This window comes from Talpa europaea, assembly GCF_964194135.1.
Source record: "Talpa europaea genome assembly, chromosome: 8".
Classification (NCBI taxonomy): domain Eukaryota; kingdom Metazoa; phylum Chordata; class Mammalia; order Eulipotyphla; family Talpidae; genus Talpa; species Talpa europaea.
Genome location: NC_140075.1, coordinates 58875136 through 58947224, shown reverse-complemented (window position 1 = coordinate 58947224; position 72089 = coordinate 58875136). Strand labels below are relative to the sequence as shown.

The following is a 72089-nucleotide window of genomic DNA, read 5'->3' as shown; positions in this document are numbered from 1 at the left end:
TCCCCAAGGACACTAGGAGAGATCTCTGGTGCCACTTAGCGACCAGAAAAAAAAAAATCACCAACACCCCATAGAACAGGGACCTTTCTTCAGTAAAGACTGCTTGAAACTGGCAGAAGGCTCCCAGAGGAGCCAGTGGTGAGCTGGGAAGTTCACCCATGCCAGGCCCCTTCTGACCAGCAGTCCGAGCCCAGAGGGGGAGTGGGCACCCATGGCCTGGGCAGACTGGGTGCGCAGAAGAGTGTGCCCAAGACTGGGCGCGCAGGGAGTGGGTCCTGCATTGCCATTTTAGAACAGGGACATTTCTTCAGTAAAGACTGCCTGAAACCAGCAGAAGGCTCCCTGAGGAGCCAGAGGTGAGCTGGGAAGTTTGCCCATGCCAGGCCCCTTCTGGCCTGCAGTCCTAGCCCAAAGAGGGAGCGGAACCCACTGCCGGGGCAGACCAGGCACGCAGGGGTGCGTGTCCCCACATCGGCATTTTAGAACAGGGACCTTTCTTCAGTAAAGACTGCTTGAAACCAACAAATGGCTCCTGGAGGAGCCAGAGGGGAGTGGAGAAGTTCAACCAAGATGAACTTCAGCAACACAAAGTTCAACCAGCAACACAATGTCCCAATGCATACGGCAAATTTGAAAACAGACAGTAGGGAGTAGAAGAACCACACGCAACCTAGCAACTCCTCAGGAAAAAAGCACACCACAAAAAGAAAACCACCCCCCAGATTGCAACAACAGTAACTTGGAAGAACTTCTGACCTTTCCAGAAAGAGAATTTAAAATTGCCATGATTAAAAAACTGACAGAAGTCTTAAAGGAAAACAATGATAAGGGGAAAATAATCCACGATCAGAAGAATGAAATTAAGTCCCTAAAGAGGGAAGTAAAAGAAATGCAGGATATCAAAGAATTAATGGAGGCACTAAAGAACTCTGACAAAAGCAATAAATACAGAATAGATGAAATGGAAGAATGAATAAGTACTCTTGAAGACACAGAAATAAAAAGAACCAAAGCAGAAAAGGAAACAGAAGTTCAAAGGAAAAAGACCGAAGAAAGACATCAGGAACTATCTGACTCCATGAGGAAAGGAAATATAAGAGTGATAGGAATACCAGAAGGAGAGGAGAGAGATGTAGGAACAGAGAAAATATTCAAGGAGATAATTGAAGAGAACTTCCCAAACATGAAGAAGGATCTGAAAATTGATATACAAGAAGCAAGAAGAACACCAAACTTCCATGACGGAAGGAAAAATACAGCAAGACACATAATAGTATAGCTCCCAAGAATACAGGACAAGGAAAAAATAATGATGCTGACAAGAGGGAAGAAACAGATAACATTCAAAGAAAAACCAATCAGGCTGACATCAGACTTCTCTGAAGAAACACTACGGGCAAGGAGAGAGTGGAGGGTCATAGTCAACAGACTCCAAGAAAAAGATGCCAACCAAGAATACTCTATCCCGCAAAGCTCTCCTTCCTCTATGAAGAAAGAATAAGGACCTTCCCAGACAAACAGAAACTCTGGAATTTCATTATGACTAAACGCCCACTCCAAAAAATACTACAAGGAGTCCTAAAGCCAGAACCTCATAGGGACGAATAACAACAAAAGACCAAAAAAAAAAAGTTATTAAAAGAATAAATAAAATCAAAGGAAAGACAAACACAATGGCAAATACAGATGCTAACATATCAATATAAACTCTAAATGTAAATGGACTAAACTCTTCAATAAAAAGACACAGAGTTGCAGCCTGGATTAAGAAACAAAACCCAACCTTTTGCTGAGTCCAGGAAACACACTTGGCTACAAAAGATAAAAACAGACTCAAAGTTAAAGGATGGAAAACAATCCTACAAGCAAATGGACCAAAAAAGAAAGCAGGAACAGCTATACTTATATTAGATAAAACAGATTTCAAACTCAAAAAGATAAAAAGAGACCCCAACGGTCACTACATTATGATCAAGGGGACAATACTTCAAGAAGAAATAACACTCATCAACATATATTCACCAAATGAAGGAGCACCAAAATATATCAGACAACTATTGTCATCTCTGAAGACAGACATCAGAGAAAACACATATGTAGTGGGAGACTTCAACACACCACTATCAACAATGGATAGATCAACGAGACAAAAAATAAGTAAAGACACTAAAGCTCTAAATAAGGACCAAGAGCGCTTGGGCTTAACAGACATCTATCGAACACTAAATCCCAAAAAAAACAAAGTACACATTTTTCTCAAGCGCATACGGATCATTCTCCAGGATCAATTACATACTGGGACACAAGACAAACATCAACAGCTACACCAAGATTGAAATCATACCAACCATCTTTTCTGACCATGAAGGCATCAAACTAGAAATAAACTATAAAAAGAAGGCAAGGGACTCTCCTACCTCATGGAGATTGAAAACCACACTATTGGAAGACCACTGGACTAATGAGGAGATCAAAGAAGAAATTAAAAAATTCTTTAAATTGAATGACAAGGAGGACACCGATTTCCTAAATGTATGGGATGCAGCAAAAGCAGTAATAAGAAGAAAATATATAGCAATAGAGGCTCACGTCAAGAAACAAGAAAGAACTCAAAGAAACAACCTAATCTCGAAGCTCAAAGACCTAGAAAAAGAACAACAAAAAAACCCAAAAACCAATAGAAGAAAAGAAATAATAAAAACCAAAGCAGAAATAAATGAAATTTAAACTGAAAAAACAATCCAAAAGATCAATGAAACCAAGAGCTGGTTCTTTGAAAAAAATCAATAAAATAGATAACCCCCTAGCCAAGGTCACAAAGGAAAAAAGGGAGAAAGCACAAATAAACAGGATCACAAATGAAAGAGGAGAAATCACAACAGACACAGCAGAAATCAAAAGAATAATCAGTAACTACTATGAACAGTTATATATCAACAAGTTCAACAACCTAGAGGAGATGAACAAATTCCTACAACTCTACAATCACCCAAAGCTAGATAAAGAAGAAATAGAACACCTAAACAGACCAATTACAAGCAGCGAAATTGAAATGGTAATCAAAAACCTCCCCAAAAACAAAAGCCCAGGACCTGATGTATTTACAAATAAATTCTACCAAACATTCAGAGATGAATTAGTGCCTATCCTTCACAAACTCTTCCAAAAAATTGAGAAGGAAGGGACAATACCAAATGCGTTCTATGAAGCCAACATTACACTAATACCAAAACCGAACAAGGACAACACAAAAAAAGGAAAACTACAGGCCAATCTCCCTAATGAACACTGATGCAAAAATCCTCAATAAAATTTAAGCTATCAGAATCTAACAATGTATCCATAAGATAATTCATCATGACCAAGTAGGATTCATGCTAGGGACACAAGGATGGTTCAACATCTGAAAATCAATCAACATTATCCAACACATCAACAAATAAAAATATAGAAAACCACATGTGATAATATCAGTAAATGCTGAGAAAGCTTTTGACAAAGTGCAACACACATTCATGATAAAAGCTCTTGACAATCTTGGGATACAAGGAACATACCTCAACATCATAAAGGCCATATATGACAAGCCAACAGCCAGTATCATTCTCAATGGTGAAAAACTGAAAGCATTTCCATTAAGATCTGGAACAAGACAAGGATGTCCACTCTCACCACTGCTTTTCAATATAATACTGGAAGTCCTAGCCAGAGCAATAAGACAAGAGAAAGACATACATGGAATCCAAATAGGAAACAAAGAAGTCAAACTATCACTATTTGCAGATGATATGATAATATACATAGAGAACCCCAAAAACTCCACAGAAAAACTAATTCAACTCATCAATCAGTTCAGTAAAGTGGCAGGATACAAAATCAACATGCAAAAGTCAGTAGCCTTCCTATTCACAAAAATAAATCTGAAGAAGAAGAAATAAAAAAAAATCCCTTTTATTATCGAAATTAAAAAAAAATCAAATACTTGGGAATAAATCTAACAAAAGAGGTAAAGGACCTATACAAAGAAAACTATAAAACACTGTTAAAAGAAATAGAAGAAGAACAAAGAAATGGAAAGACATCCCCTGCTCATGGATTGGAAGAATAAACATTATTATTTTTTAAAGATTTATTTTTATTTAATTATACAAGCACTGGGTACAGTCAAAATCGCGGGAGGGTGAGAGAATTCACCAGAGCCAGAGCGTGGAGCAGAGCAGGCAGAAGGACCGAAGCACACTACTGAGGGAAGCAGGGGCGGCAGGAGAGGTCTACGTGCCATGTGGGACCCTCCTCTGGTGGCTGGGGAGCAGCTGGGGATTGAAACAGTGTTGCAGAGGCTGTGGGCAGCTTTGCAACCCAGCGCTCAACTGCTGGGCCACTGGGGAGGCCCAAGAATAAACATTATTAAAATGGCCATCCTACCAAAAGCAATATACAGATTCAATGTTATTCCAATCAAAATTTCAATGTCATTCTTCAAAGAAATAGAACAATTATTGATGAAATTCATATGGAATCACCAAAAACCCCGAATAGCCAAAGCTCTCCTGAAAAAAAAAAAAAAAAGAAGGGAATGGAGGCATCACACTCCCAGACTTCAAACTATACTACAAAGCCATAATCATCAAAACTGCATGGTATTGGCACAAGAACAGACACACAGACCAATGGAATCAAATAGAAAATTCAGAAATAAACCCACACATTTATGGTCAACTAATCTTTGACAAAGGAGCAAAGAATATGCATTGGAGCAAAGAAAGTTTGTTCAATAAATGGTGCTGGGAAAACTGGGTCGCTACATGCAAAAGAATGAAGCTTGACCACTACCTCACACCATACACAAAAATCAACTCAAAATGGATTAAAGAACTAGACATAAGACCTGAAACCATAAAATACATAGGAGGAAAAATAGGCGAAACACTATGTGATATGTACATTAAAGACATCTTTACAGGCACATCACTCAAAGCAGTGATAGTGAAGGCAAGGATAAACAGCTGGGATGACATCAAATTAAAGAGCTTCTGCACAGCAAAAGAGACAATAACCCAAACAAAGAGAAATCCCACTGACTGGGAGAACATTTTTGCACACAACACTAATGATAAAGGACTGATGACACAAATCTGCAAATAGCTGATGAGACTCAGCAACAACAAAGAAAATAATCTTGTCAAAAAATGGGCAGAAGAGCTAAAAAGAAACTTCTCTGAAGAGGAAATGCAAATGGCCAACAGGCATATGAATAAATGTTCAACATCACTTGTAATCAGGGAAATGCAAATCAAAACTACAATGAGATACCATCTTACACCAGTGAGAATGGCACATATTAAAAAAACTAGCAACAACAAATGTTGGCGAGGATGTGGAGAAAAAGGAACTCTCCTGCACTGTTGGTCGGAGTGCAAACTGGTCCAACCACTATGGAGAGCTGTGTGGAGATTTCTGGACCTACTAAACATAGAGCTTCCATATGATCCAGTAATTCCACTCCTAGGTATTTACCCAGAGGACACAGAAACATCAATTCCAAAGAGCACCTGCACCCCTATGTTTATAGCAGCACTGTTTACAATAGCTAAGCTTTGGAAACAACCCAAATGCCCAAAAACAGATGACTGGATCAAGAAGATGTGGTACATATATATACCATGGAATATTACTCAGCATTCAAAAAAGATAAACACATGCAATTTGCAGTAACATGGATGGCGCTGGAAGGGATCATGCTCAGCGAAATAAGCCAGAAAGAAAAAGAAAAATACTGGATGGTCTCACTCATAGCAGGAATCTAGAAAACTTAAATAAGGGACCAGGAAAATGAATAACTGTAAGAAAGTGAAAATCAAAATCAACAAAAAACTATGAACCAGAGACACTCTATGAGGGGTGGGGGGCGGGGAAAGGAGGGGTTGGGGTCAATATAAGGGGATTACATTTGTATGGGGAATATAAAAATAAAATTTATTAAAAAATAAAATAAAATAAAATATACAAAAGTAAAAGAAAAATAACTTTACAATGCAAAAACAAAAAAAGATCATTTAGCAAACCATGTATCTTTAAGTTTTACTATGTGAAACTTAAATGAACTGTGTCTGTTAGGATACAAAGTCTAGGACAAAAGTTACTGTCTTAGGTGTGTACATTATCCTGTTGATGAGAATAGTATATTTTCCTATTTGAATAAATTGTACTTTATATCCACTGTCAACGTTTATACATTTACTCCACAGTAGTCTCCATTTGTTTAAACTTGTGGCTATTATCTTGTTTTAAATTTGTGTGCCATATGTAATAAATGTGTTTTTTAATTAGTCTACTATCATTGCTATTGATTATTGGTTTTCTATCTATATATATATTTAGATATGTTTTATTTCTACACAAATAATAAGTCACTTGTATAAATAGGTTTATGTGTATATATGCTATACAGATACATAGATACATTTAAATATACTTGTGTCTACTTATAGCTAAATAATTATATATGCACACAAAAATATTCAGATGTACATTATGTTTTTGTTAAATGTTTTATATATACACATATGATTTTATTTCTGAACTTTGAAAATGAGTTAAAGACAGCAACATGGATGGAGCTGGAAGGGATCATGCTCAGCGAAATAAGCCAGAAAGAAAAAGAAAAATACCAGATGGTCTCATTCATAGCAGGAATTTAGAAAACCTAAATAAGGGACCAGGAAAAAGACTAATTATAATAAAGTAAAAATCAGAATATTCAAGCAACTATAAACTAGAGATACACTACGGGGTAGGGTGGGGTAGGGAGTAGGATCAAAACAAGGGGGGTGGAATTGTGTGGGGACTATAACCAAGATGAAAATGCATACATTGTGCAAAAATGAAAAATGATGTAAAAATATATTAAATTAAAAAAATTAAAAAAGACATCAGTTCTGTCAATTATAAAAAAAATGTCTTTTAGAATTGAAAAAAAAAAAGTCCAGAACCAATCATGGAATCATTTCACTACCCCGTCTCTTCATTATACTTATTCCTCAATGCTCCAAAATATTTCTTTAGCTCTCATGCCACTATAAAATACGTGTATGAATTTTATTTTAAAATAAGTCATATAAATAATAAAGCTGGAAATGACCATTCATTTCTAGAATCTGTACCAACAAAGTCTGCGTAATCTAATTAATTCTACAAACAAATTAAAGAAAATTCTAAACTTAGCTGAAGAGAAAGAGACAAGAAAGCAAACCCTGAGCTTCAACTCCTCTCCCATCTCCCTAGTGGGTCAAATTTCATCTGTCATATTCAAACTATCAAAAAGACTACATCACCACAAAACACATTTATCAAGCATTATTCTCTCAACAGACAGAATTCCCTCTAGAAACACTTATGATATTTCAAGAACTTTGCAGCACTTATTGGACACTACCTAATACCAGCACAAACTATATTAGGAAGTCCCCAGTGCAGTTCATCTACTTCATGACCTGTACCCTCTGATGGAACTATGATACAGAAGTTCTTCTGGCCATCTAGATATTTTGTATCTGAAATTTTTAACTGCTTCTGAACTGGTGAGCAAAAGACACATTTTATAATAATGTCAATGTATTCGTCAATTATATCTCATCCAAAATAGACATCATTTTTTGTTGTTCTATTAACTCTTTTTGCTTCTTTTGCTAAAACATTTCATAACAGATAAAAGATATTTTGTTTGATGACACAGTGTCAAAATAAGTCTTCTTAAAATTATCATATTGCAGCGGTTGAAGTGACATCTAAATTTACATTTAATGTGTTTCAAATATTTTCTCATTTTGTTGTGAACTTATAACTATTCTTTCTGGACTGTAAGAGAAGACATACAAAATAATGAGACTAATGCCCCCAAAATATACCTGCATGAATTAAGTAAAATTCCTCAGAAACAAGATTTTAAAACAAGGCAACCTATATTCTGTATAGCAAATGGAAATTAAAGTGACATAAAGACAAATACCTAAAAATTTTGGATCTTGAGAAACAATTACAAAACAATCAATAGAATTTGCTATCAGTCATGAAAAAGTAGTCTCAGGGTGGGAGAATGTGTCAGAGATCCTAAAGTGAATGTAGAGATCAGTGGCTTAAGTTTAGAGAAGATCAGAGCATCAATTCAAATCCTTGCACTCCAAATCATTTTTAAAAATAAAAATTGTTTTGCATTTAAAAAATACAATATATTTAAAAAATACAAATATTTCTGTTGTGGCAAAACACAGGAACCAGAGTAGAGGAGTCTATTATTCTGGCGGAAGGAGTATGGGGAAAATGAAAGGCAACATCCAAAATTTAATAGTGCTTTTCCCTGAAGTCCAAAGTATTTCACATGAGATAGAAATGTATGAAACATTCAACTTCAGGCTGAAAATACAAGTCCTATGATATAATGATGAAAAAATTGTAAGCATCTATTATACGAAGTTGCTCGCTTAGGCATGTATGGTTTTCAAATTGTTGTCCAATGGTAAACCAGTAAACCATAAAGTTCAACTAATTGTTGCAAGTGTTATTTTTTGCTGCAGCTAATGGTCAGAGTGAAGACTGAGGTATATGCTATAGAGTAGCCTGGAATCTGCTGTGAGGAAGGGGCAAGAATCATGGGCATAATGTCAGTTCCATACCAAGAAAGCTCACTGATAAACTAGGTCACGCAAGAATTTTAACTGAGGGCAACAGACATTATTATTCAAATAGCAACTATTTAATACAGATAAATTACTAAGTTTCTTAATGTGGTAACAGTGAAACTTTTTCAATTATCTATCACTTAGGTATTTGCCTATTAATTCTAATTGTATATCCAAAATTATAATATTTAAAGCTTGTGATGCTATGCGAGACTCAGCTGAAGGTAAGCTTTAAATTTATGGTTAAATAACATTTAAATTTGGTGTCATGAAATGCTAGACTTGAATCTCAATCTGTATAAAGGTGTGGAAGTAAAACATAGGACTAGTAACAAGAAGTAATATTTATTGTGTGATACACAATGCTAGATTATATGATTAGTGCTTTTCCCACAATTTTTAATCAAAATACTCAATCTTTTAAGGTCTTAACATTCATAATGGTTAATAAGAGTGAGTAATGTGAAAAATAATGGACAATGCTGATCTCTAAAGATTTCAAAACAGTCTCTCCTGCCTGGGACCTAATTTTCTAGATGTTTTCCTTCCACTCACCTGCTAAATCACCTTTCACAATGTCTCTGATTGGCAAAAGATTCAAGATGCTGGTCTGTTATTCAGTTTCAAACAGCTGCCTCCCAGGAACATTTCCATTCTTGGAGCAAGTTAGGCTACCATGACACAATATGCCTTTTCTCTTTTCTCTCCTTTTCTTTTTCTTTTATATATATATATATATATAATATAATATAATATAATATAAAATATATATTATATATTATATAATATATATATTATACATCATTCTTCCTTTTTGTACAATGTATGCTCTCTCATCTTGTTTATAGTCCCCATGAAATTCCCACCAATTCACCCCTGTACTATCACCATAGTCCCATGTGCTCTTACCACTCCTGTTTTGCTCCTATTCCCTTCTCCAACCCTTCAGTATGTCTCTGGTTTATAGTTTTATGTTGATTTTGATTTTCACTTTAATTACTCCCTTCCACCCCATTCCTTATTTGGATCCTCTACATTCGACCTGTATTCTCTTTGAATTCTTGGCTTTCCTTTCATGTCAGTGAACCTTGTACAGTCATCACAAAGAACAAAGCCTAACTCTGAAACTCAGGAATAAATGTTACACTGATTCCTTCAGATTCCTTGGGCACAATGGATTGTGGAGATATCTCACTAGAGATAAGCCACAAAGACAGAAGTGAAATGTCCAATTATATCCCTCCCCAGTAAAGTGTGTCTTTACTGTAAGAGGGGACACACAACTGATTTTTTTTCTCCTAGAAAAGGACATCTTCCTAAGGTTATTTGTAATCACCCCCTATGCCATAAGAAAAAAAAATATAGATTATTTACATAATCTCCTTTAAAGTTTAAAGTCAAATCACAGCTCTCTTCTGAGCCCTTCCCAGATGTCCCCAGTTGGATTAGAGTTTGCCTTCTCTGTGTCTATAGTTAGTTTGAATACAGATCTTATTACAGCCTACTTTGATTCAAGTTTTGGTTCGTCCCATGCCAATTGTCATGTCACTTATGTCTAGGCTTGTTCATGGATTCCAACATAATTTTTTTTAAAGATTTATTTATTTATGTATAGAAGAGCTGGGGTACAAACCAGAGGTGTGGGGAGTGAGAGGATTCACCAGAGACAGGGTAGGGAAGAACAAGCAGACTGAAATACACTGCTGAGGGGAGCAGCAGGTGAGACAGGAGAGGTCTGCTATGCTATAAGGGTTAGCTCCCTGGCCGGGGATCGAACTCATGCTGCAGAGGCTGCAGATAACCTACAGTGCTGTGTTTAACCCCTTGCACCACCAGGGAGGCCCTCCAACATAATGTTTTAAAGAACTGAAAACAAACACCTCTTCATTCTATTTCTGTTTTTCATCAGACTTGTCTTTCTCTTTTCTCTCCCTTTGTCTTACCCAAATTTCAAGTGCCCCCCCATCAATGTTAAATGCTTGAGGTATAATAATCTTCATATGAAGATGTAAACACAAGAAAGTAACAAATTTCCACTTGCATTTTTCTGCAACTAGTTTTTTTTTTTTCTCACAGCATTATATTATGATACACTGCTAGGTCAGTAGATGGAGTTGTGCTTTATTCTTTATTATAGTTGTGTAAAGTCTCAAAATATAACTATAGATAACTGTACTCAACTATTCCCTTAGAGAGAAGCATGCACTTCCCCCCTTCCACTTTTGACACATCAACCTTGGCAAAATATGTGTTCATCAACATATTGTTTTATATGTTATACCTTTATTTCCATAGGATACATTACGAAAAGTAAAGGTGTCTTTTTAAATTTAATGAATAGGATCATATTTGTTACAAAATAACTTTGTTATAAAATGAAAGCCCTTCAGTAATATCTCATCAGATCTGCTACCTTGTTTTTAATGTTTATCAGTTACTTCAAAATTGATGTCATGTCACTATTTTATTTTGTTTTTTTTCTATTAATAGGATGACACATTTCCCTTATTGATCTATCTTGTCAGAATTAGTATTGAATGAAATGACTATTAATATTATTATGTAAAATTTAATAGTTATTTTTAAAAAACAATTAGGAGGAATTCTTTCTATAGAGTACTTTTTACTTTTAAAAAAGTGAGCATTTTCCATGTTCTTAAATAGTTGTTTCAAGCATCATTTCATTGTTAGCATAACATTGCAGTTCATATTTCCAATAATGTGTTAAGACAGAAAGCCAAAATGTAGGGCATTTATTGCTTCAAATTTTTGCATATACAATAATGTTACCATAATGATTTTATAGCACATACTTAATCATATCATTGCCTTATGATAACCTCTGAGAAGAGGAAGATTAGTCACAAAGGTTCCACACATTATAAAGTTTTTAAATACAGAAAGTGACAAAGCATTTTGAACTAAAAGGTACTTTTAGTGGAGGACAAGCTCAGAGGAAGGACCAAGAGCATGTCTATGGGGGCAGGGCTGTACAATGGGCCCATGAAGTAAAGAAATAAAAAATACTACTCACTAATAAAGGAGGCAGAGGAGCTCTCATTGAGAAATTTTAGACAACAATTTGTATGTATTATTTATATCTGATTAAAAGTTAAAATCAAAATAGTTTATAAGCAAAAAAACTGAAATGGGGATGGAATAACAGCTTCATAAAGGATAGAAATGGGAGCCTCAATAATAGGCTCAGTACACACAGCAATGTGCTCATATAAATAAGTCGGGTGAGAAAGACAAACACCATTTGATTTCCCTCATTGTGGTATACAGTAAAAACAAACAAATGGATGAATTAAATAAAACAAAAATAAATTTTTAGACTCTAAGTCTAATTAATGGATACCAGAAGGAAAGGGGTCTGGAGTTGGATAAGTGGGATACACTGTGTGGTAGAAGACGGAATTGAACTCTTGTGGTGAACATAATGCTGATTTTTATTTATGCACAGCTGAAACTTCTATAATGTTATGATACAATGTTACTTCAATTTTAAAAAGAGTCTATGCTTTCATATAACTATTATTCAATAAAATACAAATAGGAAAATAGTGGTGCTAATTATGGCTTTTTAAATTCTCTTTATATATAAAGAACTTCTGGAACCTTACTGAGTTGGGTAAATGGATCTTAAAAACGGATCTGTAGTGACTGAATTTATTTTACTAGGATTTTCTGCACAATGGGAACTTCAGATTTTCTTCTTTGTGACATTCTCCTTGATCTACGGTGCTACTTTATTTGGAAACATTCTCATTATGATCACAGTGACATTTAATTCCACCCTGCACTCTCCCATGTACTTCCTCCTTGGACACCTCTCTTTCTTCGACATGTGTCTCTCCACTGTAACTACACCCAAGATGATCACAGACTTGCTCACTGTACACAAGACCATCTCCCTGTGGGGTTGCATGGCCCAAATGTTCTTTATGCACCTCTTTGGGGGTGCGGAGATGCCTCTTTTGGTAGCCATGGCCTTTGACAGATATGTAGCCATATGTAAGCCCTTGCACTACAAGTCAATCATGAGTAACAGGTTGCTGAATGGATTTGTGATCATTTCATGGATAATTGGTTTTATACACACCATGAGTCAGATGGTATTAATAGTGAATTTACCTTTCTGTGACAACGTCTTAGACAGTATATTTTGTGACCTTCCCCTCGTGATTAAGCTTGCTTGTATTGAAACATATACCCTGGAATTGTTTGTCGTTGCTGACAGTGGGCTGCTCTCATTTCTCAGTTTCATCCTCCTGCTTATCTCCTACACTGTCATCTTGGTCACCGTGCGACGAAGGTCATCTGGAGGGCTCTCCAAAGCTCTGTCCACACTGTCTGCTCACATCACTGTGGTCACTCTGTACTTTGGACCTTGTATCTTTATCTATGCCTGGCCATTCAACAGTTTTTCAAGCAACAAAATCCTTTGTGTATTTTACACTGTTATGACACCCTTACTGAATCCTATTATTTATACCCTGAGAAATAAGAAAATGCAAGGGGCCATGAGACAATTATGGTTCCGAAATCTTAACTGCAAGCAAAAACTCTAGATTACTAATTAACACAACTTTCAAATACTATCCTAACAGAATTGTAATAGATTATATACAACACATGGGTTTGCTCTTCTGATGTTAGAATCATAATCTGTGCATAAAAATTAATAAAATATTTTATATTCATATTATCACAGTGACCTGTTGCCAAATAGATCATTAAGTGGTTTTCCACCGATTTTCTCTATGTATCTATTACATAGTGAAGAAACAAACACGAAAATATATGTGGTAAATATTAGAGATGATTTAATAGCTATGGATTGTTAACGACATACAAAAACTTACACTATCTTTAAATGAGATACTTCAAACAAGTCATAAAGAAATAATGTTAGCAACAATGGAAAATATGATTGAACCTCTTGAATAAATGAGAAAAATAAGCATAAATAATTTAGATACAATAGTATAGTGAATATAAGATGCCAGAGTGTATTTAAGACACCAGAAGGGAAATAGCAAGGGAAGGGCAGTTGCAGTAGAAGTACAAAGTCTCAATAAAACTTAAGAACTATAAAGAACCTTGAAACCAAATGCTCTAAGAGATATCACACATTTGCACAGGAAAGTAAAATTCCTGATTTTATGTAATATACCATGTAACCTTTTCTTTCCTAGTGCTTTACATAAAACTAATGCTAAATTTGCCTCTGTAGGCTTGTAATGTTTATTGTGGTCAAAAGCTAACTCTGACTTTTTTATGATTATTGAGGAGGGGGGCAGCATGTAATAAATTGAAATATTACACTTGAGAACATCTTTCCAATGTCTTGTTCAGTTTATATTTCTTTATTTTACTGTTATAACATGCTGCAATTTTCATCCTTTGCATAAATTATGATAACTATGTAATTATAGTTTAATGTTAACTTTATCTAAAGTAGCTAGCACACATATATCACACAGACGTTTATACATGCCTATTGAATGAATCAAGAAAAGATTAAATAGCTATTTTCTGAGAATATTATTCAGCCTGACCTACAACTAAGGAATATATTCACTTCTATTGTGTTTTAAAGACACAATTAAAGATGCTAAAATAAAAAGGCACACCTGAAATCCAGTAAGAAGCTTGAAAAACACTCCATGAAGACACACCAGCCCAGAACTGTTGCCCACGCCAAGAACATGGACAGGAATACTGTGGTCCAAAGAGCATACAAATGAAACTGTGAATTAGGAGAGCACTATAGACCACACTTTGAGACTAAACTGGTATGGGATTGTGATTTAGCTTTGGTCTGCATTTCCCTAATGATAAGTGATGATGAGCATTTTTTCCATGTTCCTGTTGGCCATCTGTATGTCTTCTTTGGAACAATGTCTATTTAGCTCTTCTAGAATAAAAAATGATAGTTCTTGTTCATGGGTCATGGTTTGGAAATATTAACATCATTAAAATGTCCCATAGCAATATACAGAGTCAATGCATTCTTATGAAAACAGATTGAATGAGGCTATAACGCAAGCACCAGACACTAGCAAAATGCACATGCGTGGATTCATGATGGCCAGGTAGTTGAGGGGCTTACACATGGCCACATAGCGGTCCAAGACCATGGCAATGAGCAGTACCATCTCAGATCCACCCAGAATATGAGATGAATATCTGGATGACTCATCCCTGGAAGGATATGGTTTTCTGCCCAGAGGACAGTTCAAAAGTCATCTTAGGAGCTATTAAATTAGAGAGACAAAAATCAATAAATGAGAGATTGGCTAACAGGAAGTACATGGGGGAATGTAAATGAGGATCATGTCACTGTAAGCACAAGGAGGTTGCCCAGAAAAATGATTAAATAAAACACCGCAGAGAAGGCAAGGAGGAATTGCTGCACTGCTTTAAAGTCAGAAAACTCTGAGCAATATAAATTGAGACACTTCAGAGTAGTTAGCTTCATACATTAGCTAAAGGACCAAAAGCAAAATCAGTACTAATTCTTTTCAAAAATTCATTTGTAAAAGCAAATAAAGCTCTTATCAATTTCATATTAAAACAAAATCTTCATTAACTGCCTTAAGATGTTTTGAAAATGTTATCCATTAATACCTCCATTCAACCAATATTCCTAGTGAAAATAACCAATATTCTTAATGTGCTTCTACTATATGACAGGTAATTTGTCATCTGAGACAGAACACAAATTTAGCCTTGAGGGAGATTATAGGATAGTGATGGATCTAGACATTAAATAGCTTTAAATAAAATACAATTCACAGGACTGATGTAAAGGAAAAGAGCAGAGTGCTATGAGAACAAGGTGACTTATCACAGTGATGCTTGTTCACACCTGCTAATTGGAGAGATCACTGAACAGATAGTGGAATAGCCTAGACTTGGACATGCCATGTGCAAAGTTCCTGAGACAGGAAAGCCAGTGGGAAAGAAAATTAATGATACATCAGGAGGGAATAATTGGCCACACAGGATGGAATCTTGCATCCATGATGAGAACTTTGCCTTTATCTTAAAAGCAATAGACAAGTACTGAGTGTATAAGTAGAAGTTTGATGATATTTTTCCTTAAAGTAACAAAAGTCTCTATTAAATAATGGGATGAAAGATGTAAACTATGAGTGACTTATACAGTTAACAAGTTTGTCTTTCCCCCATTTCTTGCAATTCTCCCTTATCTAGCATTAACAGGATTAATAGCTTGTCTTTCCCAATTTGTTGCAGCTTCCCCCTCCCCTTAAGAAGAAAAACTAGCTGGCGTCCACCAGTTTCTGTGCAGACCCCATCTCCCTCCCCTCAATGAAAACCAGCTGGTACCCATCCATCTCTGTGTTGAGCTGGTGCCTACTTGTCTCCGTGCGGACCCCTACCTCCTCCCCTTCGAGGACCCATACCCATCTCCCGCATGTATGAATACTCCTGTGCTCTACCAAAGAGCAGGACAGCTGTCTTTCAGACATGAGTCTGCTGCCCTCCTCATTTGTCCACAAATTAAATCACTTTCCCTTTCCTCAAACTCTTTTTCCTTTTATTGGCTGAGGGAAACTGAGGCTGGCGTTCGGTATCATGACCAATCAGGAGACTACTGAAGACATTTCACATCAGTGTGGACAGGGTAGCTTATTCAACCAATGGTGCTGGCACAACAGGTAACTCTTGGAAAATTCAGATCTGTGCCTCTCAAGATAAACTCAGTAAAGCAATTGAATATTTAAATGTTAAATAGCAAATATTACGATAAAAATCTATATAAGCATTACCCTTCTTAGTAAATCAGGGAGGAAATAATTGAGTTTCTAAAATATTGTAATCAAAATAAAATAAAATTATACATCAATATACAATGACTATCTATAAATATGTACATATAAATAACTTTATTTGGAGGTATCAAACATGCTAAAAACAAACTATAGAAAACACTTGTAGCATATCACACTGGTGATTAACATTTTTAAGTTCCTTCAAAAAGATATCAAAGTATGGCATGTCAATTATAAAAAAGCCAAATATATGTGTAAAAATCAAAGAGTAAGATGGAAAATCCATTGTAAGCATGACCTTTGTTAAAAAATCAGGGAGGGTTGGGGACCTCCCTTGTGGCCTAATGGGTAAGTCTCAGTGCTATCAGGGCTATGGCCTAAGTTCCATCCTGGGCCAGGGAGCTAACCCACATGGTACAGCAAACCTCTCCTGTCTCTCTCACTGCTCCCTGCCATGTTGCTTATAGCTTTGCCTTAGCTTTTACTTATTTAGAGATCAGTATCACGTGTGAAAGTTTAGTTTAGGGTCTCCTTATGTCTTCTTTTTTGAACATATGTCCTGCTCTGGTCATCCATATGTTTTTCTAATTCCCCAATATACTCAGTTGCCTATGACAAAACAATTTTTAAACAAACACTCTCTCCAAACTTCTCTCCCAAATATCTGTACTCCATTGTATGCCTCATTTCTAAGCTTTTGACCATGTGCGGTTGATTGTTTATTTGTATTAAAATGGTTTTGTACTACTTTTCCAATTTGAGTGAGTTCCAACGTAGGCGAAATAAATTCAAATATTCATCATCAGTGCTTCAGATGGTCTAAGACAAGCAGAAAAAGAAATAATATTTAGAGAATATCGGTTTCGTCATTCCACAGAATGACAGAATTTTGTCATTCCACAGCCTCTGTCCTCCATAGTTGAGGAAATGTCAGCTGTTATCATTGAGGGTTCCATGTATGTGATGTCTCTTTTTTTTTTTTTTTTTGCTGGTTTCACAAAGGGATGTTCTTGACATGTGCAAAAGTAACAGCTTTGATAACCATGCATATTTGGATAATAGGTTAAATTGTACAGTTACCAATAAAATAGGTCAATCATGCTGTCAATGTATAAATTGGGGTGTTTCTTGGGCAATCTGCAACTATGCTGGGTATCGTGTAATTTTTGCTATTAGCAGCTCTCTTCTTCTCTTTCTCATTAATCTCATATTATTATTTGAAATACATTGACCATTTCACTGCCACAGCAAACTGAAAGTGGTTAATACATAATTGATTTCCCTTAAATCTTTAAATTTTCATTTTTAAATTAACTAAGCCATTAATTGTTTAAAATGAACCTGTCCTGAGAACCTATTATATGCCAGGGATTGTGCAATAATCTAGTGGGAATAAGAAAAATGAGACATCATTGCCTCAAGGAATAATTTGGTTAGGGGTACTTGACAAAAAACAAATAAATGGTTACACTTGAAATGATCATTTGTATAGCAGGCGCAATGGGTACACCAAAAGGAGGCGGGTTAAAATAGGCAAAAATATCATTGAGGACATCGAATCAACTGCTCACCCTTTTTATTTTTTAAAATTTATTTTTATTTATTTATGCATAAAAGAACTGGGTGTAGACCAGAGATTCTGGAGGTGGGGGGGAGTGAGAGGATTCATCAGAGACAGAGTGGGAAGCAGAACAGGCAGATCTGCTGAAATATACTGCTGAGGGGAGCAGTAGGCAAGACAGGAGAGAGGTCTGCCATGCCATGTGGGTTAGCTCCATGGCCTGGGACTGAACTTGTGCTGCAGTGGCTGTCGGTAGCTTCATAGTGCTGTGACTCAACCCGTTGCACCACCAGGAAGGCCCTGCTCAAATTATTATTATGTATTGAGTATTTAACATTAAATGTAGAGCATGTTAGTATGAGATGGATGGAAGAATGAAACAGTGAAAGATTTTTATGCAGAAGAATTTTCTCTAGTGTGACTAATAACAAATCACTAAAATATTAGTATTTAATTAATTTTATCTCACTGACACTATGATTTCCATAGTACTCTTATGGGTTTTGCTAAAAACAAATGCATCTATTTTTCAGGGAATGAGAAAATCTATTATACTTATTATGTATTTGGCAAATATTTAATTCATACTCTGACAGATATGTCTAGGCATTATGCTTCAATGGCATTTTAATTTGGGGTAATTTCAAACAGTTTCAGTATTTTAGTTTTGGGTAATTTCTGTAAGAATCTTACTCTACCATACTGTATATCTGTTTGAGGCTTTCACTAAGGGAACCATTCAGTAGGGAAATTGGTTGGCAGTGTGTATGCATACACTTAATTTCATTTAGTAATGCCATATTTCTCTCCAAATTGATTTATCCTCCCACTATCATTATATGAAGAATCCTGTATTGCCCTTTCCTGCTATGTGCATCATCCAAATTATTATTTTTATGTTCCTTTGATGGTGCATATCTGGGTTTAGTTTTTTAAAATCATTTATTTTTTTAATAAAAAAGTATTTTATTTATTTATACATTTATTCTATTTTCTAAAGATTTATTTATTTATTCTATTTTCTAAAGATTTATTTATTTATACAAGAGATGCTGGAGGTTGGGGGGGAGTGAGAGGATTCACCAGAGACAGAGTGGGGAGAAGAACAGGCAGACTGACCAAAAACAATGCCAAAGGGAGGAGAGGGCCAGACAGGAGAGGTCTGCAGTGCCATGTGGGTATCGCTCTGGCCATCCGGAAATAGAACCCACGCTGCAAAGGCTGCAAACAGCTTCACAGTGCTGCGCTCAACCTCCTGCACCACCAGGGAGGCCCTATTTATTCTTAATTTAAATTTTTTTTTAAAACATCCTTGTTTATTTTTTCACAATTTAGAATTTCTCCCCTCAGGTGTGGGAACTCCCACCGTAGTTTTCCCATCACCAAAGTGCCCACAGTCCTCCACCACACTCTCCTTCCCTGCACCCTCTTCTCTACTCTTCTCCTCTCCCTCCCTGCCCTTCTCTCCTGAGTGTCTCAGATCTGTGGTCTGCTTTCAAAGCTAAGTATTGCATTTTGTCTTTGATTCTTTGTTTAGTTGCTCTAGAGTCCACATATAACTGGAATCATCCAGCATTTATCTTTCTTTTCTGACTTATTTCATTTAGCATAATCCCTTCTTAGGTCCATCCATGTTGTCGTAAATGGCGTTTAGTTTTTTTTGTTTTTGATTGCTGAGTAGTATTCCATTGTGTATATATTCCATATAGTCTTAATTCACTTATGTGTTCTGGAGCATTTAGATTGTTTCCATATCTTGGCTATTGTAAATTGTGATGCTATAAATATAGGAGTGCTGGTTGAATTTGGCTATAATTTTTTCTTATATAAGAAATCAATTTTTCTGTTGTATTAGTTTCCTAGGGCAATAATTATCAATTACCATAAACATTAAAGTAATGGAAGCCTATCCTTTTATAGCTCTGAAGCAGAATTCCGAAATAAAGATATCTGCAAGGCTGTGGTCCCTCTGAAGCCTCCAGGAAAGAGTCTCTCCTTACCTCCTTCAGATTATGGTGGCCCAATGTGGCTTGGATTCCAGGAACATAATTCCAATCTCTGCTTATCTGTATCTTCACATGTATTTTTCTCTGTGTGTCTGTGTCTCTTCTTTTCTCTCATGGGCGCTCTCTTGTTTTTAGGGACTACCCAAGGCAGTTTGATCTCATTCAGATCCCTATCTTACTTACATCTGCACATATCCTAGTTCCAAATAAAGTTAATTCTGAAGTTCCAATTGGGAATGGACTTGTGGGTATTCTACCAGCTATACCTCTATTTAAACTTTCTATATTTAAAAATATAAATTATTTACTGTTTTGTGTTTATCAGTTTATCAGGCCTGATAAACTGCTGTATGTAGCAGTTTTCAAAACACAACACTTGAAAGCAGGTGATTCTTAAATTGAAATGTTCTATAACACTGTTCTTTGTCTTCAGTGCGTAAGAACAATAAATTAACCTTGAATTATTTATCCATGGACTCAGCTTCGCAGTCCTCTATTATGTTTCAAACTCTTTCTGGATTTTGGGAAGGAAGTTATTTAAAAATGTATTTTCCAGAATTTGGGCAACGAGTTAGAGATAGGATAGAATTAGAAAGAGGTAGGTGGTTTCTCAAACAGTTTAAGTTTAAATCTCAGTTCTTTTACTTGCTGGTTGTAGAAACATAGGTTATAAAATCCTTTTGCTTCCATTATTTCATGTTAAAAAGTGGAAATTAAACAGGATATAACTCATAAGACTGAGATACTCAGGGACTTTAATACTCAAGTTTTTTAATTAACTTAAGAAAATAAAGTTAATTACCAAAAAAAGAAAAAAAAAAAAAAACCAAGGAATAGAAATAGGAGAAAGTAGTCACTAGGTGGCGCACAAATTCCTTTTAAACTGGTTTCAATTTTTGGAGGGAGTTGTAACTTCCTATTTCTTGTACTAACCTACTGGAAATGTTGACAATAGTTCCACTGAATTTAGTAAATTTGTTCATGTCAAATAAACCAAATGCAAATTGTACCTTTCATCATCCCCAATACTGTATCTATATGTTTGTTAAAGTGTGTAAAATATTCATTGTATTGTATAAACACATTAAAATCAGTAATTTTTCTCACTGGAATTGCGTTTTCTAAGAACTTTTATTATATATACCTATTTTGATCTTTAGCTTTCAGGGAAAAAAAATCAGAAATATCTATTGAATGCTAGGCATGTCATGGGCTAAAATGTGGATTAAGATATTGAAAAATATTAGGAGACAGGATTATTGTAGATAAGACACTAGATACCAAATTTAAGGACTTGACTACATAGCATATAGGATTTTGGAGGTTAATGAAACTCTCTTGTGTTGCAATTGTGATAGTTGCATGACCATCTGCATTTTTTAAGATTCACAAAACTCTAAAGAGAGTAATTGTTTTTCCTATAAACTATACCTTAACATTTTAAAAAAGTTTAGTATTGATATTAAGAATTGACAGTAGGTTTCTCAGAACTGTTAATTATCTCTTCTCTGTTGTGTGTTCTGACTCAATTTACAAATAGAAAGAGGGACAAGAAAAAGACAAATATCAGAGTTATTGGTGATTAAGTTGTACTGGACCTGCAATTCCAAAAGTCTTTATACATCCTTCCCTTAATTTTAATTCTGGGACTCATCCAAAGGCAGTGTTTGCAGAAAAAAACAAAAACAAGGACAGAACTGAAATGGAGGGGTAAATTTGGACTAGTCTGTACAGGGATGGTCTGTGCTTTCTCTCTCTCTGTCTCTTTCTTTTGGTTTTTAATTTCAGTATCACATGGTTTTGAATGCCTCAGAATGCCTTCTTGTCTTTTACTATATAATCAGATTACATTTCACTTCCCTCTGCTTCTTCTTTAGCTATCAAACTCCATGTTTCAGCTCAAGGAATTTCTGTGCATTACCTCCAGTGCATTCTGTTATTTCAAGTTTCCATGTACTCTCACATACCACTCCCTCAGTCTGTGATGCCTTTCTTCTCTATCAGCTGATGCTTACTATAAATTCTTCCTCCTCCTGGAAGTTTTTCTGGCCCTTGCCTGGTTTAGACACCACTTCTCTATGCCCTCACAGCACCCTGGGCATCATGTAACATGGAGCTGCTCATGTGACAACACAAATGCCAGTTTACCTCATTCTTTCCATCCATAGGCTGTTAAGCAGCTTGAAGCCCTACAGATAGCTTCTGGCACTTTGTAATCTCACAAAACTTTTGAAAGATAATTGTATCCACTGTGCCTATGGCAAATATCTGAAAATTAGTATACCTTAACTGAGGATTGCCTACAAATGCAGTTTCCTAACACTGAATAGTAGCTAGCCAGCACTCAGTTAAGCAACGGTGTGAGTTGTCATCAACATGTATTTTCTAACCACAAATTAGCAAAAATAAAACCAACACAATGATAATGTATTTTGTAAGGATTAACAACATACCAAAATAGTAACAGAAATATGGAAAGAAGTTTTTGCAGCTAAAGAAACTAAGCTACAGAGAATTTATTCATATTTTTTCAAATTGCATAAGGTGTGGTCTGCCAGACCAAAGACATTTTGCTGTTAGCCATTAAAAGTGACAAAAAGAAGTTTACTTTTAACAATTTCACATATTATCTCCTTATATAGAACTTGAAATACATTAAAAGCTTACTCCTTAATAACATCCAAACACATTTCATTTACAAAGTGTGTTTTGAATTTATATGTCGAGTCCTTATCTTCTTAATGGCTGCTTTTACCTCTTGATTTCTTAATGTATAAATAATAGGATTTAAGAGAGGGGTGAAAATTGTATAAAACACAGAGAGAATTTTATCTGCAGAGTATTTTCTGAAGGGCCATGCGTAGATGAAGACACACGGAGCAAAGAACAGAGTCACAACCGTGATGTGTGCTGAGAGAGTGGAGAAGGCCTTAGAGGAACTCCCTGCAGCGCGGTGCCTGACCGAGTATATGATGACTGTATAGGACACAAGCAAGAGGAGGAAGCAGATGAGGGACAGGAGACCACTGTCAGCAATGACTAGGAGTTGCAGCACATAGGTATCTTTGCAGGCAAGTTTGATCACAAGGGGCAGGTCACAGAAAAAGCTGTCTACAACATTGGGACCGCAGAAAGGCAAGTTCAACATGAAGGCCATCTGACTGGATGAGTGCACAAATCCAACTGTATAGGAGCATAACACTAGCCCAGTGAGCACCCGTGGGTTCATGATCGTCATATAATGGAGGGGCTTGCATATGGCAACATACCTGTCTATTGCCATGGCTACAAGCAACATCATCTCACTCCCACCTAGGAGGTGCATGAAGAACATCTGAGAATAACATCCCCACCAAGATATGGTTTTCTTTTCTCGGAGGAAATCCATAATCATCTTAGGGGTTGCAAAGGAAGCCAGGATCATATCAATACAGGAGAGATTGATAAGGAGAAAATACATCGGTGTGTGAAGGCGTGAATCAAAGGTGACAGTGACCAAGATGAGGAGGTTTCCTAACACAATCCCCACATAGACTGCAGAGAATCCCAGAAAGAACAAAACCTGAAGATGATGAGATTTGGAAAGTCCCAGCAAAATGAACTCAGTTACCACTGAATGGTTTGTTCTTTCCATATCATCCACTTTTCCCCATAATAATCAAAATGAGTAAGGGACTGGACCATTGTGTTTCCAGGAAGGATGGTTCATGTTGATGTCCAACTTTTATTACAAAATGGCCCTAAATGGTCCAGAGAAGTATACCAAATAGACGCAGAATTCAGAACATATTTCTGAAAAACAAAGATAAAAACAGTACATGAAACCACAATTGGATAGATTGTGGACTTGGAACCAGAAGATCTCAATACAACACTTAGTTGAGTCACTCACTGGGCAACACAGGACAAGTAATTCTCCTTTCGAGGGTTAAATTACTTCCTCAGTAAACTCAAAATACTGAAACATTATATCTAATGCCTTTTTGTGCTATAAAGATCTCCAGAAATTTTCATGATGGGTTCTGTGTTCACAAAACAACACTGACTTTTTATGTAGAAAATACATCCAGGATTTTCAAAAGCCATTTTTGAAACAGATTCTGATTTTAAAAACTATGAATTTAACCTATTAAGTGTTAATGTAAGTTTGAGGTCCTGAGAAATATACCTCCTCTCTTCCTTGCTCCAGATTTTTTTTTTTTTTGCATCAGTGCCTCACAGTTCATTCTAGTATTAGTCATTAAAGTGATAATTAGACACTTGTTATGCATCCATAACAATTATTGTGCTTGTAATTTAGGTATGGAATTTATTCGCTTAACACTTACCATTATTAATATCAAAAATCTCCTTTGGGATTATAGGAAAGGATTACAAAGGATGCAGAAAATCTACAGTCAATTGTTTTTTTTTAAATTTTTATAAATTTTATTTTTATATTCCCCATACAATTGCAACCCCCTTATTTTGACCCCAATCCCTCCCCTCCCCAACCCCTCCCACCCTTCATAGAGTGTCTTTGGTTCATAGGTTTTGTTTTTCACTTTCTTATAGTTATTCATTTTCCTGGTCCCTTATTTAAGTTTTCTAGAACTTAATTTACTTCATTTCCAATTTGTATTCACTTGCTTGCGTGTTGCAACAGTTTGTCACATGGCTTCAAAATGAAACAGAGCTTGAGGTAGCTGACACGTTGGTACAAAAATGATACTTTCAGTATCATCATTTAAATTTATGACACAACTGCCATCAACCCATGATTATTATAAAACTAGTTTACTGATTTTGCTTTAAAAAATTACATTGATCACTAATAATTTCAAATTTTTCTAGTTTACACAAGGAACTTCAAAAATAAAATATAGTCTATGTGCCATTATTGCTTCCAGAGAGAAGGAAATATTTTCATGTGAAGGTGCCTTATGAGAACCCCAGGAATACCCTTGACTCTCCTTTTCCTGTTTTCCTATCAATTTATATTGATTTACTTCTTCAATCATCAGAAACAGAAAGAGGAATCATAGTGCTGTACTGTTTCTTTGAGACAATCTCTTGGGTATACTTATTCAATTGGGGCTGCTTTTTCCCCTTTTATGAACATATTCGTTGGCCACTTTCCTACTTGAGAATCTTGGCTTCATGTAATGTACTAAATCACATCAAGTATGTGAAGTTATTTCTATGTCTTAAAAAATGATGTCTCCTTTTAGCTTTATGCTTAGTATTTTAAGGATCCATATATAATGTTCCTTTTTGAAATTTAGCTTTTGAAATTGTATTAAAGAAAGTAGGTCAGTTTTCAAATATACACGAAGTAGTAGCTGGAATAGTACATGAAATTCAAATATCCATTGCATGGATGAATAAACCATGTAATGCATATACAGGACATAGATTAAAACAGTTTTGAAGCAAAATTCACAAAATTTGGAAACTTGAGTCATTTATTTTTAAATGTAAAATTGGATTCTAAAGGAGTTTTAAAGTGAAACAGAAAAACCATTTAAAAATCATAAGAAGTATGTATTTTCTATTTAATTTACTTTAAAAAAAAGCAGCTTATGCAAAAGGGAAAAGAAAGGCATGCCATACATAATAGAAGAATAACTAAATATTTGCAGTTTGTTCTCTTGATAGCTTTCCAGAAAAACAATACACATATTAGTACTCTGTGTATGTGCACAGATGTGCTGAGTATTTGTGTATATTTTCATTTATAAACCTTTTATTAAGACAACAGTGTTCATGTTATGTGTACAGTTATTTGTCTTATCAGTTACCACATTAAAATAAGTTCCCGTGAGTACATAAAAATTCATAATGGCTATAATGAATTACATTTTATAGATAATATATAATACACCCCACACACAATTTATTAGGGATTTAACATTACTTACAAAAATTCTGTTTTTATCTTATTATTTTCTGATAAAAAATGTGTAATTACATAACTAACTTGTCGATCCCAAAATTATTTTAGGCATTTCATAATCAGCATCTCGTCTACCTTAAAAAATCTAATACTGTTTATTACTATTACAAAAAATCAATTTCAGTAAAAACATTCTCATGGTTTTATACATTCTTCACACACATTTTTCTATCCCTGCTTGCTTGCTTCTTTGTAGCTAAACAAATTCACTTGTCCATATAATCAAATCCTTCAGAATATTTCAAGGTCTCTCTCCTACATAATAAAAGCTTCCCTAGATATGAAACTCATACAATTTCTCCTGTAAGTACAGTCCATTTCATGAATTCTACTACTTAATAATTATCCAGGCACATTATCTGCACTAGCTCTTAATATTCTGAAATAGAAAGAACACTAGGACAGAGTAAGACCAATTTGTTCTAATTCTAGGTCTTTCATTTCTTCTTTCCTCAAGTCATTTTTTAGCTCCTTGAATATCACAAATTACTTTTACATTTCCCATAATACATATCATAAATAGAGTTGTTGATGGAATGTAAAATCAGGTGGATATATTAAAAAGGAAAATATTTTTTTACTTTTTCTAGAATATGCATTTAAGATATAAAATCATGGTGTAGAGAATTTTGTTACATACCAAAGATTTTCTGCTTTATACTCCTTTTGGTTTTCTGCCTGGCAGCATCCACCCTTCCTGCAGAAGCAGGGTATTTATTTATTTATTTATTTGCTGTGAAAACTTTCATATTATCTTAAAAGGACTGGGAATAAATATGTAGAACCTTAAAATCAACATTTTAATTCTGATGCATAGGTTCTTACACAATTAATGTAATGGAACTAAAAGACACTGAAATTTACTCACATATTATAGTCATCAAAATGAGATGAGAAAAAGACAAATTGTGATTGATCATTTAGTTGCTTGATCTACAAAGACCAAAATGTCCAATTACTAGAGAACCTAGTAATCCTTTATTCTATTAAAATTTATGTTTTTAACTATTTGTTATTTTGTTACATAATAATATAAAATAAAATCTATTAGCATTTAGGTCAAATTTACCAAAAATCATGCTCTTGTCTACATGATACTAAGTCAATTAAACTGATTTTTTTAAAAAGTAGAACAGAATAAATTCATGTGTTAGAAGTAGGAAGTTTACAAACATTTCTTGGAAAACAAAAGAGTTTTCTTGGAAAACAAAAGGGAAGGTTTCATTAAGCCAGTTTCTTCTTGACTAATAACTCTTTGACATCAATTAGAAATGCTGTAAAATTTTGACTGGTAATAACATGATGAAGTTTGACATGGGAACACTAGCAAATGCAAAATAAAATCACTTGAATTAAAGTGTACTCACTTTATATGTCCTATATTGTCACACTTACAATGAGAACATGCTATATTTGTATGAACAGAATAGCAAAATGTTTTCCAGAATTGTATAATTTTAATACACTGCTCTGCTCCTAAATAACTTTCGACATTTCATTCTACCTATGACCATATAATTAAAAGGCAGTAGGGAAGACTGTCACTATATCATTTTATTTTATGTTAAAACTTTCTCCATGACTTACCAATTCTAGAGAGTGTGTCACAACATTACTTGACTCAGGACACACTGCAACCTGGAGAGTTTCCCTCTCAAAAATAATGGTATTTTCCCTAAAACAATGTTATATATATATATAATGGTATTTTCTCCGAAAAAAAAAGGTAATAAATATAGAGAGGGTGGTAATGAAGAAATAATGCATTTTGAGACCTAACAATACCCAACTGATGATCAAGTACCAATGGGAATTATTAAATATATCATGTTTTCCCTGAATTACAACAGTGAAAATTCATTTCTGGCATTGCATAATTATAGAAATTGATGTTTTACTTATGCACAATACTTAAGAGGGACAACACAAAACCATTATGTGGCCTGGGAATTTATAATATGAAAATTTACCTGAAGAATATTAAAAATAATGAACCATAAAATACATAACTTTTACTAGGTACTAATTTCAGACCTGGCACTATTTTTAGCATAACTGGGCCTCTTAAAACAGAAGACCCAAAGATCTAAAGCTGGCTGATTGCATTTCTCCTATTTCCTTATTTCCATCTCCAGTTCTAAGAAACTTCCCATGGATTATCTCCCTTGCTCTCTTTCATATCCCATTGAAAAATACATTTACACAATAAAATTATCCCTTTCATGCCTTTACTCACTTCTATTTGAAATAAATGATGCTTCAGACTGCCTGCTTCCATTTTTAATAACACCACTGTTCTAAGAGTGATAAGAATGTAAGATAGTATGGGGAATATAACCAAAATGAAAATGCATACATTGTGCAAAAATAAAAAATTATGTAAGAATTATATAAAATAAAATATTAAAAATAAATACGTATAAGAAAAGCAAAAAAAAAAAAGAATGTAAGATAGCCATATGATCCAAGATTTCCTTGCCCATTTTTGTATATTAATAACAGTAAGATGCCTTTCTTGAGCAGAGAAATGATACCCACATGAAGTACAATTATACACTATCTAATGTTATAAACCTTTCATTGTATTGTTGGTGGTTGCTTCCATAAGAGGATAAGCAAATTACAGAGCTGAGTATACATCAATTTTATGGAATACCCATTTTCAGACCAGAGAGCTTCAAGAATTAGTCCACTATAATCTATTTGCTGGTTCTGTACAGGTCCTTATCTTCAGAGACTTCTATCTAAAATCATCTTCACATTATTTTCCCCTAAAGACGCTGAGTTCAGGCAAGAGTAGTGACTTCAGTGGGGATGAAAGAAGTATTTCACCACAGCATTTCCATGTCCTTTTTTTTTTTTTTTAAAGATTTTTATTTATTTATTTATACAAGCACTGGGTACAGTCAGAAGCACGGGAGGGTGAGAGAATTCACCAGAGCCAGAGCGGGGAGCAGAGCAGGCAGAAGGACCGAAGTACACTGCTGAGGGGAGCAGCGGGCGGCAGGAGAGGTCTGCGGGCCATGTGGGACCCTCGCTCCTGCGGCTGGGGATTGAACTGGCGCTGCAGAGGCTGCGGGCAGCTTCGCAGCCCAGCGCTCAACCGCTGTGCCACCAGGGGAAGCCCCATTTCCATGTTCTTTTATTTCATGATCCTGAATAACCGACTTTCTAGGAAACCTAAAATCACCTACTGCCTCAGCACCGTATCTTTTTGGGGTGGTTTCTACATGAGTTGCCTCAAGCTTTCTCTAAGTTCCCACTGATATTTCCATAACTGAGTACTTAAGATTAATACTTAATTGGTTCCATTATCTAGAGTCAATTTACTTGATCATATAGCAAGACAACTGATTTAAGAACATGTCAGTATCTCAACTTATAATTAAGACATTGAGGCCAGGAGCCTATATCCGCTTACAATGCTAAATACAAGGCTCTTAACAGCATCTGTAATACCCTTATTTTCTTACATTAGCATTTTACTTCGTCTGATTTGTAAGCAGCAACATGGTCCTCATTCTGAAAACCCCATCAATAACCACAGAGCCTATTTTATTTGACCAGGAAAGAATTAAATGCCATACACGGTTTCCCTCCTTCTTCCTCTCCCTCCCTCCCTCTTTCTTCTGCTGTCATTCCAATGTCCTCGCCTTTTTTTTTTTTTTTGGTAATAATTGTAATAATATAATATTTATCAGAAACCAACTATCACAGTTACTTTGAATTTAAGACTCCTTCTTGTCTTTAAGTGCCCTGTTGAGAATTCTAGGTAATTGCCTAAGTGCAGACTGACTCAGTCTGTTGGTGACTACAAAAAAAAAATCACCTGTTGATAATTATAAAACCAGCAACATTCTGTTCTCTCCTTAACTGCAATTAGGAACAAAACAAGAGACCATCTACTGATGATTACATGAGACCTCACACAGCAGCTTTCTGTCTGAAGACTTGTCAACCAATCCAAAGGTTTCAAAAAAAAAAATGATGTAAACTCAGCTCACAACCTTGTACAATTCTTTAAAATTTCCCTATGCCCTGACCCTGGTGAAACACCAGGGCTGCCCCTTGGTTGTTCATCTAGGCCATGAACCCAATTCTTCATTTTTTTTTCCAATTGTATCACAACTTGATTATTTTGGTTGACATATATAGGTTTAAATGATCACATTCTAGGTCATTCAAATAACATATACCATATCTCATAGAACATAGTGAATTTCTTTATTCCCTTTCTCTCTGTACCATTGTTGGCACATGTCATACTTTTATTTGTTCATATTATAAATGTTTACAAATTGTCACTACAACTTCATTGAATATTTCTATTTATATACTGTAAGGGCAGGAACAGACACGGTGCAGGTTTTCTGATCCAGCAGACTGGGTAAAGGAGGAGTCAGAGTCCTCAGTGGTATTTTGCAGGCTTTTATTGGGATTTACCCGGTACACAGCAGGCAGGGGTGCTGGGGGGCCGGGAGGCTGGCAGTCCTCTTAGCCCCCAGCAAGTCTTCACTCTATCTGGGCTCTCCAGCCTTCTCTCGGCTTCTGCTTCTTTTGCTTCTCTCTCGGCTTCTCTTTTGGCTTCTGTTTCGGCTTCTACTGGCATCCCTGTGATGCTGCCCTTAAAAGCACAGTCTTAGCGCGGGTGTACCCACTTCAGGGGCCCACCATCTGAAATGCATTCAGGATCACAGGGTTCCCTCATCTATCCTGATGGCGGGAGGGCAGAAAAGCCTGATACCTTTTACCTTACCCTACATATACATTGCTGACCATTAATCTTTTAATCTTTCGTTTGTGTATTATTTTTTTTAAACAATATTTGCTTCCCCCAACACCCTCAGATTGAGTCCTCATAGAATTTCCTTCCCCAAGGCACCAGTGCACCATCACTACAGTCTCCTGTGCTCCTCCCTCCCTCTGATCCCTCTCTTCCTTCCCTGCAGGATGTCTCTGATTTATAATTGCCTGTTTTTGCTTTGTTGTGTTTTGTACTGTTATTATTTTTTTACACTGATGTCTGATTTGGTTCCCCTATATTCCTGTTATAAGTGAGGCAATCCAACATTTTTCTTTTTCCTTCTGGCTTATTTAACTGAGCATAATTCCCTTTACTCCATCCACGTTGCTGCGAATGATATGCGTTTATCTTTTTTGATTGTTGAATAATATTCCATTGTGTATATATACCACATCTTCTTGATCCAGTCTTTATTTCTGGACATTTGGGTTGTTTCCAGGTTTTACCTATTGTAAATAGTGCTGCAATAAACATTGGTGTACATGTGTTTTTTTGAATCAATGTTTTTGTGTCCTTTGGGGAGATCCCTAGTAGTGGAATTGCCAGGTCGTATGGTAGCTCCATTTTCAGTAGACTGAGTAACCTCCAGACAGCTTTCCACAGTGATTGGAGCAGTTTGCACTCACACCAGCAATGCAGGAGAGTTCCTTTTTCACCACATCCTCGCCAACATTTGTTGTTGCTTGTTTTTTTGATATGTGCCATTCTTACTGGTGTAAGGTGGTATCTCATTGTGGTTTTAATTTGCATTTCCCTCATTATAAGGGATGTTGAACATTTTTCATATGCTTGTTGGCCATTTGCATTCCTCTTTGGAGAAATGTCTTTTAAGTTCTTCTGCCCATTTTTTGACTGGATTGTTTATTTTGTTTTTGTTGATTCCTGTGAGTTCTTTGTATATCTTCCTGATCAGCCCCTTATCAAATGAATGGAATGCAAAGATTTTTTCCCAATCAGTGGGGTGTCTCTCTGTTTTGGTTAATGTCTCTTGCTGTACAGAAGCTTTTCAGTTTGATGTAATCCCAGGTGTTCATAGTAATCTCTGGTTATTCTTTTGATTGCTACTGAGTCTGTTGTGATTTCTCCTCATTCATTTATAATCCTATTTATATGTGTTTTCTCCCATTTTTTCTTTGTGAGTCTGGCTAGAGGTCTGTCTATTTTGTTTATTTTTTCAAAGAACCAACTTTTTGTTTCATTGATCTTTTGGATTGTTTTTTTTAATTTCCATTTTGTTTATTTCTGCTTTTTTATTATTTCCTTTCTTTTACTGGCATTAGGGGTTTTTTTTGTTTTTTTTTTTCTAGCTCTTTGAGATGTGATATTAGGTTGTTTCTTTGAGTTCTTTCTTGTTTCTTGATGTGAACCTGTATTGCTATATAGTTTCCTCCTATTACTGCTTTTGCTGCATCCCATACATTCTGGAAAGTGGTGTCCTCCTTGTCTTGAACACGTTTTTCTATGAAAATCTTAATAAATGGAGAAAATGACTGGTTGTGTAGGACATTTGTTGACATAATAAACAGAGGTAGTAAACTATGAGAAATAAAAAATTAGTCAACTATTTTTTCACATAGGAGATCAAAGAAAGAAGAGTGTTTTTCATTTTTAACCATGAACTATTTGGGCACAATTCAGTACTAGCAGAGCTCATAAATCCAAGAGGAACTAATTATAGAGGGAAATTAAAAGTTATCACAACATGTGATTCTTAGGAAATAGTTATTTCCATTATTGCCAACTGCATTAGTACTCTTCTCTTGACCTTTATTCAGATGATAGTACTAAAGAAAGATGTTTGGGGTCACCAAAGTTTTTAAAGAATTTTTTTGTAATAAAATAAAAGCAATAAAATAATTTTGTCACATTTATAAAGTTTTCTTGGCTCAATGAAAATTCAACGTTGTCTATGGTTTTAAATAAATACACAGCTTATATATATACCTGTCTGTATGTCACAAACAGGGTATATTATATGGTTGTTAATGCCTAATTTCTATACCTATTTTATGAGAAAAAGTTAACACTAATGAGACTTAATAATATAGCTTCCCAAATGCATGGCATTTTAATTGCTGAGGGAATTGATTTATGAGTCAAGGTTTTCCCAGGGTCATTAATTGATACAATTCTCATTTTGCTTATACAATTTGAAAATAAAAGGAATTTCTCCTATGTTAGATTTAGCACATACAATAAACCAAAGAGAGTGGAGTCAAGTGAGAAGTCTTAAAAGAGTCTCACTGATTTACCATTGAACTTCCAAAGCAAGCAAAAGGTATGGAGAAGAAAGGTTAAAGAGGTTCTTATGTTTGCATATTAGTAAGGAAATATCTATTTTAGAATTTTTACAATTTTATAATTAAAGCAATTATGTATTTGTGGTATATTAAGAAATACAAATGTAACCAGATAGATAATTCTACCATCAAAGTAAATCACTAAAATGCTTTGATGTGTATAAACTCAAATTATATTTTTAATGAAATTAAACTTTTTTACATGTTCAACCATTGTTTACAAATTTTCCTAAATGTTCTATATTTTACTATGGCTGATTTGTATTATTGAACTCTTGAAATTTTTCTTAATGACCAATAAGAATTTGTTACTAAGGACCTATGTATGTGCCTGTTTTCACTAATATACTAATATATCTAAATGACCTTAAGCAATAATTTCATTAAAATTAAACTTTTTTTCATGTATTTAAATACCATTTATATATTTTATTAAACATTTTGCATTTTATCTTAGCTTATTATTAACATTGCCTTATGAAAAAAAAAATCTGGGACCCTCGTCGATGGCCAGGGAATGAACCAGCGCTGCAGAGGCTGCAGGCAACCTTGCAGCCCAGCGCTCAACTGCTGCGCCACCAGGGGAGGCCCGCCTTACGAAATTTTTTTTTTTTAAATAAATTTTATTTTTATATTCCCCATACAATTGCAATCCCCTTATTTTGACCCCAATCCCTCCCCTCCCCGCCCCCCACCCCCCACAGAGTGTCTCTGGTTCATAATTTTTTGTTGATTTTGATTTTCACTTTCTTATAGTTATTCATTTTCCTGGTCCCTTATTTAAGTTTTCTAGATTCCTGCTATGAGTGAGACCATCCAGTATTTTTCTTTGTCTTTCTGGCTTATTTCGCTGAGCATGATCCCTTCCAGCGGCATTCATGTTGCTGCAAATTGCATGTGTTTATCTTTTTTGAATGCGAGTAATATTCCATGGTGTATATGTACCACATCTTCTTGATCCAGTCATCTATTTTTGGGCATTTGGGTTGTTTCCAAAGCTTAGCTATTGTAAACAGTGCTGCTATAAACATAGGGGTGCAGGTGCTTCGGCACCTTACGAAAATTTTTAAAGAAAAAACCTTTTGCTTTTTAAATTTTTTTTTGTGCTATTGAGATAACAGAGAGCTACATCATCTTCACTGAAAAAAAATCATTAACATTTACTTCTGCCTTTGTCTGCTTCTAATTCCATATTACAAAATAAAATAAAGCATACATTCCATTTGCATATTTACCTTGGTCTTGTATGAATTGCTATTATTGAAATGTTTAAATATCTGAATTTATTTTAAGACTGTGTAGGTAACCAGCTTTATAAATTTCCAAATAACTTCACTATTATCCTAAACAGCAGATTTTTAATCTATGACTCGGTTTCTGAAATCTCAGATTTCTAATATTTATTTATTATCTATTCTTACAAAGGTAAGTACTATTATATTACTCAAGCTTTATAATAAATTAATGTCTGATAGGTTTATCTCCTACATTGAAGGATGTTAAACAGGACTGTAAATTATCTTGCAAAAATTGCCTACACTCTCTTTTTTAATGCTATGAATTGAATTTTCTTCTCTTTTCTCCTGTTTTGTTCTTGCTCTGTCACTTTTCTCCTTTTCACATCTTTTTTTTCTCATCTCCATCCTTAAAAAATTAAGAAATCTATCAACAAACATACACATTTGCACACACACACACACACACACACACAAGAACTCCAGAAAGATGGTGTTAATCATTTAAAAATACAAAGGTTGCACACAAAATGAACCCTTGGGAAGAATATTTGTGATACTGTTACTTTGACTTTTGATAAGAAAAGAGTTGGTCACCTACTAGTAAGTTTCGTTTCATTATTTTCAATGTGTGTTTTATTCTCCTTTTAACACGCTGTGTATATTGAATTTTCATGTTTACACTATATATATTATACTTTGAAAAATCCATATTTTTATTAACAATTGTAAAAGTTCATTAAAAAGCCATATATAAAGATTTTAGAAAGTTAAAGTCACATATAATCTGTCACATTTTACTATGTTAATAATTATTAAAGGTTATTTGTTTTTTAAGATGTTTTCATGTGCATATACTCAGAATCATGTTATTAATTTTATTCTGCAAGATTTTTCACTTTAGGTCCCTGTTATGTAGGTCTATATTATTGTTTTTAAGGGTTACATAGTATTTCAATATATAACTACATTATAATTAAGATATTCTGTATTAATTTATATTTCAGTTACTTAAAATTCTTTGCCATTGTTGTTAAATAATACCGTAAATAGTGAGTATATATGGGTATTGTCCCAGTAAGTGGTGACATTCCCTTTTAGTTATGAAAAATTTTTGCCAAAAATGGATTATGTAAAAATCAACCTTATTTTGCATATGTTTCTGTTTCTTTTAATTTATTTGAGTGTCCATTTGAACTTATTTTAGTTAAGGTATGAGGTAAGGAATTCAATTTATTTTTGGCAAGTTTTGAAAGTGTGCGACACCATTTGCTGAGAAATTCATCTTTTCTATACTGATTTGATATGGTCCTTTGATAGACTCCTAACAGGCCTCTTTTCCTCTATTACAATTCTTCATCTTTCAGCTACTGGAAACTTTCTAAAGCACTGATATGATTATAGTAATGTTTTGCCTCAAGTGACTTCCTATCACTTCTGAGACATAGACTGAATTCAGACCCCATAGGATTCAACTTTGATCAAACCTCCCTGGTCTTCTTTTGCATAGTCCAAATTTTTCAGTACCTCCATGCAGTTTCTTCATGCTGCAGAGTATTTCCCATGCCTTTCCTGTAGGCATTTCACTCTTTCTCCTTTTCCTCGTTTATTTAACTCCTATTCATTATCTAGAGCTTAGCACAAAAGTCTGTCCAGACCATGGCATTTGGCACTGCTATGAGGTCTATAGTTCATCTAGTCCTTTGTTAAAACAACTTTTCAACCTTACATTCAACTTGTTAGGGGATAGTAATCTAAGACTACCTTCACAAATAGTCTATAAGCTCTGTAACGAGAAAGTATGTGTCTTATCCCAAGTACATAAGAGGTCTCATGGTAACTACTCAATGAATATTTGTTAATTGAATAAACTATTTTGTGATAGTTTCAAAGGAAATCTGCGATGAAGAGTGAAAATTTTTTTCAAAAATTTTCTCCAATGATATCTGCTTCTTTCATTAACTGCTGTATTCTTTTATAATAATTTTTATTTGTTCCTTTCAGGTAACACAAAGTCAATGAATAAAACAAATTATTCTTCGGTGTCTGAATTTGTGTTCCTGGGACTTTCTACCTCTAGACCAGTGCAGCATGTCCTCCTTGTCTTCTCTCTGGTGCTTTATGTCACAATTTTTCTGGGAAACCTCACTGTTGTGCTTACAGTGATCTTTGCTCCTCATTTACATTCACCCATGTACTTTCTTCTAGCCAACCTCTCATTCATTGATTTGTGTCTTTCTACCTTAACAGTTCCTAAGATGATTTCTGACCTGTTTTCTGGGAATAAGACCATATCTTTCCAGGGGTGTGTTGTTCAAATATTTGGTATTCATATCCTGGGTGGCTCTGAGATGGTGCTACTCATTTCTATGGCCTTGGACCGATATGTGGCCATATGTAAGCCTCTCCACTACATGACTATCATGAACCCACGCATGTGCATTTTGCTTTTATGTGGTGCTTGGACTATTGGCTTCATTCACGCAGTAGCTCAGTTAGCTTTTGTTGTCCACCTGCCATTTTGTGGTCCTAATGAGATAGATAGTTTTTACTGTGACCTTCCTTGGTTTATAAAACTTGCCTGTGCAGACACCTACGGATTGGAATTTATGGTGACTGCCAACAGTGGGTTCATTTCCATGGGAACCTTCTTCTTATTGATTATTTCCTACATATACATCTTGATCACTGTATGGAAATGCTCTTCAGTTGGTTTATCTAAGGCTCTCTCTACCCTATCAGCTCATATCACTGTGGTGGTTTTATTCTTTGGACCATGTATTGTCATTTACATGTGGCCATTTCCCACAGTGCCAGTGGATAAGTTTCTTGCCATTTTGGACTTTATGATTACACCCATTATGAATCCTGCTATTTACACTTTGAGGAATAAAGAGATGAAGCTAGCAATGAGGAGACTGAGTAGTCAATTCCTCACATTGAGGGTATCTTCTAAGTAACTCAAAGAATGTATATTTTCTAAGAACTTCAAGTAGAAAAATGCTTAAATAATTAGACAAACTTGAGGGCAATTTTTCTAAAGTCAATGTTTTATAGTATTTAGAACAGACTCATGAAAATGAGTTTATATTGTACTATCACATTAATTTTATATGGTCACCATTTTATAATATTCAGAACAGATCATTATTATAAGACTATAATGAAATATTTTAACTTTTTATTCAAGAGTTGATTGACAAATGAATTTAAATCTCAGGAAATGTTTATATGAAGTTGATGAAACTTAGAAATGATGACACTATGAAATTAGGTATCACCCTGCCTGAATTCAAATTAATTAGCTTAGAGTAAATATGCTCAGATTTTTGAGGGAACTATGAAATACAGAACTCTCCTACTATATTCATTTAAATTCAGGATATGAATTATTAAGTGTGTATGTTTTTTCAAAAAGACAGAAAATTGTAGATGATTTGAAACTGGAGGGATTTTCCAAATACAAACAATGATGTAAACCAATGTTACTGCAATATAAATAAATATTTACAAAAATAAATAAATGGATAAAATAAAACTAGAGGAAAAAGAACAGAGTGGGAGAAGTGAAGTGGACAAAAGATGGGTAAGGTAACATAATAAGGGGAGACCGATACATGGAAGGAGTTTGAAACCAAGAGGCAGAACCTCAGAAATAGTACATTTCATGTACTTGGTCTGTGGTTACTACTCTCATGCTTGATTGTCTCATGTTGAATGGTGTTAAGTTATTTCTAGTTGGCTCAGGGTAGCATGATTTAGATGTCATATTTGTGATGTGTATGTCATGTGTACAATAAATGTATGCTGCTGATTTCACAAATTTTGACATCTCACTTAATATCTGTGACTCAATCAGTCAATGAGTACTCCCTAAACATCAAATACATGCTACTCTGATAATTTCATAGCTGGTCATATTATTATCCAACAACTACTCTGCCCAAATTTTTGGCTGAAAATGTTTCTCCAGGAACTTTTCTTGTATTACTCCTTTATTACTCAAGACATGAGGTCCTAACATATGTGTATGCTGTTAAATATATAGAAATTATGAAACTAATTCAATTTATATCTTGCTCTGGTAACTAAAAGATGGAAGCAAATTTACTACTAAGCTATAAAAGGAATCTATGTTCTGAGTATTTGTGATCCAAAATTCATTTGGATTTATATCATAAGTAATGTATCTTATTTTCCCAGCTCATAATTATTTTGTAGCTTAACATTTATATTTGCAATGGATTTTTGTTAGTAAACTTAAAAAGACAAATATAGAAACATGTTATCTGCTTTAGGATTTTGTCATACTTTTGAAGTAAGCAGGAGAAGGGAGAAGACTAAAATTCTAAGCTTAAAATTTCTTACGGGAAAAACTGAATTCATGATACCTTTCAGATTGTGGAGTAAAAGATCCCTTAGAACTGTAATTAACACCTGGAAAATATATGTCCAAGGAGCAGGCATAAACCATAAGTATGCAGTCATAAAAACTATAATCTATATTCATTTATGCTTAGTTCTTGCTGGTATAGACGTGATCATACCTTAATCTTTTATGCCGCCAAAATGAAAAGTAAATAGATTCTAGAGGAATACATCCAGTCAGAAGTTTACAATCTTTTATACACAATGTCTAATATGCATAAAATTTATGGAATGTGCACAAAAAACAAATATTCAACTAAGAATAGAAAATAGTTAATATTTAGAAACAGGCTTAATTACTGAAATGACTAGAGAGTATAAAATAACATTTATATATAAATATTGAAAAACAGAAAAAATGAATTTCACTAGAAATGGAAAATATAAGAAGTGTTTTCTTTCACAGCTGAAAAAGACACATGAAATTATGAATCTGAAGGCTTAAGGAAAATGGACACAGAGGAAGACAGCAGATTCAAATACAAATCAATAGACATTATTCTAACAAAAAAATTGTAAAAATCAAAGTATTATATAGTAATTGTTTTATTTAAGTGTTGATGCCTCTGACACTCTATTGGGAATACCTCAAAGTATGCATGGCCATGTTATCTATAAAAAGAAATCTGAAATTTGATGGCCATCTGGATCCACAGTTCTCAGATAAGAACATGTATACCTTTTTGAGGCATACCAAAAGAAGAATTCTCAAGGAAGTTACATGCAATAATGAACAGTTCAAAAACGCTGTATATAATCTAGTTTCTATCAGGCTATCTGAACTCTGCAGTAAATTAAATGGGTAGTTATTTGAAAATTAGACTTTTTGGCCTGATCTTCATAACACTTTTCCTTTACTTTATCTGTTATAGATGTAAACCCTCTAATTCATTTAAAAATTAGAAAGAAAAGAAGAAAAAGTCTCAAAGGCCTTAGGACATCCATCGTTGTATTTATTGCTTATCTTCTAAAGATAATTACACATTCTTAAGCATGTATAAAATGTGAAGTTCAGGCAATAGTATTTCATTCAGATTATGGTTATAATTAATTTTTTTCTGAGTCTGATGGGTGATATTAATGAAGACTTTAGTAGTGTTCCTGTAGGTAAGGTAGCTAGAATGCTAACTACATAAAAGACACATTTACTCATTTGTAAAATACAGATACCAATAGTCAGTGTACTGACTTACTGATATTTAAAGATTGGTGTCAATTGTCTTAAAGAAATTCTCATCATAATAGAAAATACCAAGATGTGGTGAGAGGTATTGAAATAGCAGCACAGTCAGTAATAACTAACTTAATACTTAGTAATTTAAAGTGATTCTAGATCACAGTCAAATCACAGTCATAAAGACAACTAACCTTCCCAGACATGGAATTTATTTAATGATCAATAAATGACTGTGGAATATGGTAGTATTGACGTAAAAATAAACATGATTTCCATATATGAATTTGGAAATACTTCCCAGTCCCTAGTAATAAGACAGATGTGGCTAATTTAGAGGGCTTACTATGGACATTCTAAAAACCCACACAAGTCCATCCATATAACAGTATCGTCATTTTTTTACATTTCTTCACATATAAATGACAGATCGTAGGAGAAGTATCATGATTGCATAAAACATGACAAGAAACTTGTTCACCCTGGTGATGCCAAGTGGTCATGGTTAGATGAAAATACAAGACCCAAAAAGGAACACCAGCAATCTGATGTGGACAGTGCGGGTGGAAGAGTCTTGTAAATTCCATCTTTAGAATGAAGGCAGATAGTAAAAGAGTATGACTAAGATATCAGCTGCAGAATAAAGAAAGCTGTTGCCTGCACGCTACTATCAATAGCGAACAATATTTCTAGAATATAGCCATGTATGCAGGTTAACTTGATCATCAATGCAATAGCAGAGAAAAGGAGTTATTCAGTTCCCTGCCTTCACAAGAGGGCAGCTTTACAGTCAAAGCTAGCTTGTCTATTGAGTGCACAAGTCAATGATCCATGAAGTTATCACTAACCCAGCACACATTGGTCTGTTCATGACATTAGCACAGTGGAGTAGGTTGCAGATGGCCATGTAATGGTCATGTGCCTTTGACACAAATAGCACAATCTCAACCCCTCCAAAGAAATCACCGAAGAAATTTGACACACGCAACCTCTAAAGGTGATGGTCTTGTTTTCCTTCAGAAAGGCTGTGATCATTTTAAGATAGTGATTAAAGAAAGGCAGAGTGAATGATGAAAAATTGGTTAACAGAAAGTACACAGTGGAGTGGAGATGAAGGTCAGTAATAGTGAGGAGCACAAGAAGATCATGCATAAAATAGAGATCAAACAAATTGAAGTTCATATCACTTGGAGGAAAACCTACTGCTGCCATGAAATACAAAGTCCAAAAATAATAAATTTGGAAACCAGAGACAGGTTCACTTCTATTATTTAGTATAGTTTGTTCTATATTCATCTGAAGCAAAAACATGAAATTAGATTTTCTGAATAAGCAGTATATAATTAAAGAGGATTTCCTGTACATGCCTGATGGAAGAGTATGTTGATATAATCTCTTAGGCAAAAAGCTTGGCCTTGTCAAGTTCTACATTCATATATTTTTATGGCCCAAGCAATTTCACCCAAGATGAATTTGCATAGGTCTCTAAGGATAAATTTATTATTCAAAAGCATAACTAATAAAGTGCATCTATGTAGAATGATGGAAATGTATCTTAGTATATATAATGATGAAGGGAAGCAGTAAATATGGATCTACTTAGCAAAATTTTTATAAGGTGAAAAGTAATAAAAAAGTATATTTAGCAGGAACTTGTAGAAACAGTAATACTGTATGATCCATTTTTTCTCTCATGCTCATGTTTCCTCAAATTGTAAATTATTTTTATAATTCTTATTTTGGAATATTTAATTCAAAGATTCCATCATCGAAATAATTTCTGAATGTTTTCCTTGGTCATTTTTTCTTTTGGTTATAGGTCATTTCCTACTTCTTCACTGAATTTGTATTCATTATTGATGGATGCCATATATTAGTGGTTTCAACCGAAGGACATTTGGCAATACCTGGGGGAAATTTTGGATGTCACATGTGAGAGTTACTACTGATATCTAATGGAGAGAGGAGAGCAATGCTGCTAAACATCTTATAGTGTACAAGAAGGCTGCCCGGAAGAAGAATTATCCAGTCCAAATTGTCAATAATGTTAAGATTGAGAGATTTTGCCTTGCACTGTGAATATTACATTTTTGTGTTATTTATATTCTGAAAATAAGAACATTGTTGTAAATATTTTAAATGTATTCTCTAGTACATCTTTTACAGTATAGCTTTTCTAAAATAATTTCTGTTATTAAATAAAAATTTCAGCTTTCATGAAATACAATTCATCTTCTTTCCTTTTCAGTTTCATGGTGAGTCTGTATTATTTAAGATACTAAGAATATAAAGGCAATTTTTTTTATGTTCATGGCATTATAATGTTTTGCTTGCCTTTTGATAATTAGGTATATGCTCTACCTCATGGCAGTGTTTTGTATGTGATATGAGTTAAGGAATACTTATTTTTTCTTGTGAATATCTAATTACTCCTATGCAATTTATCTTAAATGTTATCTTTTACTCCATTGAATTGCAATAGCATTTTGTCATATATAGAGTGATTATGTGTGTGACTTAACTTCTGGATTGTAGATAATATTTCATATATCTATTTGTCCATTCTTATACCAAATACACATTAAACATATCATTCTAAATACTAGATATAATACACTACAAAAAAGCATTAATAGTCAAAGTCCGATATTTTAAGTATTCCAGTTTGGTACTTCCTCAGTATTATATATATGTATGTGTGTGTGTGTGTGTGTACATGTACATATATTGTGATCTCTTTAGCCTTTTTACCCAAAAAGGGGGATTGTGCTAAATCCAGAGAGTTCTTAGAGGAGATCATTGTCAAATAAAATTGAGCATTTCAGTTAATAAATATAGTATATTTCTCTATTTTCTGAACTTTTCTTTGATTTTGCCCAGTAATGTTTTGCAATTGTCAACTTAGAGGTCTTATACATTGCTGTTATAATTAATTTTATTATGGTGGTCTTGAATTCAGTTACTTTAATTTCATTCATTGTCTTAATCTGCTAGAGTATTACTATGTTGAAATACCATTGGGGGCATAAACAACAGACATTTCTTTCCTTCTTTCCTTCTTTCCTTCTTTCCTTCCTTCCTTCCCTCCTTCCTTCCCTCCTTCCTTCCTTCCTTCCTTCTTTCCTTCTTTCTTTTTTTCTTTCTTATTTAAATTTCATTTTTATATTCCCCTTACAATTACAACCCCCTTATTTTGACCCCAATCCCTCCTTTCCCTTCCCCCCACCCCCCACAGAGTGTCTCTGGTTCATAGTTGCTTGTTGATTTTGATATTTTCTTTCTTACAGTTATTCTTTTTCCTGGTCCCTTATTTAAGACATTTCTTTCTTCAAATTCTGGAAGCTAAGAGTCTGAGTTCAGTGTGGCAGTGTGGTTAGCTTCGATGAGAGCCCTCTTCCTGCCTTGCAACAGCTGCCTTTTTACTGAATGTGTTCTTCATGGTGGAAAGTGAGTGAGGAGAAATCAAAACTTTGGGATGCTTTTGACCAAACTATTCACTGACATCGTAACACAATTAGTCAAAATAGTTGCATAGGCCACGTGTTGGTATAAGGAATACAGCCAGTCAATGAGAAATAAGAAATTAATCAACTATTGTTTCACATGAAAGAGATGAAAAGAATAGTAAATTTCTTTGATATTAGGAAATATTCTGGCATTAATGCAGTACCAGCAGAACCGGTAAATCCAAGAGGAATTAATTATGGAGGACAATTAGAAAAGTGTCAGAGGATTGTGACTCTTAGGAAATAGCTATTTCCAATATTTCCAATTAATTTGGTACTCTTCTCTTGACCTTTATTCGGATGACAGGATTAAAGGAAGATGTTTATTGCCTCCAAAGCTTTATGAATCTGGAGAGGTGTGAACTTATATCTCTGAATCATATACAGTGTTGTCAACCAATGTGTTACCTCATAAAAAAAGAAATTTTCTGTACTATAGTGAAATATAATTAAGTTAGTCACTTATTTTTCTCAACTCTTTTCACAATGAACTTTTCAAAATTTAATGTTTCTATGTTTAAATGATCACTCAGTTTTCACATTTATTTTGTGCATGGAAATGTATTGTTCAGTTTTGAATATCTTATATCTGTCCCTTTTAAAAAAAAACACACTTAACCCAATATAAAGTTATTATTTCAATGTGTCAACATAAAATAATTAATGAAATATTTTACATACTTTTTGTCATACTAAATCTTTGAAATCCCACGTATTTTGTAGTCAGAGCACATCTCAATTTATATTAGGCATATTTCAAGCGCTCAATAGTCATATGTTGCCTATGACTACTGTACTGGATGCTGTAGTTCTAGAATATGACCTTTTAACTTTGTTCTCTCATAGTTCTTTAATTTTACACGTGTGTGATTTTACATGTGATTTTACACACATACATGTATATCAATTTCTTTGCATTTGTCCAAATTGGAATTGAAATAATCCACCGTGTGGTTTATTAAATCCTTAGTAAATCTAAAAATCCAGCCTCTGAAAGGATAGTTTTTAAGTACCCTTTGAAACTCACAGAAAACTGTTACTCTACTCAAAATGCATTTGTGGGGGAAATGTATTGTTGGTTTCCTGTCCTTCTTTATGGAGCAAAGCTACATGCTAATGAGACCTTCAGAATAATCTAGCTTGCCAAATGCTTGGCCTTTTAATTGTTGAGGGAATTCATTTGTAAGATGCAATGTTTTCCCATGGTCATTAGTGACACATTTCTCATGTTGTCTTACACAATTTCAAAATAAAAGGGATTTCTCTTTAATTAGTATTAAGGCCATACAAAAAGAAGACTGAAGTGAGAGCAAGTGAAAAAGTCCTAGAAGATCTGAGTGACTTTTCAATCACGACTTCTAAAACAAGCAAAGGTATGAGGAAGAGAAGTTAAAGATTCTAACGATTGTTTTTTATTATTTAAAACATTTATTTAAAATTTTTTCTAACTTGTGAATAAAATATGGTTTATTACAGAGTATTTGCAATATAACAAGAACTATAGAAAACTATAACCAGATGTCTAATTCTATCATCCGAAGTAAATCATTAAAACATTTTGCTGGTATGAATGATCTCAAGCTATATTTTTACTGAAATTAAACTTTTTTCATATGTCTAAACATAATTTCCATATTTTCTTAAACATTTTATATTTTACTTTGACATAATTTTAACAATAAGCAAGCCAATTTTATTTGATAGTTTATTTTAATCAGTAACTCTTACTAGACCCTCTGAGCTTCACTAATGCTTTGTTAAAATTCTGTCCATTGGTTCCACAATTGAAGATATTTATTTATTTTTAAACATTGAACTCTGAAATTTCCCTATTGACTCATGAAACTTGTTTTTAAGGAGAAAACTGCTTTTTAAATTTTCCTTGTGCTGTTGAAATAACAGAGAACTTCCTAATTTTCCCTGAATATAATTCATTAAAATTTAATTCTGTGGTTTCTGCCTTTGTCATGCTCCTAACCCAATATTATAAGACACAATGAATCATATATTCCACTTGTATATTCATCTTGACCTTTTATGAATTGCTACTATTGAAATGTTAAAATATTTGAATACATTTCTCTAAGACTATGTAGGTAACCAGCTTTATATATTCCCAAATAACTTCACCTTTATCCTAAACAAATTTTTAATTAATGATTGTTTCTAAAACCTCATATTTCTTACATCTATTTATTGTTTCATCTAGTCTTAGGAAAATTTTATTATTGCAGCTTTATAATATTTTTTTTATAAAATGGCTTGGTCTCCATTGTTCTTTTTCAAGAATGTTCCTAGCATTTATCAGAGGACACTTTGCAAGGGTAGGTGGGAAAAGAGGACAAAGACATGTTTGGTCTCTCTTGGTGAATTTGTTTTATCCTCAAAAGTTGATATCTCACTTAGACTATACTTCCAGTCTCAGCAGTCTATAATAGATCACTAAATCTATAACTACCACCTTAGTCTCAGTGATGCTGCAACTCTAAATATCTTAGGCAGTCAATGATCAAACAGCAGTGCTTTTACTATCACAAGACTTAGTTATTTACATATTTATTTTTTCAAGTTTTTAGATTAGTTTTACAACTTTATGTAAAATTGATGGTTGTCTGACTTAAAGTCTTTGATAGCTAAATGTAGCCTACATTTTGGGATGCATTTAATCTTAAATTATAAAAATCTTAAATTACTTGAACTTATAAAAATTAGAATCTGTGTTAAACCCCAAAAGCTAATATACCAGAAGTACGTACCATTGATAGTTAAATGAATTTATGGTTTTTGGAGATCTGTATGGCATTCATGTACTTGTTTCCAAGATTTTAATAAAAAACATTATAATAGTTTATTTAAAATTGAACATTTAAAATTTAATAATATACCTTACAGATTTTTCTATGTTAGCACCTATAGATTTGCATGTTTAAATATTTTCATTAAAATCAACTTCTGAGCAATTTTCCAATTTTTGGTTATCAAAGACAATTGTATAATGAGTACTTTCAGCATTTTTCTTTGAAAATTTAGGCTTTAAATCCCAGAAGTAGAGGTTCTCCTTTGAAGTGTTCTAAAACTTTTATTTTTTTATTTTATTTATTTTTTTTTTTAATAGAGGCATGCTTTATTTTTATTTGTTTGCTGGTTTGTTTGTTTTGTTTTTGTTTATACATGCACTGGGTACAGTCAGAAGCGCGGGAGGGTGAGAGAATTCACCAGAGCCAGAGCGGGGAGCAGAGCAGGCAGAAGGACCGAAGTACACTGCTGAGGGGAGCAGCGGGCGGCAGGAGAGGTCTGCGCGCCATGCGGGACCCTCCTATGGTGGCCAGGGAGCAGCCGGGGATCGAACCGGCGCCGCAGAGGTCGCGGGCAGCTTCGCAACCCAGCGCTCAACCGCTGTGCCACCGGGGAGGCCCTGAAGTGTTCTAAAACTTTTAAATCTAAGACATAGTTCCAAATTTTCCAGAAAATATTGTGTCAATATACAAATGGTTGTATTTAAAATTTTTTATCTCATATCCCCACCGAAATTGATTTTATTTTTTAAAATGATAAAATTACATGTATTTTCACTTGCATTTCTTTACTTATCAATAAGGCTGAGCATGTTCATATTTAAAGATTTTTTTAGTTCTTCTGTGAATTCCCAGTCCTAATAGTTTCTTCTCTTTTCATTGTTTCCTTAAACTTTTCTTAATGAGTACTATATATTGCTTGTAAATCAGGGATAACAGTCCCTTGTTTTGTGCATTGAAAATATACTTCATCTCTGTTTTTTAATGTTTTTCACTATTTTTTCACTCTCATTATCAAATCTATGAGTCTTCACAGATTCTAGTTTTTTAATATCTTCCAAAATGTTTTTAGCCACTCCATTATCTTAAAATACTCATCCTTCTTTGTTTTTATTTATTTCATATTTTTATTTTTACAGGTATTAGCCTTTTATACCTCTGAAATTTATTTCACATGATAAATGAAACCGGGAACCTGATCTCCCCAGTCCCAATAGCTCGTTAATTGTTCCATTATCACTTACTGAATATTTTGTTTACTAATTCAGAAAATATAGCTTTATGACATTTACATATGTGTTATGAGAAGAAACTCAGAGGAAATGATCAAATGCCAATCCTTAGGGGCTAAGCAATATGAATTCTGAAGGTCAGCTTTTTAGAAGAATATGAAAAGTCAGCCACCGACATTTACTGACATTGCACAATTCTGACATCAGGAAGAGACACTTTCTCAAAGAACAGCCACCATCAGCAGTGAAGGTATCACTGTGCAGCCCTCCTGGCTCACCAGTGAACCATCATTGTCTCTCCACAAATGTCTTTACCATGTTGCTTGTTGCTCACAGCAAATAGAGCTTTTCTTCTATTTTCAGTTTCACAGTTTATTTTTATATAATTGAGCCAACATCAAACTGCCTTAGAAGACAGTTATCTCCTTCAGATGGTTTGATTTACGATTTTTCAACTTTGCAAAGTCATATTTGTACATTCAGTAGGAACTGTTCTTCAAATTTTGATCTTTCCCCTGGCTTTTGATGTGTAATGTAGAGTTTTGTGTGCTCTTAGGCAATGGAAGGGAGCCACAGCTCCAGCCAGTCACAGGGTCATGAGGGCAATGTAGAATATGCCATCAGGTTTATTTTTTTTAATGTATTTTGTGTCTTTTAATCCTATCATGTCTCATATGTTTCTGTCTGAGATAATTAACACTTTCTTATAAAATAAGATGATTTTAGCCAGGTGTGGGTTAATCAAAAGTGTTCTCAGCATTTTTAAGGTATGTCAGGCTACGCTATGATGATGATTGGTTAGATGAATTAAATGCATTTTGACTTATAATATTTTCCACTTGTAATTTGTGCATTAGGAAGTAACCGCATCACAAGACAAAGAAGGTAGTCTATAGCTTTACAGTGGGTCTTGATAAATTATACAATTAACATGCTAGCTTGTTCTTCAAGGTTCCCTTGGTTCATCTTGGTCTTTTGCATTTCAATACACATTGTACAATAACCTCTCATATTTTAAAAATCTCCTGCTGGGATTTAGCCTGGGAGTAAGTTAAATGTGCACATGAATTTATGGTTGATTGACATATTCACAATTCCTCAACCTAATATATTTCTACATTTATTGGATGTTTATTTTGTTATCATTTCAAAATTATTGCATTATTTGCCTATCTAGCTCTTTAACAGTTTAGTATATAAAGAGATATAAAGATATAAAGAGATTTATCTGCAATAAAAAATAGTGGTTAGAAGGAGACTTTAAAAAACTACCAATGTTTGTGAGTTGAGTATTTGGCATTAGCCAATTAGTTGAAAATTAATTAGTAATTTACTTCCAGAAATATAACCTTTAAAAAGTCTTTTACATGTAAATAGAAATGTATCTACATACATAAACTGTACCATTTTAATAACAATTCAGCAATATGACATTTTTATTTGCAGAAAATCATTATGACAGAATATAATTTTTCATTTTTATAAGCTACACACAAAATAATATAGGTGAGCTTTACCTCAAGTGGTATTTTTAATTTTATTTAAAAATTATGAAGCAATACAATAAAAATACAAATATTTGTTAATTGTGTAATAGTAGTATGGTGATCTTTATTATATTATTCTTGTACTATCCTGAATTAAAACATGTCAAAATATTATAAAAATACATTGAGTGTACTTATTTCCATTAGTGAAGTATTCAATTATATATAAATAATTTTGTGGGTCTTTTTTCCTAATTTCACTTTAAAATTATATTGTGTTATTCTCTCTTCTTGGGTATCTGGCATATCTTCCTTGATAACTTTCTCTAAAAAGTCTGGCTGGCATCATACATGTTTAAAAGGGACCCGCCTTACCATGGTGGTGTTTTCCCTGTAGGTCCCTCTCTGTATTTCTGATATCCTACAGATATTATGAATGCTTTAAAATATGTTTGCACAGTCACATGGAAGAGAAAATAAGTTAAATGAGACAATATGAAGCCAGCACTAGCATCCATTCACACACTCTCTGAACACTCTACCTCCCAAACAACTATTCATAGGCTCAAAGGTAAATTCAGGAGAAGATGGAAATATTTGCACTCTTTCACCTTTGGGAAAAAATAGGTGAGAAGCCATTTTAAGTTGGTCAACCATAGATTCATGTGTTATCTCTACTTATCTGACTCTCAGCACAGACTATAGCACTGACTCCTAGATTTTCAGTGTTCTACATTACATATACTCAATTTCATTTTTCTTGGTGCTGTTTTTCAGTTATAAAATATTTTGGTCTCTTCCTTCCTCACTTATGTGCTTCTTATTACTATGCAGTGTAGAAACAGGGTTCAAGATGGAAACATCCTCTTATTTTCCTATGGATAAGCAGTAAATCTGTTCCTCAAATTCCAAAAAGATGGCACGGAACAGACAACTGAGAAATTCACTTTTCTCAAGATTAGTACAGATATAGATGGACGGCTTCAGTTCACTTAAAAAAAGCCATTGTATATGGCAAATATTCTTCATAATCGCTGTTAATAAATTAGATCTATTCTTAATTCTTTAATTCAGTGCTGTTTCACATTGTTTATTCTTTTTGCACATTTTAATATATTTTAGGATGCAAAATTAAGTGTGTATGTGTTTCTTCTCTCCACTTTAACTCACAGATTTTAATTTCGTTTTAGGTAACATACACCAACAGCCAAACAAATGGAAAAACAAAATTACTCCACAGTGTCTGAGTTTATTTTGCTGGGACTCACAGATGTTCGTGAGTTACAGATTTTCTTTTTCTTTTTTTTTTCCATTGTCTATATATCCACTGTATTAGGTAACCTCACCATTATCTTGGTAGTGAAACTGGACCCACAATTGCACTCTCCCATGTACTTCCTACTGGCCAATCTCTCCTTTATTGATATGTCCTTGGCCTCCTTTGCTACTCCTAAAATGATCTTCAATTTAATTAGTGCATATAAGGCCATCTCTTTTGAAGGCTGCATGGCCCAGATGTTTTTTCTTCACCTTTTTGGTGGGAGTGAGATGATGCTGCTTGTATCCATGGCATTTGATAGATACATTGCAATACGCAAACCCCTCCATTATAAAAATATTATGAGCTATCGTGTTTGCATCATTCTTACAGTTCTCTCCTGGACAGCCGGTTTAGTGCACACTACGAGCCAAATGGTTTTCACAGCAACTTTACCATTCTGTGGTTCCAATGTCGTTAATAGTTTTTTTTGTGATCTGCCTCGGGTGATCAAACTTGCCTGCACTGACACTTACATCTTGGAACTCTTGATCATTGCATTCAGTGGAGTGCTCTCTTTGTTCTGTTTCATCATTCTGTTCATCTCCTATAGCATCGTCCTGATTACTGTCCAGCATCGCTCCTCCAGTGGGTCATCGAAAGCTCTGTCCACCCTTTCAGCTCACATTACAGTGGTAGTACTGTTCTTTGGACCTTGCATTTTTATTTATGTGTGGCCATTCAGCAATGTCTCTGTAGACAAAATCCTGTCTGTGTTTTATACAATTTTTACTCCCCTTTTAAATCCAATCATCTATACATTCAGGAATAAAGACATGAAGAAAGCAATAAGAAAAATAAAGGCCAGACATGTGAACTCCAGATCAAACTTTTAACTGAAATACAATCATCAAAGGCATCATCATCATTGCCATCATCATCATCCAGAGACACTGAGGTATATGATTTTGTACCAATTAGAAGTCACATTCTGGGAAATGATGGTTCTTTCTACAGAAGCATGTACACAATAAAATATCTGAATCATGTACCCAAGTACAAACCATTCCAATATAATACCATTCACTTATGTTGCAATTTTAATTTTTTCTATAAACTAAATTGAGTTCTAAGTAGTATTTATTGGGTTCTAACAATGTCTGAAGTACTTTGCATACATTTCACTTAACTTCAAAACAACAAAAAAACAGGGTGGCGCAAGGGGTTGAGCACTGCACTATGAAGCAATCCGCAGCCTCTGCAGCACAAGTTCAATACCTGGCCAGCCAGGGAGCAATCCACATGGCACAGCAGACCTCTCCTGTCTTGCCCGCTGCTCCCCTCAGCAGTGTATTTCAGTCAATCTGCCTGTTCTGCTCCCCACTCTGTCTCTGGTGAATCCTCTCACCCCCCACATACAGCAAGAGTGTACCCCAGCTCTTGTATGCATAAATAAACAAATCTTTAAAAAACACACACACAAAAAAAAAAAACAGGAAACATTATAAATACTATTACTAGAAAACTGAGCATTATAAAATTTACCAAGCTTGGCCCAGAAATTGTGAACATTAGACTTCGAATCAGATCCTACATGTACTTAAAAAAATCTATGCTCTTATAAAATATGTTTATCTGAGTTTTAATAACATTTATGAGTTGCTGTTCTTGTCCTTTCACTTACATATCATTGTTCCCAATAAAATCTTTGCAATAACAGGATAAAACAATTTAAAATTGATCTGAAAGTATAAAATCACCAATTATCTCATTATCCTTATGCCTCTGGTTCAAAAAAAAAAAAGAGCTTTTTAAGCCAGCTAAGCAGATTTATCCCAATTATCTAGTGCACTAGGATTGCTGTTACAAAATAGGCAGTGAATATCATACCTGAAATCCAAGTTACCCTCTATGGTACTTGATAACACTTGCATGCCAATGAATAAAAGTAAATGAAAATAACATAATCTACAAAAATTAAAATTCTTTCACTCAAGCAAGAAAGAATCACTATCATCAGAGTCTTCAATGAAGGTGAAAAAAGAATGAAATAGGCTGTAAGAGAAGGCGACCATAAATACAATGTTTCACTATTTAAGGCGACCATAAATACAATGTTTCATTGGCAAAACTATGGAAATTAAAAATAATTTCATCCTAAATCATTAGCGTTAGGCTAACCATATGGTTAGCATTAGACTAACCATATATTTGTGGTATTTGGTAATGGGTTTCAAATTCCCTTTTTAATTTTTCTTACCATGGAGACATTTTTGCTGAACTTTAAATTTTAGCATCTGGGTTACAGAATACTCGTGTGGGATTATAACTAAATTAGAAGAGACACCAATAATACATAGAGATGGCTATATTTACCTACAGGAAAATTTATCTTTAAATTTGGAAAAAAAGGGAGAGAATATCTTAATTTGCATGGGGCATACATATCATTATGTCTGAACAACTGTCATTCTTTGAAGTTGAATAAATGTGGAATGGTATTTACAGATTCTGAACAGCCAAGTGGAAAGATGATTCTGAATGTGCATTGACTTTCAGCCTCACATTAGCTCTTCTATAGTTTCCTCTCTATAACAGAGAGCTGCCAGCCTGAAAATGACCTAGATTCATTTATGGGCTTACTTCTGTAAGTCTCTATCAATGGAAGATACAAACACAATAAAGGAAGGCAGGGGAAAAAAGGGGGGTGTTTTACATGTTTGTGTGTTTGGCCTTGACAGCAGCAATGGACTAAGGACCTGGACTCCAGAAATTTGTGGTGGACTCAGCAGCATCAATAGAATGAAGGTTCCAGGTTCTTGAAACTTCATCAAGTTTATCAACTTTTAAATTTTAACTCAGTAGTAAGTAGAGGTTTCAACCTCTACAATGGTAGTGCTGTCCCCACAGTATTTATAGATTCTGGCTAATGTCATTTCCTTTTTGTCTCCTTTTTATTCCTCATTTCTGAGCTGCAAGTTTTTATTTTCAATTTTCTGCTACAATCCTTCCTTAGGTATCTTCAGGGCATCTCAAGTCCAAAGTGTAAAATCTAAATGAATCACCTACTTTCCCAAACTTGCTATTTTCTGTACTCTATCAAAATTACAATCACTATCAGACTAATAGTTCAATCTAGAAACCAGGATTTATGTCTACAAATACATACAATCCTAATGGTATCCTGCCTTCTTCTGAGGCTCAGTCTATTATTCTTATTTATTTCTGAGACTGTGTAATCTCCATAAATAAATCTTCAGATTCACTGTTTTATTTCCTGTTTGTTCAAATATATATCATATATATTATCATATATATGATAATATATATGATATATATATTTGAACAAACATATCATATTCTACCCAATTTCTTGACTTGAGCTATAATTTTCAACTCTAGAATTTCCATTTGGCTATGTTTTATAATTTACATATCTTTGTTGATATTCTCTATTTAATTGCCCTCTTCTAATTCTTTAGAAATGATTTTCTTTAGTTTTCGGGATATATTTATTACTGTTTTGAAATATTTTTCTTCTAAGTGCAATATCAGGGTCTCCATGAAAGTAACTTCTGTTGCTTGTTTTTGTATATGGGATACATATTTGTGTTTTTGTATGTCTCACCATTTTTGCTGCAAAGCTGGACCTTTTGGATAATACATTATAGCAACTCTGGTTACTGCCCCTTTGTTCCTCCAGGGTTGGTTTCTTTTTATTTTATTTAAAGATTTATTTATTTATGGATACAAGAGCTGGAGTATAGGCCAGAGGTGTGTGTGTGTGGGGGGGGGGCTGGTGAGAGGAGTCACCAGAGAGAGTGGGGAGCAGAAGAGGAGGACTGACTGAAATACATGCTGAGGGGGGCAGTGGGCGAGACAGGAGAGGTCTGCTGCAACATGTGGATCAAACTCGTGCTTCAATGGCTGCCGATAGCTTCATAGTGCTGAGACTTAACCTCCTGTGCCACCAGGGAGGCCCGAGTTTTGATGTTCTTAATCTTTACTTATTTGTTTAGTGACTTGGTTGTATTAATTCTATGATGTTTAGAATTAACACACTGCCCCACAGTGTATAGCCTCTGATTTCTCTGCTCAGATGATTTTCCTTGTGCTTAACCTCTAACCTGTCTACTTCTGTGAGACCATAAACCACTTAATGGTCAATGATTATGCTTAAGCCTCCTCAACCAATTAGAACTTTATCCTTTACTACCAGATGTGGCAAGGAGTTTGCATCTTTCCCCACATTTAGGCAGGGAATATTGCTGGGTATTCCCTCTTCAGTTACTCCTGAGAGGTAGACAGGCTTGGGCATTCACACTGTCTTCCAGACTACCACTGTGTGATTTTATTTCTAAGTTTGGCCTCCCGGGAGTTGTCCTTGAGTCAGTGTAGTTTAATTTTTCAGATAGTTTTTGATTACAGGATGTTTTTATGCTTTGGATGCCAGGGAGACCTCCACCCCTTTTAATGGATCTGTGTGTAGCTTAGAGAATCTATTCATTTCTTCTCAGTGTCTCTCTTTGATTTCTCTCCTAAGTGGATGCATCCTATGCATGCACTAGCCTCCCTTATCCCCAGGGTTGACCATGATCCCAGTAGGGTTTTACTTGTTTGTCTCTTAACATGTTGCTCTCTATTAAACTTCTGTTTGCTATGCAATTTGGTTTGTTGATATCAGTAACTTGGTGCTATGAATAACTTGTTAATTGCTCTCCACCAAGAACTTGGTTTTTTGTTTTTTAATATTGCCTTTATGTACATGGAACTCTCCAAACTCTGCTCCAAATACACACAAGGCCCTCAGGTGGAGCTGTGAATTCTTTTTACTTAGGATGTGACTATCCCCATGGACAGAATCTACATGCCAATATACCAGACCTAGGGAGAGACAGCCACTCGTTTCATCTAAGTGACACCCCTGCTTTTTTTTTAAAGATTATTTATTTGTTTGTTTGTTTGTTTGTTTATTAGTTTGTTTGTTTATACAAGCACTGGGTACAGTCAGAAGCACGGGAGGGTGAGAGAATTCACCTGAGCCAGAGCGGGGAGCAGAGCAGGCAGAAGGACTGAAGCACACTGCTGAGGGGAGCAGCGGGCGGCAGGAGAGGTCTGCGCGCCATGTGGGACCCTCCTCCGGTGGCCGGGGAGCAGCCGGGGATTGAACTGGCACTGCAGAGGCTGCGGGCAGCTTTGCAACCCAGCGCTCAACCGCTGCGCCACTGGGGAGGCTCTGACACCCCTGCTTTATGAGTAGGCATTAGGAGGGGTGGAGTGTTCCTGGTCAGCTTTCTGGCCAAATCAGGTTTGTGTTCTATGGCATGAGCTTCCACTCTACAAGTAATTTGGAGGATTGGGATGCTGTGGAGAGGGAGACAAGTATTTTCACTAGTCATGTCTGGAGTACAAGTTTTGATAATGGTAGTGGTGGTGATAATGAGGATAAAAACACTCATGACAACTGCCTCTGGACAAATCTTTAAGTGAAAATAATATGGTATCTTTAACTATAGGTACAATGCTGTAGAGTGATTCCTAAAACTAATTCATTTAGTAAACTGAAACTACATATTCACTGAAGAGCAACTTCCCATTTACTCCTCCTGCCTGTCCCTGCAAACCACCATTCTACATTTTGTTTCTATGATTTTGACTTAGATCCTAATATAAGTGGACTCTGCCTTATAAGAAGGTGCTGGGTGAGAAAAGAAAGCCTCCATCTTTTCCTTTGTGCCTACCCGAAGCAGAGCTTCGGTAAATAAATAAATAAAATCCAAAGCATAAATAAAATCAGCATTTAAGATCTTGCCCTTCAAGCTGAAGCTTGAAACCACAGTCTCAGACTAGAAGCTAGGAGGAGTCTCTGTCTTCTTGGCTACATCTGCATGGAGCACAGCACCCAGAGAAGAGTAGAGTGGGGCTCCCATAATATGACGCTGGTAGGGAATAGAGAGAAGTGGAGTTATTCTTAGATGCCAGATAACTATTTTTAATAAGATATAGTAGGCTATCTTGAATAAACGTTCTCTATTTTCTGCCCTAGAATAACTTCCAAAGACTCTAAATAATCATTCTTTGTTATGTTTCTGTAGTCATGTTTGTTGTGTTGGGGAGAGAGTCCATGAGGTCCCACACTTGGCCATTCTCAAAACCCCCACCTCACTTGATTCTGACACAGAAAATCTATAGACCATATTTTGGACTCAGCACTCTCTGCTGATACTGTCACCAATCATGGATCCTCTGTTATTACATCTTCACAATTGTACCTGAGAATTTAACCATACCATTTTCTGCATCACCCTTCAAACCTGATGTCAGATATTCATCATTTCTACTAGATTATTCAAGTAACGACAAAATTACTTCAGTGCCTCTAACCATGACCTTGTGAAAATGCAGTTCTCCTCAGTCTCTAGTTTAGCATTTCAATAGCACATTGATAATTACAGAATAAATTCTAAACTGTTTTGATGTTAAAAACACTTCAAAGTTCATGTTCTAACCTAACTTTTTCCTAGCCCCATCAAAAACTCTCCTTTCTTCATGACCACTCTATTACATACTTCAAAGGTACTAGCCTTTTTTTTTCATTTAATTCCTCTGGAGAGTTTGTTTCCACACCTTCTGACATACAATTTTCTCACCCAGATTTCTCTTTTTACTTCTCTCTGCAGCAAGTCCATTTCTATCAATAAAGGCACAGTTGTCTCTTAAAAGAAAGGTGCCCTCTTTCATCAGAAATTTGCAAACTCCATGAAACAAAGTTTGACTTACTGCAAAACTGTATCATCACACTTAACACTGGGTTATTTGAGGTCCATCTCCAATAATACAATTCTGAGCTCCCTGAGGGCAGATCTTGACAGAAATATTTGAGCCTCAGTATAATACCTATTTCAAGGCCTCATATTAGCTACTTGAGAACTAAATGAGAACAAAGATTTTCATTATTGCTTGGAATAACAGCTACACTGGAAGCACTTGTGCTGCCAGAAAACACATTTAAAGTAAAGACACTTAAGTTTTGTTACCCAAAATTTTCTTTGGAAATCAAAGGACATTATATTCAACACAAGAGTCATTGTAATTAGACTGTTACTTGAATATTAGGGACTAAGAAGCAAATTCTCTCAATAAATCAATCAAAAGCAAGACATTAAACTAGGGGAAGAAGTGTACCCTAAATATACACGCTAAATATACAATAAAAATATAAACTAGAAGCCCTCAACATCTGAGGACAGGGAAGGGATATTTGAAGAATCAAAGAACTTTACCCTGACCAGCAAACTGGAGTACATAAGAAGTAAAGAAGTAACAAACTATTATTATAGGTAGTACAAAATTTGAAGGAATGTCTAATAGTGTCAGAATATAGTTCAACTAAAAGAGAAGACTGAATTAGGCAGTCATTAAAAAAATAATTTAAGCCCTTTGTTCCAAAGGAGTGTATATATATATTGTAAGCTAGCCACAGAAAATAAATCGGTATGGGGGAAAATGAGATATATCTATATCTCTTTTTATTTGGAGAGATAAATTGAATGTTTTACTAAAACAATACACAGATTACTTTTGGTACTATAATCTCATGTTATATATACTCACAATACACTTTCTTATAAATACAACATACTTTCTTGGCAAGTTATTGAAAGAGACTTCAAAGTCTGTGGTTCATAGTACACCAGGATCATATGATTAATTTGTAAAAGTAATGCCTGTGAAATAAGTAGTATTAAAATAATTTACAGTAAAAGGGGTGATGATTATGAAACTATTTTATACCATATAGATATTTTTGGAAGTATCATAACAAGATTTGTAAATTAAAAAATTATTATTTTAATGAGTACAAAACAGTTGTACTGTTAATGTATACTATCAAATTTTTAATTATTTAACATTATTTTATCTTTTAAAATATATACATCATAAATAGCTAATGTTGTACATAACATGTCTTTATTTTGTAATGCTTCTAATAAGGTTTTATTTATTTTTAATAATTATTTATTCTTTTAATTTTGGTAATATTAGGATTCTCCCCACCATGTATCACCACCAAATTACCCATAGTCCATTGTGCTTCATGGTGGACTTTTAGTAGTAAATATATAACATAGATAGGCAAATTTTTACATTTATGGCATGCTGGGGGAAGTTTGGGGATTATTCATCTAAGAAATTGCCCACAAAGTTGTCTGAAGGGAGATAAGAGGATAAAACTCAGGAATAATGTGAAGGAAAGGGCGTGTCCAGTAAATCCAAGATGTCTACACTTTCTACAGCACATCAGTCAAGCAAACACCCTTCTGGTTACTTTACTTTAATCAACCCCTGTGCAGAGAGAACGGCAACATATTACAGGGCCAGCAAATACTATATGCTGATAAGTATCTCTAGCGGTCATGCTAGGGCAGCAGCTGCAGTGTTTTAACAGCTCCCACTGAAATTTGGATTCCCAGAGTGCCAGAAAACCTGCCTCCAAAGTAGTTCACATCTTTATAAAAGAGGCAGAAAATAGTATGTGGAATCATATGCAGAGCATCATAGAGAATGAAAAGTAGGTTTTAATTTTGAATAGTTCCTTGAACATATTCCTCATACTGCTTGTTAAGAACAGGTAAGTGAAAATATTATAGAGAACTAATCTTTTACAGATTTAATATGCTGTAGAAACATTTTCATTAATTTTCTGCTGATTGGAGAAAAGACTGTGACTTTTGACCCATCAAATTCTCTCTCACTGAATTATAATATTACCACTTTGAAAAAGCTATAACCAAAAACGTCTATGAAAATTTAAAGGATATATGTTCTCAACGTGATATTGCAGATTTAAATATGGGAGTGTATGGCAAGTAATTAAGAATGCTTAATAAAATTAAGAAAGTTAACCCCTGAGCTTCCAGATAAATCATACTATTATTGAAAATAATGGAAAAGAAAATCCCTCCTTTTTTTTTTTTTTTTTTTTTTTTGCAAATAAAGATACTTTTCATCTAACTTTGGGTGTTGACAGAATTTGTAAGTAGGTATATAATATCATATTTACACTTGGAGAAGGAGCTGAGAAGGGACAATGTGTGGCCAGAACTGGATATTTAGAAAATTTTTGTATAAAATTTACCATTACACCATAAATACAAATGAGATTTTAAAAGAGTAAAACCCATATTCTGGTTTTAGGCTGAATGAGGGGGCTTGAATACCAAATTTGATCCTTACTAGCTGTGTAGCCATAAAAATAAGTCATAAAGCAGTTCTATAGCAGTTTCCTGATACACAAAGTGAGGATAATGATACCTCAAGAAATTGTTAACATGTGTTCATGTATATGAACATTAGAACAAAATTTAACCCTTATTAATCACTTAATTTATGTTCATCCTGTTTGATCACTCTAGATTCTATGAATAATATCTAAAAAGTCTAGTGAATATGATTGAGTATGATACATTACACCAAAGCAAAGCTATATGTTAGGATTGAATCATTTCACTCTACCGTTTAAACCAACACAGACATACATTCACACACAACACAAAACTCATCACTGTGAACAACAGCACACAAAGATCTGAGAAAAGAGCCTCAAGAAGCTCTCAGTCTGTTTCCTGAATTCCTGTATACTATACAACTGAAACTAAAAAGCAAAACTCTTTTGAATGAATTTCAGGGCATTCTTCCATGTATAAATCACCCACTACTGCATGATGTGTTTTTGGGGGAGAAGGGTCTGTGTTCAATTGTTTGTTTTATAACCATAAAATGACATTTATAAATTGCTTTCAAGATATAGGACAATACTATTCCCTCATCTTCCAAATCCTGTATTTCTTATTTTGATCATATAATCTCAAGGCCTGGCCGACACAGAAAATTATAACATAAGGCAAAATAAATACTAATTTTCCTATTATTTAATTTTATTTAATGAGCAAATTAGTGACAAAGTAAAGATCAATTCATAAAAGCATACAGTTTGATAAAATAAAGCAATAGAAAATGAAATTTCTGCATCTACTGCTTGTTTTAATTTTAATTTTTATTTATTTATTTTTTAAAGATTCATTTTTTTATTTATGCATACAAGAGCTGGGGTGTAGGCCAGAGGTACCGGGGTGAGGGGTGAGAGGATTCACCGAAACAGAGCGGGGAGCAGAATAGGTGGATCTACTGAAATACCCTGTTGAGGGAGCAGTGGGTGAGACAGGAGTGGTCGGCTGTGCCTTGTGGGTTAGCTCCCTTGCCAGGGATGGAACTCATGCTGCAGTGGTTGCTGATAGCTTGACAGCACTGACCTTAAACCCTGCACCACCATGGAAGACCTGCATCTACTGCTTTTTAATTAATACATGACTATAAGAATACTATTTCAAAGTGAAGTGACCCATAAAATAATTACAAATCATAAACAGCAATGTACTAATATAAATAAGTCAGGTGAGAAAGACAAACACCATTTGATTTTCCTTCATTGTGGTATATAGTGAAAACAAACAAATGGATGAATTAAATAAAACAAAATAATCTTTTAGACTCTCAGACTAATTAATGGATACCAGAAGGGAAGGAGCTGGGGTTGGATAAATGAGATACAACTGTATGGTGAAGACTGAATTGAACTCTTGTGGTGAACGTAGTGTTGATTTTTATTTACCACAGCTCAAACTTCTATAATGTTATAATAAAATGTTATTTCAATTTAAAAAAAAGGTATATGCTCTCATATCACTATTATTCATAAAATAGAAATAGGAAAATATTGGTGCTAATTGTGGCTTTTTTAATTCTCTTTGTATATAAAGAACCTCTGGAACCGTACTGAGTTTGGTAAATGGATCTTAAAAACGGATCTGTAGTGACTGAATTTATTTTACTAGGATTTTCTGCAAAATGGGAACTTCAGATTTTCTTCTTTGTGGCATTCTCCTTGATCTACGGTGCTACCGTATTTGGAAACATTCTCATTATGGTCACAGTGACATTCAGTTCCACCCTACACTCTCCCATGTACTTCCTCCTTGGAAACCTCTCTTTCTTCGACATGTGTCTCTCCACTGTAACCACACCCAAGATGATCACAGACTTGCTCACTGTACATAAGACCATCTCCCTGTGGGGTTGCATGGCCCAGATGTTCTTTATGCACCTCTTTGGGGGTGCGGAGATGACTCTTCTGATAGCCATGGCCTTTGATAGATATGTAGCCATATGTAAGCCATTGCACTATAGGTCGATCATGAGTAACAGATTGCTGAATGGATTTGTGATCATTTCATGGATAATTGGTTTTATACACACCATGAGTCAGATGGTATTAACAGTGAATTTACCTTTTTGTGACAACAATGTCATAGACAATATATTTTGTGACCTACCCCTTGTGATTAAGCTTGCTTGTATTGAAACATACACCCTGGAATTATTTGTCATTGCTGACAGTGGGCTGCTCTCATTCATCTGTTTCATCCTCCTTCTTATCTCCTACACTGTCATCTTGGTCACCGTTAGACAAAGGTCATCTGGGGGGCTCGCCAAAGCTCTGTCCACACTGTCTGCCCACATCATTGTGGTCACTTTATTCTTTGGACCTTGTATTTTTATCTATGCCTGGCCATTCAATAGTTTTGCAGGCAATAAAATCCTTTCTGTATTTTACACTGTTATGACACCCTTACTGAATCCTATTATTTATACCCTGAGAAATGAGAAAATGCAAGGGGCCATGAGAAAATTACGGTTCCGAAATGTTAGCGCTATGCAAAACTTCTAGATTTCTAATTAATGTAACTTTCAAATAAATGCTATGCTAACAGAATTTAAATAGATTATAGATTATAAACAACAAATCATTTTGCTCTTCTGATTTTAGGATAATAATCTGTGCATAAAAATAATAAAATATTTTATACTCATATTATCACAGTGACCTGCTGCCAAATACACATAGATCATTAAGTGGTTTTCCACCGATTTTCTCTAAATATCTATTAGTGAAAAAACAAATGTGAAAATATATGTAGTGAATATTATTAGAGATGATTTAATAGATATGGATTGTTAATGACATGCAAAAACTTACACTATCTTTAAATGAGATATGAAAAACAAGTAAAAGAAATAATGTTATCAACAATGGAAAATATGATTGAATCTCTTGAATAAATGAGAAAAATAAGCATAAAAGATTTAAATTCAATAATATAGTGAATATAAGGTGCCAGAGTAAATTTAAGACACCAGGGGGGAAATAGCAAGGGAAGGGCAGTTGCAACAGAAGTACAAAGTCTTAATGAAACTAAAGAATGATAAAGAACATTGAAACCAAATGTTCTATGAGATAGCATACATTTGCACAGTAAAGTAAAAGTCTTGATTTTATGTAATTTACCAGGTAACTTTTTCTTTCCAAGTGCTTCACATAAAACTAAAGCTAAATTTGTCTCTGGTAGACTTGTAATCCTTGTTGTGGTTGAAAGCTAAATCTGACTTGTTTGTGAGTTTTGAGGAGGGGGGCAGTGTGTAATAAATTGAGAATACCGCACTTGAGATATTACATTTGAGAACATCTTTCCTATGTCCATGTCTGGTTTAGATTTCTTTATTTTACTGTTATAGCATGCTGCAATTTTCATCCTTTGTACAAATTATGAAAACTATGTAGTTATAGGTTAATTTCAATTTTATCTCCAGTATCTAGCACACATATATCATACAGAAGTTCATACATGACATGCCTACCGAATGACTCAAGAAAAGATTAAATAGCTACTTTATAAGAATATTATTCAGCCTGACCTACAACTAAGGAACACATTCACCTCTATTGTGAGTTATTATGTGTCAAAAATATTAAGAGTATGTAAGGGTATATGCTTCTCCTCTATTTCAGTAATTTAATTATGGGAATTAGAATTCTATAATAAATCAATGAGTATGGACTAGATGGAAAAGTTAAAGAAAATGGAAGGAAAAAAAAGCAAGTTCAAAATATTTGCTAAAATAAATAAAAATATCATAGTCAACCCTGTATCTACACAACAAACAAGAGTCTGTTTTACATGATAGCATTAAGGTATTCTAATATCAAGGAATTCTAACCATTTATAAGGTATACAGATATCCAGCAATGGATGGGATTATATTCCAGTTGATAAAATCTGTAAAGTTATATGTCTGTCAGTATAGCATACTCAGGATCCTGAGCTAACCTTGCTACAATTATTTAAAATAAGTTTTAAAAGCAATTAAAAATGCTAAAGTAAAAAGGCACACCTGAAACCCAGTAAGAAGCTTGAAGAACACTCCATGAAGACACACCCGCCCAGAACTGTTGCCCATGCGGAGAATATGGACAGAATATTGTGACTCAGAGATTCCACAAGTGGAACTGTGAATGTGGGAGAGCACTGCAGACCGCACTTTGAGACTAAACTGGAGTGGATATTTATCAAATGTCATGCTGAGGACTCATATTCTAAAAAAGGAGAAAATGCAAGCATGCTTAGCAGAAGTGGTGAGCATGAAAAAAAAAAAAAAACTGTCTGAAACTTGACTCTTACTGGAGATGAAAATAAAAGGTTCTCTGGCAAGACTTTGGCTTGTCATCACATTCTTTTATGTTTCAACACCTCAAGGTGAGAATTCTCCTTTAACTTGCTACCTAAGGGAATGGCCTCAGTCATTTGACAGAAGTCAACACAAACATTGAAATAAAAAGCGTTCCTTCTCAACAGACAACACTAAACTCTCACAGAAAGATTTTAAAAGTAAAATATCATAATAAACAAATCATTAGACAAATAAACAAAAAAACCCAGAATAAATGTGAACCAGTAGAACGGGAAAAATCAATGCACATAATGGTAGGAAATATTTATAAATCATGTTTCTAATAAGGAATTTGTATCTAGAAGACAAAGAGAACTTTTTTTAGAAAAATGTTCTAAAATTCTATAATTTTATTATATATTTTTATCCAGGTAATATTGGTTTCCAACACTGTGTAGATTTAGAGGTAGAGGCTCATACCTCTCTAGATGTGAGTCACCACACCACACCCACCACAAAGGCACCCTTAGTTCTCCACCAGTCCCCTGGGCTCTCTCCACAGTTGCTCATCCATCTGCCTCCCTCATTGGCAGCCTTAATTCTATAGATAGATTTATAGGGTTTGGTAATGGTTTGGTTTTATATGGCCAGATTTCCAGGATTTGTTCTGGTTTCATTTTGTCTGTTCCTGTTTTGTTTCTATATATTCACATGTGAGAGAAATCTTTGATATTTGTCTTTATCCTTCTGATTTATTTCACTTGGTATAGTCGTCCCCTCCAGTTTCATCCACACTGTCCTAGTGGCAACAGTTCATCTATTTGCTTAGCTGAGTAGTATTTCATGTAGTATTTCATTATATGTGTGTGTGTGTATACATATATTTTCTTAAACCACTTATCTGTCTTTGGGTACTGAGGTTGCTTCTATAAATTGGTTATTGTAAATAGTACTAAATTGAACTAGGAGAGCATACATCCCTTTGAATCACTGTTTTTTTTTTTGTGTTCTTTGGATAGATACCTAGTATAATTATCGCAACATATAGTAGATCTATTTTTAATGTCTTGAGAGCCCTTCATTCCGACTGTTTTCCATAGGCACTAGATCAGCTCACATGTCCATCAACAGTGTATGAGGGTTCCTTTCTCTCTACATCCTGACAAAAACCTGCTGTTTCTGATCTTTTTGTTATGAGTCATGCTCACAGGTATAAGTGGTATGTGACTGTGGTTTGGTTTTGGTATGCATTTCCCTGATGATAAGTGATAATGAGCATTTTTTTCATGTGCCTGTTGGCCATCTGTTTGTCTTCTTTAGAACAATGTCTATTTAGCTCTTCTACTATAAAAAAAAGAGATAGTCCTTGTTCATGGTTTTGGAAGAACTAACATTGTTAAAATGACCCATAGCAATATACAGAGTCAATGCATCCTTATCAAAGTTGCAATGGTATTCTTCAATGAACAAACATTACTGAAATTTATATGGAATTATAAATGATCTGAATTGACAAAGCAATCCTGACCAAAAAAAGAGGACACGAGGTATCATATTGCCTGACATCAAACTATATTAAAAGTCTTAGTAATCAAAAGAGTATTCAGTTGGAACTAAAACACACAGACCAAGAAAACACAATTGAAAATTTAGAAATAAAATCTGCCCTAATTTGGGCAGTTTACGACAATGGAGCTAAGAGTATACACTGGAGAAAGAAAAATCTCTTCAACAATGGTATTGAGAAAACTGGAAAGCCACATGCAAATGAATTTCATATATACTCATAGTATATATGAAAATTAACTCAAAATGAATTAAAAACATAGATGCAAGATATGAAACAATAAAATACATACAACAAAGACAGGTAAAGCATGACATTGACCTCAGTGATGTATTTGGAAGCTAACTCCTACCACAAGGGAAACAAAAGCAAAAGTAAACAAATGGGACTACATAAAACTAGAAAACTTCTGCACAATGAAACTACCATTAAAATGAAAAGACAAACTACTGAGTGGCTGAAAATATGTGCACACCATGAATCTGACAAGGGGGTAATATCAAGATATACAAAGAACTCATTCAACTCAACAAAAAAGTAAACAAAATCCCAATTAAATATGGGCAGAAGACCTGAGACATAGAGATGGCTAACAGGTACATAAAACATGCTCATCATCATCATCAGGAAAATATAACTCAAAACCCCTCTCAGATGTCACTTCATATCTGTGAGAATGGCCCAGACCAAAGGAACAGAAACAGCAAGTGGTAGTGAGTATGTGGAGAAAAAGAACAGCCTGAAGTGTTGGAGGGAATGTGGAAAAGAGAATCAATGTTTCTCAAAATATTAAAAATACATCTGCCATATGAGCCGGTAATGCCTCCAATCTTAGGTATCTATCTGAAGAATATAAAACCCTAATTAGAAGGGATATATACATTCCTGTGTTTCTTGCGGCACTATTTACAAGAGCCAAGTTATGGAAGCAACCTAAAGCCCAACTCAAGGATAAATGAGTGAATTAAGAAGATACACACACACACACACACACAGAGGAATATTACTCAACCATATGAAAAAGGATGAACTCTTGCCATTGGCAACAACATGGATGGAAGTGAAAGGAATTAAGGGAAATAAGTCAGAAGGAGAAAGACAAATGTCAGATGGTTTCACTTATATGTTGAATATAGAGAAACAAAACAAAGGGTCATACAAAATTAAAACAATCACAGCCCTAAAATGCATTTCTTATCAGCAAGTACTATCAAAAAGGTACCTTTGGTGGTTGGTGTGGTGCAGTAACACACACCTAAAGATGTGGGGGCTTTACATATCTGAATTATATACAATGTTGTAAACCTATTGTTACTTTAATAAAAAGATAAAATCTCAAAAACATAATAGGGATTAATTTTTAAAAATTAATTAAAAGGAAATTGGTGGAAGTGGCACTCTGGAATCTCCATGCTTATGCATACAGGACTATAGAAACTAGTTCTTCATGTTCTTAGACATGTGAGAACACCATGCTGTAAAGAAGTTCATATCCACCTTCATTAACATGAAAACACATATTATGAAGAAAGAGGTCCTAAAACAAAGTGAGAGGTACAATCATACCCTGGCAGACATGAAAACACATGAGCTAAGCCATCTTACATAATTAGTGCCCAGTTCACACACCTAGTTAATAGCACATGGAGAAGACTTGATATGGCTGCTGAAATCAGAATCATGAATAACAGCAACACAATTACTGTTCTAATCTACTAAGTTATGGGATAATCATTATGTAGTTATAAGTCATTGAAATAGAAACAAGTAGCTGTTTTGGGCACTGTTATAGCAAAACTAAAGCATGCAGCATTTTGGAAAAAGCTTTTGGACCAAATGAGAAGGTCTGCAAGGATGGTTAACAGGGTTGGAAGAACGGTGAGGTAATTCATATTAAAGGATGATAAAAACCAGTTCTCCTGACATGGTAGTAAAATGTTTAGTAAAATTAATTCCAGAATTAATGTGGAAGAAAATTTACCTGAAGACATGGTTCCAGGGTTTTCTATGCAGAATGCTGACAGAACCAGATGATTACTTTGAATCATACATGTGATGAAAGTGCAGGAAGAGAGGTTCTAAGAAGAGACATTTAAAGTCAATTTTCCAAAGATTTTAGGGAAAAATACAGAAGGTTTAGAAGGTTTAGAGTGTTCTATATTTAACACGCTTTAAGTGTTAAAAAAACAAATTTCCCTGTAAGAAATAACCTTTAAATAAATAAATCAGTGATATTGCCCCAAGACCTCAGGAAGACTTAAGACAGTCTAAGTAGAATCTCTTTGTTAGAAAAGAGAACTTCAAATGTCTTAAAGGTTCTGCCCCATATTAGCCACTTAAAGCAGAAAAATATGTCACAGAAAGAATTCTCTTTTTTGACTATATTTTGTGTCTTTGGCTCCATCCAATAGAACATCATATCCCTGAGACCAAGGACATATGTTGCATAGCAAAATTCACACTCAATTGCTGACCCACCATAAGTAAGTCTTCCAAATGATAAAAACTCAAACTTTTTGTAAAATAAAGACATTTTACATTTTTTTAACCATCACATATGAATTAAACCATTTGGTATTTGTCTTTCTCTTTCTGGCTTATTTTATTTAGTATTATCCACTTCAGTGTCATCCATGTTGTCCCAAGTGGCAATCGTTAGTGAAGTATTTCTGATCAATCTAAGATACACATACACAAGTTTTTCTTTTCAATGCTATAAAATTATCTCTGATGAAAACTTTCTCAGCAGAGAGAAAAGCCTGCTGTATACTAGTTAAGATCTCAATATTTTTATTAATTCTAAACTGATATGATATGAGACATGATTTTGAACCCTGGCAACTATGTAATTATACAGAACAAATGTAAAGACCAAAAAAACATAGCAAAACAAACAAAAAAGGCCCTGCATTTACATATACCTCTTCTCCACCACCTACCCTTCCCTCTTTCTTACCCTCTTCCCACCCCACTTCCTTTTCCCCTCACCACCTCTACCCCACCTCCTTGTAATGGGACACATGCAGCTTCATTGACATGGATTCTCTGTCTCCTTATCTCTTTCCCTGTTTTCCCATGTTTGTTTTTTTTGTCTGTATCTTTTTTTTTTTTTTACCCTCTGTTGTTCTCTCTAATCTAATTATTTCTAGCTTTCTATCTTTTTTGTAACTTATCCTGTGGATAAACTTTCACACAAAGAAAATGACATATTTTCAAGTTATTTTCAGCACAAATTGTCATAGGAAAAATGCTAATAACATTATCTTTCTTTCTATACCTCTGAATCATATATAGTGTTATAAAACAATGTAACTTTAATGAAAAAAAAAACTGACCAAAAGCATCATCTTCCTTTTACTACTTTTCAACATTTACCACTGTATCTCTTGCTGAACTGAAATTAAACTTGAATGAAAATATACTTGACTATATATTGCATTTCATTATAAAATTAAAGTTTATCAACTAATTTTAATCTAACTGAGACTTGCATCATTTTTAAAATGCAAAAAAAAAACTAAGTGGATTTTATATGATTAAATAGTTTTCTTCCATGTAATACTCCTTAATTGGAAAAAAGAAATCAGAACTTAGGAACTACACATTCAAAAATGTGAGTAACTATACATTATGAACATCGAGGTCACAAGAGAGAATTCTTTTGAGAGGTCTAGAGAGGGTCTACAAGAAACCATGAATTGTTTTTACTTAAGGAGTATTATTCCTGAAAAATATTACTGAGCAGAATATAATGTATCTCTACCTAACTCTTTTGTACCCAAACTATGCAGATACTGACATAATTACCATTGACTAGGTTTCAATACTTCTTATTAAACACCAGCGCCTTCTCATTATTTATATAAATTGTAAAATAAGATCTAAAATTCCTCCCTGGCTTTCTACTTTCATTTGCCTAAAGAACTAATCATTGTCACTGATAAAATGTCAATATAAAAACCTTATATGACCCAGTGGGGCCTTAGCACATGTTTTGAATATTTAATTCATAAAATATTCTTCTCATATTGTTTTTTTAATTTTAAGTGATACTCTAATAATCCCCTCTGGAAGTACTCTGCTAAGTGTATCTTTAAATCCCACAGCACATTCTCTATTGCATCATGATTAGCAGAGCAGATTTCAGAATCTGTGATGTTTTACCATGAAAACATATATTTAAGAAAAAAATCTGGGCTAATTTGCTAATTTCCTTTGCATCAGAAGGAAGAAGATAGCCTTATGTTTAAGAGTAGCCCTGGATAATTGGTGAAAGGAAACTTTTGGTCATCCTTCACATTTAAAGGAAATTGAAAGTAAGAAGAAATAGAAAATAATTCATAACTACTCATCTAGGATATCTACTGCCTTAAAATGCACAAGAAAAGAAGAATCCTGAAGAAAGAGTGAAAGTATTAGAGGTAAATTCTGACGTGTATCACTTTCTATTCTGTTCCTCAAATAACCTGCCACATTTGATGCTCAGTATGGTTTTAAAGGGGTTAATACCTTTTATCCACTATTACAAGAAAGGGAAAATGCTTTGGGGGATTCACCATCTGGATTTAAAGTTAGGAACCATGCAAATGACTGTTCCTCCCCACCCTGCACTCCATTCTAAGTCAGAGATAAAGGGGAAGAGGTAATCAGAATCACAAGTCAGTAGGGACAGGTTGAGTCCTAGAGATAAACTTCACAAATTTGCAAGCCATTTGGTTCCCAGACTCAACTGGAATGAGCTTCTTCTCTTCTCTTGCATAGGTCCCTACACCAATATAAAACTCAGAGTTAGGGATCTTAAAACAATAAAGACTTGACTGACAAACTATGCCTAAATTAGGAAAAAAACCCAAAAATTTTTGTATGGATACTTCCTTTAATGTGCACAGACCTAACCCTGAAATTGTCTCAGTTTTAAGAAGTCAGCATCTCCCCTGAGATTAACTCCAGGACAGTGACAAAAGACCTTATGATATAATGTACTTTTACCATTTTTTTAACTACAATTTGTCAAATGACTTTTTTTTCCTGTCTAAATTCCATGTAAGCAGACAAAAATTGGCCAGTAATCATCTCACTTGATGTTCTTCGTCACTCTTTAAGGTAAGAAGAGTGGATACATTACTTCTCCTTTATAGATAAAAAATAAATTCAGATTTTAAAAGGCTGAATGACTTGCCCAAGCATATAAAGTTAATAAATTGCAGAATTACCAACTTAATTAAGCTAGACTACTTCCAAATCATGGATATTCCTGTAGTATTCATGATACTATTAAAGGACTATAGAGATTCCCATCATCTAATTTATAACTATCCATTTGATTGATAAGTAATTGTCTGGGTGAAATTTTGTGCAATGACTACATTTTTACATACTACTTAATAATATTAGTAGCAATTAAGTGTTTTTTATGCTCTTCAGCCTGACCCAAAGTTATCAACACTACAAATATAGGTAATAGCATATTTTAGTAGCCTAAAGTATAGAATCAAGACAGCATCAGAAATCATTTCCAAGTTTTCATTAAATTTGTTCATTCTAGCATGGGTAGTGTTAAGGAGACTAATTTAAAAGCACAAATATAAGCCATTTGATTTTTATCAGAAAGAGAAATAGACAAAATATAGAAGAGAATGTGAAGAAAACAATGAGTTTTTTGAGACTGAAAATTTCAGAGAATGATATGCAGGAGGAAAAATGGAACACTTAGGAAGCACCTGAAGTACTATCTTTACCACAGAATGAAAAAAAAAAACAATAACCTCGGAATTAATGGAAAAGAGGCACGGAATGAAGTAGAACACATGTAGAGAACAAAGAGAGAGATTTAAGTGTCAGCAAATGTGAACAAGTGAGAGAAAGAAGAAGGAGAATTATGAGGAAGGGAGCAATGAGGAAGGGAAAGCAAGGCATATGGGGAAAGAAATGCAAGAAAAAAGAGAATAATAAAATTTTAAAAGTAAAACTAAAATGAACTAAAGCAAATGTAAAAGAGTAATTGAGAAAACAGGTGTTTGAAGACAGAATAAGGAGATAACAGAAAAATATGAAAATCAGGAAGAAGCAAGAGGGGAAAAGTGAGCAAAAGCCAGGAGTCTGCTCTACACGTCTCTGCCTTGTTTGACCAGAACCAAAAGCTTGTCCCTGTCAGATCAATTGTTTTGGGCTTTTTCTAGGAACTGACTTTGTTCAGGGTGATATCCCTCTGATGCACATCTGTTTGTAATCTCTGTGGTGAGTGCAACTTGAGAATCACCGGAACAGAAACAGAAGACATGTCCGTGAAAATGGGAGGAGGAAAGTGAATTAAAGACTTCAAGAGGTATGGAATTCCAGCTGTGTACCACACAGGGAATAGAGGCTAGAAAATAAAGGTTTGCAAAGGAAGAGTGGAAGTGGCCATAACTCCCAGAGTGCTGCCTGTGTCTTGGAATCAAGAGTCAAAAGAAGTAAGAAAAACTGTGAGCATGTGGATGACAAAATGTGAGATTAGGTAGAGGAATATTCATTACTCTCCTAAGTCAGAGTGAGGTATGAATGGGGAGGTCAACAGGTATCTGTGTAGTAAAAGACAGAAGGAAGATCTAAAGCTAATTTGAAAAGTATCAGATTACTTTCCCTCTACTTAACATGCTTGCTTAGACTCACCTTGTGTTTACATAATATGTGTGTATGCACAAATGTGTGCCCATGTGTTGTATATTACTTTTCCATAACATGAAGCTGCTAGTTAGAAATGCCATAATTAA

General features: G+C 34.5%; 5 protein-coding genes across 5 annotated transcripts; 4 read left to right on the top strand and 1 right to left on the bottom strand.

The window, feature by feature from the left end:
- Positions 1–12316: 12316 nt before the first annotated feature.
- On the top strand, positions 12317–13252 carry LOC311175302 (olfactory receptor 4L1-like; the record flags this gene model as incomplete). Its single annotated transcript, XM_084240199.1, has 1 exon — positions 12317–13252. The coding sequence occupies one exon, from the start codon at positions 12317–12319 to the stop codon at positions 13250–13252; it is 936 nt and encodes a 311-aa protein (XP_084096325.1).
- Positions 13253–22745: 9493 nt separating this feature from the next.
- On the bottom strand, positions 22746–23717 carry OR4K13 (olfactory receptor family 4 subfamily K member 13; the record flags this gene model as incomplete). Its single annotated transcript, XM_084240474.1, has 1 exon — positions 22746–23717. The coding sequence occupies exon 1, from the start codon at positions 23682–23684 to the stop codon at positions 22746–22748; it is 939 nt and encodes a 312-aa protein (XP_084096600.1). The 5' UTR covers positions 23685–23717.
- A 12622-nt stretch (positions 23718–36339) lies between these two features.
- On the top strand, positions 36340–37284 carry LOC311175301 (olfactory receptor 4F6-like; the record flags this gene model as incomplete). Its single annotated transcript, XM_084240198.1, has 1 exon — positions 36340–37284. Exon 1 carries the CDS (start codon positions 36343–36345, stop codon positions 37282–37284), a length of 942 nt encoding a protein of 313 aa, XP_084096324.1. The 5' UTR covers positions 36340–36342.
- A 12872-nt stretch (positions 37285–50156) lies between these two features.
- On the top strand, positions 50157–51100 carry LOC311175551 (olfactory receptor 4K3-like; the record flags this gene model as incomplete). The annotated part of the gene is made up of 1 exon (XM_084240479.1): positions 50157–51100. The coding sequence occupies exon 1, from the start codon at positions 50162–50164 to the stop codon at positions 51098–51100; it is 939 nt and encodes a 312-aa protein (XP_084096605.1). The 5' UTR covers positions 50157–50161.
- Positions 51101–61053: 9953 nt separating this feature from the next.
- LOC311175558 (olfactory receptor 4L1-like) lies at positions 61054–61992 on the top strand (the record flags this gene model as incomplete). The annotated part of the gene is made up of 1 exon (XM_084240487.1): positions 61054–61992. One exon carries the CDS (start codon positions 61054–61056, stop codon positions 61990–61992), a length of 939 nt encoding a protein of 312 aa, XP_084096613.1.
- Between the last annotated feature and the right edge of the window lie 10097 nt (positions 61993–72089).